The sequence below is a fragment of the Leptidea sinapis genome, chromosome 37 (assembly GCF_905404315.1).
Source record: "Leptidea sinapis chromosome 37, ilLepSina1.1, whole genome shotgun sequence".
Classification (NCBI taxonomy): domain Eukaryota; kingdom Metazoa; phylum Arthropoda; class Insecta; order Lepidoptera; family Pieridae; genus Leptidea; species Leptidea sinapis.
Genome location: NC_066301.1, coordinates 8,021,854 through 8,082,801, shown reverse-complemented (window position 1 = coordinate 8,082,801; position 60,948 = coordinate 8,021,854). Strand labels below are relative to the sequence as shown.

The 60,948-nt window shown below is 36.8% G+C and overlaps 1 pseudogene; it reads right to left on the bottom strand.

Moving 5' to 3' along the window:
* Positions 1–5,501: 5,501 nt before the first annotated feature.
* LOC126975715 (uncharacterized) lies at positions 5,502–45,835 on the bottom strand (annotated as a pseudogene).
* Positions 45,836–60,948: the final 15,113 nt, after the last annotated feature.

Below are 60,948 nucleotides of genomic sequence, written 5' to 3'. Positions count from 1 at the left end.
CCTTTTTGGCATATATTACAAAATTTTAAAGTATTAAACCAATGCCCATGATTTTTATCAATTAATTCTTGTAAAGAAAAAACTTTGTTGCCATTTTCAATCTCAAGAGATAAAATATTATTCACTACTTTATATGTGTTTGTGTAATTACAAAAACTACATCGGTCAGTATATAATAATAAAAAAAGAAGACCAAGTAGCCGGTATGATTTTGAATAATTGAAAAAAATTTGTGCTAAATTTAACAATTAAAAACAATTTTTTCAGCGAACTTGGCGTGCGTCATTGAGTACCCCAAATTTCTTCATGTCTGATAACTAAGGCCAAAGAACTGATGTGAAAAGCGATTTTAGGGACAACAATTCTTTCAGCTCCTCCCCACAAAGTCATTGACCCTACTGATGATTATTTTGATGCAACCATATGAATCTCTAAGTTTTGAACATCTCGATCAATCGGATTGAGATAAATGGCGATCCAAAGAGTGTCATTGCCATTAAATTTGGTTAAAATTTGAATCTATCTTGGACGTTGGTACAGATTGTATGAAACTGAAAATGTTGAAAAAATGTTGTATATTTTTTTAATTTTAGTTCTGAAAATATTTAATGTAATTATCATGATTTGTTTATAAGCATTAATCGTAACTTTACTATGAGTTTCTTTTCCTTTTTGGCATGTATTACAAAATTTTAAAGCATTAAACCAATGTCCATATAACTTATCAATTAATTCTTGCAATTCAAAAATTTTTGTACTATTCTCTACTTCAAGAGACAGAACATTATTGATACATGTATATTTACTTATATAATCACAGGAATCACAACGATCAGTATATAATAATTCAAATTGCATTAATTTACTTAAATCATCAATTTTACTAAGTAAAGCAGACAGTATTACGAAAGGTTTTGTTTCATTTTCAATACCTATTTGCTTGCATATTTTCTCTTTTATCAATGTAGATTTTAATATTTGTTTATTTTTCGTATAAATATCGAATAATTTGCATACTTCTGTGCTGAGTAAAGCATTCTTACCATCACTTTCTAATAGTACTTTAATTATATTACTATGAAAAATAGAACTGATACAGCTAGAATCACCTTCGCTATTTTCTATACCGTGAAATTTTAATAAATCAATACATCGCTTTGTTTTTGTTATACTCTGTTGTTCACTTTAATCAAAATGTTCTTCAACTCCCCAAATTAAATCCCCTACTTTAAGCCAACGTTTTTTTGTAATTGAAATAACTGGAAGATCAGCTTTATAAGATTTTCTCAGGCGATTATACTCTTCAATTGCTTCTGCGTTAGCTTTAATTGAGTGGGGATCGAAATATATTAAATGCAATCCTTCAACTTTTGCTACTCGTGAGAATGCTACGTAAGATTGACCAACATTGAAAATAGTATTACCAGCTTCAATCACAGCATTTTTCAAACTCAAACCTTGGCTTTTTTGAATAGTAACAGCATAGCTTTAACATAACGGAAATTGTTCTCTAACAACAAAAGCCTTATCTAAGATTAAAAAATTTACTTTGATTCTCTCAATAGCATATTCTTTACTGGATGCAAAGTCGATATTGATTGATTGAATTTGATTACCTTCCATAGAATTGGAAACTGATTTTACGGTACCAATTGCACCATTTACTAAACCTAAGGTGACATCAATATTACGTCTTAGCATTACTTTTGCGCCTATTTTTAATTTAATTACTTTTGGTAGTCCAGCACTTCGACTTGCATCGTCTTCGATCGAATTCAAAATTGTGGATGCTTTTTTCCGTAAAAATTTAGGACAATCTATATGGTGATTGGCACTTAGTATAATTTCCTCTGATTGAATTTTATCTAGCATTACGGAATTGATTAAGTCACATTTATTACAAGTTGGTACTAAGCAAACTACATCTGACGGTAAATTATTAATATAATTACAAATTTCATTTAGTCTATGCTGATATGATAATGAACGATCAATATTTAGGTATATTTCTTTTTTCTAGTAATTTTTTATCATCAGAAGTAATCGCTCCTATACGCATTCGAGACAATAGCTCAGCATAAGATTTGTCTGTTTTTTGACGCATATTTATGGTTAATTCTTCATAATCGAATATTTTTTACCATAAATCACTACAACTAAGAAAACCAACTAATTTTTCCATGTCTGAAGATGATAACATTTTGTACGTAGGATCTTCGTGCACTGGGGGAAGTTGAAGTAAATCACCAAAGACAACTATGTGTCGTCTTCCAAACCATTCATCGACATTGAAAATACTCATTAACCTTAAATGTATGTAAAGTAATGTTACATTAGAAATCATTGATATTTCAGCAATGATAATTAAAGTGACATCTTTCAGTTGATCTCTTAACATTTTTAAAGCACTATCTGATGATGATGAATACTTTGGTGTAAAACCATGTTCAACAGGAGAACTCAGTTCAAGGGAAGACTCTATGTACTGTAAGACCGTCAATATTAAAAGCAGCGATGCCTGTCGGAGCTGTAACAATTGTTTCTTGGTTTAGTTTTTCCTTTACCCAACGTTATATTACGTGAATAAGAAAACTTTTTCCTGTACCACCTTCTCCACTAACATACAGCACAATTTTTTTTTGAAGAATCCATACTTTTTATTTTCTCAAAAACTCTTAACTGATCCGAATTCATGTGCATGATCATTTCTGTAAGAGTAAGCTTGTCATTTACTTTATCACCAGCATCTTTTAATTCTTTAACTAAATTATCTATTTCAACAGGATCAGACTCTTGTAATTCATCTTCTATATGACTTATTTTGACTTTTGTTTTTTTCAATCTGATTATTAATATAATCCAAACCTTTTTGAAAACCTTCATTATACTAATGATATTCTTTAGCTCGTTCAAGGATACTTTGCTGATTAATAAATGATTCTGTATATGATTGGTATCCATTTTTCAACTCATCTGTGTCCCGCTATGGTTGAAATAATAATAAAAGAGAGAAGAAATAATTCTCAGGTTGATTAGCAACATTATATCTATAATAATTCAATAAATAATCCCGAAACCTATTTTTTAGATATAGCGAAGGGCCAATTTGATAATATTCATTTATATTGTTCTTTGGTTCAGATTTTACCACATCATACCATCGAGCAAAATCGTACAAGCATACTAGGTCTAATTCTTTTGTACGATTTGGGTAATAATCGTCAATCAGCGATGGACAAAATATATCAGTCGACTCAGGATTCAATTCCTTAATTTTTTAAATTTCGTCTGTAGTCTTTAATTTTCTATTCCTAAACATTTTAACATCAAGCCATCTTATTATTGTCTCAGAATCTGTTCCGTACAAAGAATAACCTATCAAAGTATCTGCAGCTTCGTGGGCTCCAATTTCTCGATGATTTAAGCTACGCAACGCTGTTTTTCATAAAAGTTGCGCAAGAGATTTCGTAGAGTTAATTTCGCTAACTGTTTCAGATGCTTTAGCAGTTTCTTCTTTTGTAACATATTTTGTAACATACTGTGTTAATAATGTTGATTTTTCACCAAGAAATTGAATATCCATATTTCCCTCCCACACATTTAAAAGAGCTGGATTATAATCATTAATATTATCCTCTTTATCAGTACGTGGGAGATCGTAAAGTCGACTTTTACTCTTCAAGCTTCTACGACCAGCTATAGATGTTGCAGCATCTCGAATAACAAAATTATCAGTGGAAACCCAAATTTACAAGCTTTAACAATTTTCTTGTTAGATTTTAATATTTTCGTTCTTAAGCAATAATCATTGTGATGATGTTGTTGATGTGAAGTGACACGCCTATGAAGAGTAGGTGAAATATTTTTGTTGGGTAACTTACAGGTTACATACTTCATAATGAATTCAGCTACTTCATCATTGCTATTGATACCTATAGTTGGTGCGCCTTCTATCCAAAACAGCATATGAAGATGTTGGATACCTCTGCCTTGATATTCAAGACGCCAATAATAATAGTGTACTTTACCAAGAGGTTCACTTTCTGACGTAATGAAATCAAGAACAGCTTGAAATTTATTATTAATAAATCTAGACACAGAAACTGGATCAGATATGATCACTTCATTAGAAGATAACATCAAAATTAGGAGTGTTTATTTCTCGTATGTAATCAATCAGATCTTCCAAAAGCCATTCAGCAGGACTTACTGTAACAGCTCAAGAAAGTTAGCCCCCCAGTTTTTTTTTATTACATCGTTAGTTCGCCATTTGTTCTTGATTGTTCTCTATAAGCATTTGTTTGTTCTCGATTTTTTTTTTAAATTTGCAATTCATTAAAATCGGTTAGGTTAGGTTATGTTAGAACCAAATAGTAGGCGTTTCCCCCCATTTTTAATTAATTGTTTTTAAATAAAAAACAAAAGAACAAACAATTATTTAAAGCGAACAATTAAGAACAAACTACGAACTAACGATATGCGATATTGAAAATTCAAAAATAGAAAATTTTTTTTGGGGCCTAAGTTTGATGATCCTACTGTAACAAATCATGTTGCCGGGACCATAATGACGATTCATGCTATGTAAGGTATTTCTGGGTTTACTCCAAAATTGAGCAGAGTTTCGGAGTCGAGCAAATAGCTAATTAAGAATATGTTTATATAAGTGAACTATATTTCAGCTGCACAGATCTGATGAAATCTGCCACCCCTGCTGGCTTTTTAAACCTTCACAAAAACAAATTAGGAACACCTGGACTCAACACTTTTTTCTTATTCCTAGTGGTTTAAGCTACTAACTCAATATAAAATTATTATTCTCAGTAAGATAAGATATAAATATATTTTTTTATAAATAACTATAAGTTATAATTACTACTATTATAATTATTGCAATGATGATAATAAAATTTTAATTGAATTATTAAAGAAGACATTTTTTTGTTCCACGAATGGGCCCATCACGAAATGCGGTGTATATTATTGAAACATATATTGATTTATTCCTTATAATTACAACGGTATATTTAATTTTAAATGATCTAACTGGAATACTGAGAAATACGACAAGAAAGTGAACGTCAAAAAAACCTTAAGTATGTGTTTTTTTAATATAAAGCTTATAATAAAGGCATTTGTCTTTTAGGTACCTACTTGGATTTTAATGCGATTTGTACTGTTTGAATAGTGGAAATCGCAATGGCAATCTTAACAAACAAAAATGTTCATCACACAAGAATTAATAGTCCCAGGTGTGTGTACACCCAAATACTTCATAATAATAGTCAGGGCACCATAACCACTAAACCAGAAAGCTTGCCAAAAACACTTAACAACCATCCTTATAATTTCATTTGTGTCTTAAAATAAGTATTTCATATAAATACTAGGTAAGGTCTTGTACACTTGTCATAGGAAGAAAAACTTATCATATATATAAAGGTTGATCCAACCTAAACACATGAGGTTAATTGTAAATAAAACAAAAAGTTTTCAGAGAATTATCTTAATATTTTTTTATTCACAACCGGGCGCATAAAATGAGTAATCAATCTTTCTTTTAGTATTACAGGTAATTACAGTATTACAGTCGAGAAACATTTTCACATAATCTCAAAATACAGTGACGGGAAGTTGAAGCAGCATGCTTGTAATTAGACATTAATTGTTGGTGCTACACTGAAAATAGGCATAGGCATAACAAGTTCAGGCATAGGAGGTGGTTGTGAGATAGTAGTATTCACAACTTCATCACTCATTGTTTGAACTTCTATGTCTCTTGTACCATCATGTTGCCTGAGCCGATGCACCACTCTGGTTGCTGAAACATATTAATTGTTGGTGCTACTCTGGAAATAGGTATAGCATAACAAATTCAGGCATAGGTGGTGGTTGTGAGATAGTAGTATTCACAACTTCAGCACTCATTGTTTGAACTACTATGTCTCTGGTACTATCATGTTGCCTGAGCCGATGCACCACTCTGGTTGCTTTCAGCCAGCAAGCCAAACAGACTTGCTGTAAATATTCCACTTGAAAATAATATAAGATTAGTAACATAATATAAAAAAAAACACTGAGTTGTCTACTCATAGATTATTATTTAAAATATTGTTCTCATGCAAGAGAGAGTTTGTATGTTTAAATTAAGAATAAATGTTCTTTAAACCTAGATACATATTACATTACTCTTTTTATTACTATAATAGCTTAAGAGATGGTTAACCTGTTGTGAGGGTATCCACTGCAAAATAATACTCCTTTCTGCAGAGTCTATAGGTACAGTATGAGTTTGATATGCTCTTAATATTGAAGCCCCACATGGAATACAAATATTCCTGTACCCAAATCTTCTTGTTGATTGACCAGTTTAAATACTATCTTGTAATATAAATAAGCATTTTCCACACACTGAGTCTAGTAGGTTTAACTGAAAAAACATTTGTAGTTATTTAAAATATACTTTAAATAAATAGGTGTATTGAGCCCTATACTAGGAACTTCATACAAGGTATTTTTTCAGGTGCACAGGTTGTATATAGGTCTTTGCTTTATGTACAATACTAATTTACTTATAAATCATAATTTCTTTATTTAGATAAAGTATACTCATACAATGCGAACAAGATAATTATAAACATACTCTTTAATCCCATTTAAGTTACACTTACAACAATTTATCGTAACGTAAATATTATACGTATTGAATTTCTATAGCTAAATAACTCACCTAACGAAAAATCCATGCATGGGTCAGTTGGCGGAAGTCTCCGGCGACTCTCTGGAGTAGAATATGCTGTAGATGACATATTAACATCTTTGAAATATAGGTACTAAAGAATGCAAAATAAACTGTCACGCAACTCGAAAGAAACGGAAAATACAGAATTCTGTTTTGAAAAATCAAAATGACAGATGAACTGATCACAGATATAGATTTTGTCTATGATACTTTTTTCCATTGCACGGTTATATTATACCATGTACATAATGATAAAGTAGTTTAACCTCTAAAACATTAATTAAAATGAAGTTCATGGATCCAATAGATATTTGTTACTTTTCAAAAGCTGATAATCACTGTTACAACCACATTTTGCAGTAAGATTTGTAATTTCTCGCATGAATGTTACAAATGTTTCATTATACGCATTTGTTGCCATGCTGACCATAACTGGATACAGGAAATCTATCAAGTGTTTGCCTTTTTATTATAATTTCATAAACCCGGTTAGATTTTACATTAAAATATAGCCTGTTGATAATAATAAAAATTAATTACATTTTTACTAATACGATTAATAAACATCATAATATCCAGTGGGCCCAAAAAAAGGTCTCCTTTAATATTTCGCGCGTTACAACTTCAAAATAAAAAAATCGACCGAAATTAGGAAAATCTCTCGTAGAATCGAAAAACGGGGGAGCGAAAATTTTATAAATTAGCATAACGCGAAATAATAAAAAAAACGATATAATTTTTGGTGTTTTAGAAAAAGAACTAATAATGAAACTATTTAAAGTGAGTGTAAAGTGTTATTATGAAAGTAGTAATAAAATAAATCGAGTTAAAAATATGGTGAGGTTATGTTGACATCTGACTCGAGAATATAGGCACTGTAGCCTCACGCCTACACGATCACACACATTATGTTGTTGCAGTTGAACGTGTACTTGGCTTGAGGCACTATTGTGCCTCCGGATTTGCATAAATAATAAGTATTCATTTTCGATAATGAGGGATAATTTTTTTTTTTAAGTTTAACCCTAATGTTTAAATTTAAAAATACCAATGGAAACTCAAAATTTTCTGTTTAAGGCTTCAATAGAGCGAACTTAGACTTTGCTTAAGGCGCGGACTGACTAGGATTGTAAACGCTACAACCAACTCTACAATATTTGTGTTGATCATGTGGCTAAGCTGCAAATGGGCATTTATTTTACTGGTTTTCTTTTGTTTATTCAAAATTTTTGAAGGTACCCATGTCGTATCGTCCCGGAAACACCGCACAAGGAAGTTCATTCCACAGCTTTGTAATACGTGGAAGAAAGCTCCTTGTAAACCGCACTGTGGAGGACCACCACACATCCAGATGGTGAGGATGATATCCTTACTTGTGGCGTGTCGTGCGAAGGTGGAATTCGGCGGCAGGAATTAGGTAAAACAGCTCTTCGGAACACTCCCCGTGATAAATGCGGTAGAAGACACACAATGTAGCGACGTCTCTACGCAACGCCAAGTGATCCAGCCGTTCACAGAGTACTGGGTCCCCGATAATTCGAGCTGCTCTGCGTTGCACGCGGTCAAATGGATCGAGCTGATACTGGGGTGCGCCAGACCAGAGATGACAGCAATACTCCATGTGTGGCCGGACCTGCGCTTTGTACAGCGCTAGAATGTGGTCCGGCTTGAAGTATTGCGGTGCTCTATTAATGACGCCCAGTTTCTTTGAAGCCAATTTGGCTTTGCCCTCCAGATGGCCATGGAATTGGCAATCGCTCGAGATTTCAAGACCAAGTATTCCGATACTAGGCGAGGCTTTTAGGGAAGTGTTGTCGAAGAGCGGTGATGCGACAAATGGGGTTTTTTTAGTGGTAAACGCGCAAACTTGAGTCTTCTGGGGGTTAAATTGGACAAGGTTCAATTAACCCCATTCCGCAACCTTCTCAAGAGAGGACTCGATAGAAGACACAAGTTTCTCCCGGCACTGGTCGACGATTTCCCAAGAGAGACGTGCATGGCCCGTGTAGACGGCATCACCAGTGCTGTCATCTGCATAGCAATGAATGTTGGAGGTGTCCTACATATCATTGATATGCAGAAGAAACAGCGTAGGAGATAGCACACAGCCTTGGGGCACTCCAGCATTCTTGGTTCCAGTCGTGTGGAAGTTTGTTTGTTTGTTTCGGTGTGAACGTCGGGATGTTCGCGTTACGGGCTTTGATTATAGCGTCAGTCAGTGTTTGTTGGCGTTGTCCACTAAGTCGGGTCGGTGTAATTTTAAGGAGCCGGGGGAGGGGAGGGCTTCATTAATATGTTTTTTATAAGTGTCCCATTTAGCATTACCGTATTTAAAGATAGGTCGCGAGATCCGCGGGATGAGGCTATTTCGAAAATAATGGGACAATGGTCCGAGATAACGTCATAAGTCAGTGGGTCTGTAACGTTTGTGATATTTTTGGCAAGGGTGAGTTGTAATTTAGCGGCAGAGTGCCTAGGGTTGGAGGGGAGGTGGGTCGCTTTGTCCGGAATTAACATATTATATTCGTGACCTGCAAAGTGATTAAAAAGACGCGATCCATTGGAATTTGCTCGATTGCAATCCCAGTGTCTATGGCGGGCGTTAAAATCTCCGGAACAGATGACGGTGTTGCCGAGAGAGAGAGCTTTTGCGATGGCTGTCGTGATTCTACTGTCTTGCTTAGGGCAATAAAAGTTAACTATTGTGATGGGTGTCTGTCCGCGGTGAGACTCTAATCTAATTGCAATTATATCGCATATATCATGATCCACCGGTGGAAGTGAATGATGCGATATATTTGACTTGACAAAAATTGCGACGCCACCTCGGGCGCGGTTGTCTGTGTGTGTACGTCACGTCTGTAACAGGTGTAACCGAGAATTGAAAAACGTCGTGTGGGAACGAGATGTGTTTCTTGTATGAGTGTAATGTCGATGTTGTGTGTACCTAGGAAATGTATGAGTTCTCTTTTCCTACTCACAATACCGTTTATGTTAAGCGACGCTACTCGTAGAGGACGAGTAGTGCCAGTCGGGGGAGGGGACGCCGTCTCTTCATCCATGGATGCTCAGGAATTCAAACTCTGTGATGATTTGCTCCTCGTAGCTCATGCTGCGGCGGAGCAGATGCTTCAGCTGACCTGCGATTTCAATTAGTTTTATAATTTCGTGGGTTGACATTTCCTCAGAGTCTGGCTCTTCGGTTGTTTTAAAGCGGGCTGAGTCTGTCTCGACTCTTTTAAAGCCACCTGGCATAGGGCCAGTGGGCCTAAGGCCTGGGAAGATTTGTCTTCCGGACTGGGTGCCCGTGAGGGGTGGCGGTCCGGCAGTGGACCGCGTTGTGGGTGGCTGAAGGCCCTGTGGCTGAAGGCCTGACGGTGACGGGGCGTTCCCTGTCATTACTGAGTTCCACCCGCGGCCGTTCGCCATGTTCGATTTGAACAGGCGGGGCTGGGGTGGTGCGCTTTGGCGGGTCTGGAAGCGCTCCTGGCGCTCCTTGACGGCCGCAAGGTAGATGCGGCGTTGGGGGCACTGGCGGTACGAGGCTGCGTGCTCTCCTTATCATCGGCCTTAGTCTTGCAGGACAGCTGTGCCATATGTGGCTGGATATTAAAATTAAAATTTTTAATGCCCGCGGCGAGAAGCGCCGCTCGGCACCTTTCAAAATCAAAATTCTCCTTGGAGATAATAATTGGAGTCGGCCTCGCCTGTGAGGGCTTGGCCGTTACCTTGGCTCCCGGTGTCTCCTGTACCGGGAGCGGCTTAAACACGTTGGCCGTCGCCAACGGCTTGGGGCGTCCGTTGTCCGGGCGCGGCTTGGCCGCACGCCGCCGCGTCACGGCGATCCAGTCCGGCAGGCCGCCGTGCAGCCGCTGGCCGGACTTCTGCTCCGGCGGCGAGGCCGGGCTGTCCACATCCATCTCGGCGATCACCTTCGCCGCGGGTTGCTCACCGGGGCTAGGGCAGCCCCTCTTCATGTCCTGCGACACAGAAGTACAACACACTAATTAATCAACTGCTTCGAACCGTCTGACAGTTTTAGAAAAGTGTGCGCGCTTTTTTTGAAGGTACCCATGTCGTCGTTGATTGTTTTATTGGTATGATCCCGGAACCAAAAGACAGTGTACTCAATGGGTTTTCTTTCGAGGATTGCCAACTAAAGTGAAGCTATGTCGAAGCGTGGGCAAATAGATGTGGCCTCGTTCTTGGGAAGGACTGGTTATTTCATGACAGTTGTTTCATCATCATCAGCTGGAAGACGTCCAATGCTGGACAAAGGTCTCCCCCAAAGATTTCGACGTCGTGCGCTGCCTTCATCCAGCGTATTCCCGCGATCTTGACCAGATCGTAGGCCCATCTTGTGGGGGGCCTACCAACACTGCGTCTTCCGGTACGTGGTCGCCATTCGAGGACTATACTGCCCCAACGACCATCTGTCCGGTGAACTATGTGCCCTGCCCACAGTTGTTTGGGGTTTGAAATGATATAATGAAACTTATAACTTGCAAGTTTAATCAGTTTTTGATTTTCTGAGAATTTTAAGTTTGACCCTCGTTGTGGCCGGATCTGTGCTTTGTAGAAAGCAGGACTGCCAATGTAAGAACCATTTATGCGTTTAATAGCAAAGTTAATCAAACTATTTCCCTTTGTAAACCATTATTAATGTTAATATACTAATCTTGGCCGAGGATATTACTAATATTAGTATGCTTCCCGAGTTCACACCAATAACAGTTACGTTATATTACAGGCCCGCACTTCAGTGGGCATATTGGAGCCAATATTGCGATAATTGCTCTCCCGTGATTAATTAACGATCCAGTCTACTGACTGCGCTCACCTTACATCGCCCCACTACGATATAAACTAGCTTCACAATACCATAAATAATAAATTACATTACACTCGCACTTTTTAGAGTTCCCTACGTTCCATAGAGTTCAGGCAACCCTGTTACCGTAAGTACATATCATTACTCTATGCTGGTACACAACGGGTAGACTGCTTTCCGTACTTCCAACAGAGAAATTTTGACTAAGTTTTACCATAGAGTAGGGAACAATTTACTTTTACACAAATATTAAAATATACATAGTAAATGAATGGTTTTCTTAAGTAATCTGTACTTTAAGTTACAGTTGACTTATTTATGGCTATCACAGTGGTGCCCATTTCAGTCATCAAACAAAAGTTTGCAGCGCTATTGTTTCGACTATAAGGGTCATAGTTAGTGAAATTACTGGGCAAATGAGACTTAACATCTTATGTTTCAATGAGACGATCAGAAATTTGAGTTTTTCAAGTACCCCGAGCTGTAAATTGGATCAAGATCCGTTGGGATAAGACTTCACCGTACAATGCACCTTACAAGCAAACAGACAACTCGGCGTGGTATTTCCTAAGCAAAACAGCTCGGTTTTAATGATGTTTCAGACTATCTGGCGCAAAAATATGGAATAACTTACCTCTTCTTCTACGGAAACAAATGAGTATCGGATGCTTTAAAAAAATACCGATTACCTCTACTAACAAAGCAACTTGTTGCGGAGATTCTGAACCACGACCACTGGATTTTTTCTTATGCGGACATAAACACGCCCACACTCTACACGCTTATACTTACTTTTAAAAGATAGCTTGAGTAATCGGGGAGCCATAATACATCCACTCTCACTGAGGGAGGAGCGGCTGGCTGAAAAGCAACGTTCCATGGAAACATGATCCCATGTCTGGTGAAGCTGAGTCTTCTCCGTTGCCTATAGTTTTATCGCTTGATTATGTATTTCATTTATGTAATGTTCTGAAGAATTTATTTATTTATTTACTACAATATAAGGTGTTCATTGGTAAGGGCATATCTAATTTGGGGCAAGATAATTTGGGTAAAAGTGTGTCAATATTATTATTATTGTACCACCTTACATCAGGTAATGGAAGCGCCTTAGCTAGTGAAATTACTGGGCATCATTAAAATCCATAAACAATACAAGTGGGTAGTGGTCATCCAGTTACATGGACTAATACCAACCTAGCTCATCTTAAGTAGTATCTATTTAAGCTTCATAATTAAGGGGACGATAAACCTACCCATTTTATTATACCTTCATGACAAAAAGTTCCCCTTCGACATAAAATAACATTACTCCATTACGAGCGTATTTGAATATGTTAGAGACCTCCGTGAATGTGATAATAAAAAGTTATAAAGAGCTCTATTTAACCGCGAGTTATTAACGTTTTGTGTCTACCCACTGCCCGCATACCACGCGCTTTCTTCGATCCTCATAAAAATTTATACGTTAGCAGATCCGTTGAAAAGCAATTTTTTTATAAGTTCGTAAGCGTACAGGAATAATGATGCTATGTACGTGCAAAACTGGTTCATTTGTTTGTTCAGTGAAGGTTTTTTAACATCAATAAGAAAGGCATAAGTCTTAAAGTAATAAGAAACAATTGCTGTTTATAATTGATGGATAATTGATGTCTGAAATGAACGTTGAGTTGTTTTAAGAGGGACAGAACATAGGAATCTAAATAGGAAGATACTAGAGTTATTTGTTATGTTTAGAAAGTGATAACCCTCACTTCTGGGTATAATTACACAAATAGAACTGAAAACAAAATCTTATGAACGATGCGGGACATCTCAAGTCAATTTCCTAATATGCATAATACGGAACGCGAGGTCGTGGGTTCGAGCCCCGCATCGTCCATAAAATTTTGTTTTCAGTTTTATTTGTGTAAGAATATATTTACTGCAATGTCAGGTGGTTATTGGTTAGTGCATATCGACTACCATCTGGCAAACGTAGTCGGAAGCGGCTTAGCTAGTGCTGATGTTAAGTAGTATCTATTTAAACTTCATAATTAAGGGGACGATAAACCTACCCATTTTATTATAAATTTATGACAAAAAGTTCCCCTACGACATAAAATAACATTACTCCATTACGAGAAGTGACACAGCCTTGTTAAACATGTCGCGGTATAGGAGACTTACAGAAGTCGAAGTCATTTTTTTAACTCAATACTGTTTTCTTTTTAAATACAGCAATCTTTTTTATTCGAATTTTCGTCATTTCACACGATATTGCTGCACAAGTCCCAATTTGCAAGCGTATGTAGCAATGTAATGTAGGGGCGACAGTCGTGCCGTAGGAAGAAGTAGTTATATATTAGCATGCGTGACGACAGTCGTAAGTTTGTAAATAGTACTTTTCATTGATCATTTTCAAAGTGTCTATCTGGATCTTACGTCAGTTGCGGCCAATATATTAAGAAAAAACAGTTGTTCGGTTCACTGCTCTTCGACAATACTCTCACTGTGTTATTAATAAACGCGAAGTAAAGTTATTTCTAATTTAAAACGTTTTGTCATTATATTTCCTTTGTCACTACCGAATTACAAAACAGGGATAAGTAATTTTTAACTTGGAGTAACTTTTCATTGCGTTTATTATTAAGACAGTTAGGGTCTGGCCTAGTGTCAGCTGACTGAACTTTACTGATTTTTTTTATTACAAGAGGGGGCAAACGGTTAAGAAGCTTACATGATGTAAAGTGAAAAACCAACCGCCAATGGACATACGCAATGCCAGGTGTCAAGTGCTCGCCTGTCAGGTTGGAGTGTGCTGTACTCCTCTTATGTTACATTTTAGCTTTCACGTCTTGAAAATAAATAAAGATCTTAGCCTCAAGATCCACAAACTTCAAACTGGATTCAATAAAATATAGAAGGAAGGCGGCCAAAACTAACCTCAATACCTACTTCTTTACTAGGGCTGTGCTGAAAGCAGGCGGCTGATTTTACTCGGGTAATGGTCAGGGTTGTCATTTACAGAAATTTCATTAATGTATTTTGGACACGAAGTCTTTTATTGGGCGATGTATATGCTTTTACAATATGATATAAGAAAATATACATAACAAATAAGTTACGAAATTTAAAAGAATTATTAAAAAAACGTTTGTGTGGGAAAGGTTACTATAGCATAAACGTTTCTGAGACAGTCTATTTTGAGTGATTTTGAATAAGAATATTTGAATTTGGTAGATATATTAATACGAAAAATCCAAGAAAATAGCAATAAAATTTTTCGTCAAGATCTCGATCGCATGAACAAACTCAAACACTGACAAGAATTTTCTAAAATAAGTCGAGACGTTTATAACATGTAGTAGCATACTTCAGAGAGCACGGCTTATGTCGCAGCTCGATTACGAGAATTTCTATACACCATTAAATTGCTTCGAGAGTCCCCCGAGCTTTCCTTATTTAAAAGCATCTATATAGCCCTCAGTCAATCAGGCTTCTATCAAAATATTTAATACTAGTATCCTATAAGTTCTCTCGGTACGGGTCATACACTCGTTTCGTATGAAGGCGTAACATTCAGAAACGCGGGTTCGAATGCCGCCAAATGAAATTTATGCTTTATACTTTATAAATACGTTAATTCGATTATACTCAAGTTTTCAATAATAAGGATTTTTAGTTCTAAATTAAAAAGGTCAAGAACTCAACCCTAGATGTCTGCAATAAACTTAACGAATACAGTTACTTACAACAAGGTACAATGAAACGTGCTAACAATTTGTTTTGTTCTCTCATTAGTACATGGTGCAAGAACAATGTATATTATGATGCTATTTTTAAAACACGGGAAGTATTCCGGGAATGTTTCGGCTTGGCAACAATAGGTTGGAGAAATTCATCAGCTTTTATGTTAGAAAATATTATCACATAATAGTTATTTACTATCACTCTCATCATAATACATAAATACTTATAGGTACTACATTATTTAATTGTGAGAATGATATTTCTACACATTTTTTTAAATATATATTGACACACTTTCACACAAATTATCTTGGCCCAAACTAGGCATAGCCTGTACTATGGGTACAAGACAATATATTCAATACAATATATTTACCTAAACACACATAAATACATCTAAACATCGGTGACAACAATCTCCATATTCATCATATAAATGTTTGCACCTACCAGGATTCGAACCTGGGACCTCTTGCTCAGTAGGCAGGGTCACTAACCACTGGGCTAAATGGGTTGTCTACAATAAAAAGTATCAAGGAAAAACAGTGAATACAAGTTTAATAAGCATAGACCCTTTCTTTACAATATTTCTGTACCAGTTCTAGTTTTAACTAGAAGGATGTTTAGAGCCTTTTTGCCCGGTCGAGGGACCTATTTTCAGGGTAGGTAACTAAGATGCTATGCGATTTAATATCTTACAGTGTAGGATAATATAACTAGGAACATAAATATCAAGCAGTAGGTACAGGATAACTCAAAAATTGGATCACCTTAGCATTTTGCATTTGGGGGTTAAAATTATCAGAAATATATTATGTTCAATTAATAGCACTGTACGAGATCAGAGATAAATGAGTCACGTATAGTATAGGATCTGCTTCGAAAACACCGCGAACTAGAGGCAAATGAGTTGCTAACTGTATTTTTTTTATCGTTAATAACTTAGTTACGCTAAACGTCAGTACCTGATCTGTGCTATATAATAAGTAAATGTTATGTATACACAGAACACTGTATTATGTCTTACAGTTACTATAATATTAAGGAATATATTGAGCATAAAGAAGTTTGGAGTACGCATATCGCGAGTCTCTGCGATCCTGTAGCATCCACTGACGTATTTTTAATTACTTTCGTAATTTACTTTTTGACGCTTTTGCGCACTTGTGAACATTTTATGACTATTAACAGATGATTTTTTTAAGTTTACGTAAAAAAAAATTGTTTCATTTTCATATAACGTGGCCCTATTCGGTGACACGTGTATGTTGTTCAACCACTAACATCTACAAATTGAAGACCTACTGCCGCTGTAAATATATTTCTATGCTAAGATTATTTACGGATCACCATCCAAAAATCCTGAATATGCATTTCAATATATCAATCTTAATATACTAAATATTTCATACTTACAAATAAAATAAAAATAGGAATACTGAAGCGAAACTCTGCCTACGCGTCATACAATAGACTTTAAACATTTACTGGCACGAAATAAGGTGGTAATTTGAATGAATGTTTAATGTTATCTGTATAAGTTAATGTATACGTTTTAATATTATATACCACACCGCTCGCTCGTGTTTTTTATCGACTTTTAATAGACGATTAGGATTAGTACGTCAATTCATCCCATAGATAGATTAAAAAACCGGATTAATATCAATATTGGTACGTTCCGTACATCGCTAAACGAAATTCCGAAGAGCGAAATTAGGTTAAAAATCAAACTCAATTTGACATTTACGATTGCAATTCAATATTGAAATTTTTATGATGATAAGGGACTAGATGAGCAGGACATTCAGCTGATGGTTATTGATACGCCCTGCCCATTACAATGCAGTGCCGCTCAGGATTCTTTGAAAAACCTCAAAAATTCTGAGCGACTCTACAATTCCGCTCGTCTCCTTAAGACATAAGATCTCTCATTTGCCCAGTAATTTCGCTAGCTACCGCGACCTTCTGACCGAAACACAATAATGCTTACACATTATTTTTTCGCGGCAGAAATAGGCGCCGTTGTAGTACCCATAATCTAGCCGGCATCCTGTGCAAATGAGACTAAACATCTTATAAGAAAGAAATTCGAAATTGTGCATTAACCAGTTGAATTTGTATTAGTAATGTTGAGCAGAAGACCGAATAAAAAATAAATTTTAACAAAAGTATAGAAGTTTATCTAAACGTCATCTAAAATTTTTTTTATGGAAAAGGAAGACAAACAAGCGTACGGGTCACGTGGTGTTAAGTGATCACCGCCACCCACATTCCTTTGCAACACCAGAGGAATCACCGGAATGTTGTCGACTTTTAAAAAAAAAAGCCCGCTGAGTTGCTTGCGCCCATTCTTCTCAGGTCTGAGGCAGTCTCTTTTGAATGGGTGGTAGATTTTGACGTTCAATAAGTGATTTTAAATCCTATTTTGAATAAAAAAAATTGAATTTGAATTTGAATTTGAATTTGAATTTGAATTTTAATTTGAATTTGAATTTGAATTTGAATTTGAATTTGAATTTGAATTTGAATTTGAATTTGAATTTGAATTTGAATTTGAATTTGAGTTTGAGTTTGAGTTTGAGTTTGAGTTTGAGTTTGAGTTTGAGTTTGAGTTTGAGTTTGAGTTTGAGTTTGAGTTTGAGTTTGAGTTTGAATTTGAATTTTAATTTGAATTTGAATTTGAATTTGAATTTGAATTTGAATTTGAATTTGAATTTGAATTTGAATTTGAATTTGAATTTGAATTTGAATTTGAATTTGAATTTGAATTTGAATTTGAATTTGAATTTGAATTTGAATTTGAATTTGAATTTGAATTTGAATTTGAATTTGAATTTGAATTTGAATTTGAATTTGAATTTGAATTTGAATTTGAATTTGAATTTAAGGAAGGTGTACGCACTTTTTTTGAAGGTAACCCATGTCATATCGTCCCGGAAACACCGCACAAGGAAGCCCATTCCACGGCTCTGTAGTACGTTATAGAAAGCTCCTTGAAAACTGTAGAGGACCGCCACACATCCAGATGGTGGGGATGATGTCCTAATTTGTGATAGTAGTGTAGCCTTGTAAGCAAATGGCATCGAAATTTGTATTTCATTGTAAATGTTTTTATTTAAAATTAATTATTATTGTTTTTAAACATTCATTCATTCATTTCAGCCGGAAGATGTCCGCTGCTGGACAAAAGCCTCCCCCAAAGATCACCATGGCGATCGGTCCTGCGCTGCCCTCATCCTTCGTATTCCGGTGATGTTGACCAGATCATCGGTCCATCTTGTGTTCCTACCAATACTACGTCTTCCGGTACGTGATCGCCATTCGAGGACTTTACTGTCCCAACGGCCACCTGTCCGTCGAGCTGTGTGCCCTGCCCACTGCCACATCAGTTTCGCAACCATGGCTTTGTCCTCAGGGCTATATCGGTGACTTTGGTTCTTCTACGAATCTCCTACATTCTTATTGGATCTCGCAGGGAAACTCCGAGCATAGCCCTCTCCATCGCCTTCTGAGCGAATTTAAAAACATAGAGGATAATGAATTTGAACAACTTCGAATTCAAATACAGAATATTCAATATCAAACTAAACAAAGCCGATAATAAAACGTCGCAAAATCTGACTCTAAGTACAACGCCTGTGTTGCATTCTTGCAACAGTAAACAAAGGGCACTCTCGATAAACAGTTAACTAAAAGAACTGTCAACTAAATTCCTCTTGCTTCAAAGAATTATAGTTTATAAGTGCACTATGACAAGAACGAGAATTCTATAAAATGTTTTTACTACGATCTACGAAACTTAATATATAGAAGCTTCTACCAGTAGCGCCTTGAGCTCTCTCTACAAACAATAGCTAATCTGATTCCTGGAAGCACTTACATTCAGTTATGAATAATATGTGCGACTTAAAACGTACTAAGAATTATCAAATACTTGTATCTTCCGCTTACGAATCAAAGATAAATCTAGGTCATGTGAATAGAAAAATTAATTTAGCATTAAGTTTTATTGAAGTGAATATTAATGTATGAAGTGAAATGTAATATAACACTATTTTGAATACTGTTGTATTAAACATTATTTTAATCTGCATTGTGGCCATTTTGCAATATCTTATCTTGAATTTATTTTAATTAATTATTTGTTGTTATGGCGGCAAAAGTTACACACACTTTGTCGAAATTTGGGCTGTGAACTAAATCAGGCTGTATTTTATAAACTGCAGACAGACATACGCACGGACAGCAGAATCTTAGTAATAATAGGGTTCCCGTTGATAGCCCTAAGTTTAATATAGCCTAGCTAGAAAAACAAATATGCTGCCTGAGCGTAAGTTTACTCAATAAAAAAAATGATTTTTCGTAATGGATAACAATCCAGCGACCAACGGAATGTGCTGTTACTAGTGCTTTTAATAAGGAACCCAAAATGCTAAAAAATCAAATATTTGAAAGGTTAATGAAAAGTTTACGTGGGATGCCATAGATGAAAAGAAATAATGATTATAAATGGTTTACAGTTAGGCAACCGATGAAAACAGGCCAGGTTTATTACTTTAGTGTGCGTGATAAGCTATGTCTTACACTCGCGATTTGTGTTACTTTGTGTGTGCGTGCATTGCTCAAAATAGAGGTTCACTCATTCTCAATTTTTATCGACGTTTTTCGTCGCCAAACTCTGGCACGAAAGGCTGAGTTTCGTGCCAGAGTTTGGCGAGTCAACATCTCCTGAGGATGCCTCGTGTAGAGGAGAAACACGTGTCGAGTTGTTTAAAGATAAATATTGGCGGAATTAACACTAAAAAAAACTCAAAACATTTGGATAATTGTGGATTTCCGCAAAGTAATGCCTATTTCAATCAGTTTTCACAGCTGTCAAAGTAACTGTCTATCTGAAATCGATCTACGGTCGCTTTCAGTAACCTTTCTACCCCTAGTTTAACTTACGGATACATTGCTGTCACCGTTTAATGAGAAGATCTCATCTATACATAGTTATGTTCAATATAGTTATAGTCCAATGCTATATTCTGTCAATAGGTTATTGAAATGTAAGTAAGCGTAAAAGGATAGATTTGTCTACGTCTAGTAAGTCAAACTAAGGATAGATAGGTTAATGAAAACGGCCGTAAATTATCTAAAAATCTAATAAATGGCATAATATTCACACTCTCGATTAACTTGCAAAATAAAAAATAAAATAGTGCCCAGTTTACTAAGCACTCGAAAAACCACTCGTATTCTTTAATCTTGATTTAGCCGGAACATTTAATCTCGGAGATATTTTTGCCTCGCCATTTAGACCTACAGTAGAGATCGTTTTGGAAGGCGCAGGCCATTCACAAAACCCTTTCGACTTCCCTATTTAAGACCACCAAGGCTTGAGATTTTTTCATAGCTTTTAGCGATAGAGGATCTTTAGCTCGTGCTCGAGTGTGATGAGGTGAATAATTGGACAGTCTCTCAAAGAAAAATTTAAAGAAATAAATATACTGTACACTGAAAATATATACACTGTCAAAGTAAGGGATTTCTTGTAACTAATTTGAGTAGGCTTCATATTATACATGTAGTATGTAGTCTTTAGGGGTAAATGTATTCACTTTTATAATAAAGTCCCAGCCATGGTATGGAATGAGCTTCCTTGTGCGGTGTTTCCGGGACAATACGACATGGGTACCTTCAAAAAAAGCGCGTACACCTTCCTTAAAGGCCGGCAACGCTCTTGTGATTCCTCTGGTGTTGCAAGAGAATGTGGGCGGCGGTGATCACTTAACACCAGGTGACCCGTACGCTCGTTTGTCCTCCTATCCCATAAAAAAAAAAGGCACTGTTCAGGCATTATCTAAAAATATTAAAAAAAAAAAATGGCTCAGTCGTAAATTCTACTACTCCACAGCTGAATAGCTAAGTGATCCGACAGCCTGGGACTAGATTATGATTATTTTATAGCAATAGCAATGACAGTACAATATTGTATATTTTTATTAAAAAGAGCAAAGAAAAGAACGCTGGGAGAGTTTCATGCGCCGCTACTTCTCTCTCAGAGCGCCATTTGTTTCCGATACTACCAGTATCTAGATATGTTAGAAACTAGCTGAACCGGCAAACGTTTTTTGCCACATAATTTATTTTTAGGGTTCCACTGTTTTTTCTCCGATGTAATTTACAAATATAACTAGTATGAAAAAAAAACTATTTTCATTTTTTGAGTTAATATATAAGTAGTTTATATAATATTTTTACACACTCACAAAAAATTGAATTTCTATTTCTGTAAAAAGAGATTATCCTCTAAAAAATTGTGACAATGATTTTAAATGAAAGAAAGTATTTTCTCAATTTCTCGCCAATTTTTCAATTACTTTATATTATTCTGCGATTCGTGACCGAAGCAAATCTAACAAATTTAAAATCATGAAACTTCCGTCCAGCTGTTCTCCAGATATAAGTGTTCGAACAACTATATTGTGTAATGTATGTTAATTTGTACTAAGAATTTTTATGATTATTTCACCAATAGGTATTATAAACGATATAGTTTGTAAGGATAAATATGTCGGTCGTAAAAGTTAAAGGTAGTTTCTGCAATAGATAACTATGTTTTCCTAAATTATGCTAAGTGATTTATTTCAGTCAGCATAAACATGCAGATTTTGCGATTTAAAAACGCCTGAGCAAGTCACGTAGAGTTGGAAAACATGGCATGCCCAAATGTATGCCTGCTTCTTTTAGGGTTTGACCCTGCGATTTGACTATCAAAGTCATTGAAAATTCAAATTAATAGGATCTGCAGGCGTTTTAAATTAATAGTCCCTCCACACGCAGCAATCCGGTCGCCCGCAAGCCCATCCCACCGCCTGCCACCAGACCGCACCAAAATATCACGCACTCGGTTGTTTATCGTCATCATAAGTATTCAAATATCTGTTCAAATAATATAGCATAGACAGAGATTATCTGCTTTACATATTTGTTATGTAAGTATGATTTTGATATGTAAGCTATATTATTGTAAAGTTTCAATTAAATCCATTTAGATTTTGTGTAAAAGAGCAACAAACATACATCCATACATCCAGATATAGAGGCATACATTCTTGTAAACTTTCGTATTTATAATATTAGTAGATACTTCTTTAGAAAGCCAGAAGGTGGGGCTGAGATTTTCACAGGTCCATACAACCAGATATCCATTTTTTATAAAGTCGTGTATCCCGCAAGGATAAATTCTCGGCACAATTTTTGGGTAGTGTGTAGTTTACACAGCTTAGTTTCAGCACAGATTAGTCAGAAGTAAAAGGAATAAAAAATGCCACTTATATGCAGAAGATGGCTATTTTCGCCACAAATGCTGCAGAAGAGACTAGATGAAATAAATATTTGTTTTATTAAGTTGTGGATGTAAGTAGAAGAAGTAAGAGATAATCTTTGCTTTAAAAATAAAACAAAATAAAATAAAATATAGTTAAGCACTTATGATTCATAGTATGTTAGTAGAAATAGATATCTTATTCTCAGTAAATTTTAGCATTTAGAGACACGTTTGTTGCCTGTATCTTTGAATATTACAATTTAAAATAACAGTATTGTACCTCCCTGGTTTTTTAGGATGTAGTTGGAGATAGCCCGCACTATGCAGACAGAGCCGGAGATTTTGGTCAGATTATGGCATGGAAACCATCGACTTGCGACTGGGTGAGCCATACCAGTTGCACTTTAGAAGCGGGGCAACACCATTAGCATTTTGAATCCGTAGACCCACAAAGCGCTGAGAGTCCACTGAGTATGATTGGTACACAGACTGCACATATAGAATGATTTAAGAAGGTGAAATAAGTTGGGAAGCCAATTCTGTCAAGAAAGCAACCGGTTAGCTTTCAATATACAGCCTGTTACAAAACTTCCCATAAAGCCGAAAGGAGGTTAAATAGCGGGTCCATAACAATTACAATATTACATAACATACCCAAAAAATAAAAAAAATATTATTATCACTTATGTGCAAACCCTATTTAAATAAAATTAAAGAGTAAAGAATTTAACTACATTTGTACCTAATTCGCGGAACCAAGAGAAACAACCTAAATGAAAACTTACTTTTTCATAATAAACGTCAAATTTACAGAAATGGCTCAAAGTGTCCTCCGCCTTGCTCAATATACAACCTCGCTCGTCGGGATATGATTTAAGTGGCATTTCGCATCATCGTCGATGTTATTGATGCGAAAACCGATCCAGGAAGCTTTGGGCAGTCGGAAAAATACACTCTGTCCTTCACATAACCATTTTTTCCAACTTGACATTTTTTGAAGTATAATGACATTCTTGTATTGAACTAGCAAACATTTATGAATGAAAAAGAGAAAGATTATTGAAATAGACAATTATTTGGTAAAATAGGCCTACGCCTTTCTGTTTAATAATCTGGTTCCCTGACATGACAGCTTACTATGGTTGACAAAATTTTTAGCGTTGATAACTAATTATATTTTAGGTATTTTGTAACACGTTGTATATACAAAACTAATGCTTTGAAATGCGTAAATAAAATATTCAATGTGGCTACACAAGCCACAAGAAAGTCAGTGCGTGACCATAAGCTATGAGCTAAGAAGTGGGATCTCACAACAATGGAGATATCTACTTGAAATTATAATTTTTATTGTAAACTATAGGTTGTGGTCGTTTCTTTATAATATAAGCTGCAAAGCTGAAGAAAGATTAATAGTATATAAGTAACTTTATGGTAATGCAAACTGATTATTCGTCAAGACGTCTTCATTGTTCATTTATATCGAAGAAAATATAAAAGGTAAGATATACTGACGTTTCTTATTGAATTCTAAATTTGAATTCAATTCAATATTGTGGGCTGTCAATTATGGTTATTACTTAGCAAACTTTACAACCATCCTCATTTTAATAAGCTCCTCTAAACTTATAAGAATCGTACAAAAGAAGTATTACAATTAGAAGTATTTTCAGACTTATTTTTGTTATTTTTCATTCGATGAATTTTTCTATGAGAAATGCAAATAGAAGACCCGTATCACCTGATAGTGATCACCATCTTTCACACACTCTGGTAATGCAAGATGAATCACCGTAGCGTTGCCAGGCCTATTCGTATCGTCTTGAAAACACCACCAACAGAAGAACGTTCTGTAATTTGGTTGAGCGTGGAAGACTACACTGTAAATTAACTCCACATTATCTAATTGGTGGTTTTAACGTGTGGTGCGAATGTGGAATTTAGCAACCGGAATCAAGTCAAATAGCTCTTTGAAAAGCTCCTCGTGAAAAATGCGGCAGGAAACACGCGATGCAGCGAAATTTTACCCTTGTACCTCCACGATGAGCAAGTGCCCCCGCGCCGCGTTATGTCATAGATCGACGCCATTGTGGCACATATATTTTACGTGTGTTAATAGATTGCTTATAATTAGGATGATATGAGAGAATCAGAACTTGGTCAAGGCATAGTGTGCCAAATGGCACTTCTGAATTTGGTGTATGTGAAAGATCTAGTGCCAAATTTTTCGATTTCTATTTTGACAGGGTACTACATCACTAACGATGCAGCTCTGCGTTATTAGATGGACTGGGTCAGAGATGAGAACAATACTCAACATATGACCAGACTTGTTTGAAAGTGAAGAGGATAAAAATATAGGCCGGCTTGAAGTATTGCCATACATTATTAATACATAAATACGTATGTATGTTTCATATATATGTTTAAACGTATATGCTATCATATATTCTCGCTTTGATAAAAACTCAGTATTGTATAAAATACGTAGATTGCATAAAAATCTCATTTCAATCGTCTCATATTTCGTTATGAGATATTACCACATATCAAAGAGTTAAAATTCCTTGAAATCACAGACAATCTTTATTGGAAATATGTTCCTTTGGGATTAGTGAGTAAGGAAATATAAAGCTCAATCAAACTGTATCAAAGGTCAACGACATATTTTATATGCAGGATGTTTATGCGGTACCGACACCAAGAAACATTTTTTAATGACTGTTTTAGTTCCAGGCAATTCCAGCCAATCTACGAAATAGACTGCATTCAGTGGTTTTTTCACTGGTTTAGTAGTAGGCCTATTTTGAGCAATGTAACCCACACTAACACAAAGAGACATATAAATCATGAGTATAGGACATAACATATCATGCACACTTAAGAAAGCTTGGTTCTTAATTTAGAAAATGAACGAGGTGCGTTACTGGGGCCCAATCAGTGTGAAAGAGCTGAGTTGTGGATTGCACAACTGACTGGACACTAGTACTGAATTTCAATTGATTATGATTTTATATTTTAAGTACACTTTAACTCTAGGTGTGTCTTGCAGTTAATTACATAAAATATAATTAAATTTAATTAATAAAATTAATTGTCTCATAAGTCTATTACAGTAATATAATATAACCTCATAGATCCCCACTAAGGCCCTAGAATTTTAGTAATTACTATTGATAGAATCGTGTTTCTGCAATTAAGAGCTATTGGCAATTACTTCGATTGATTTTTATTTGTATTGAGTTCGATCAGAGTTGAACTTTCGATCAGAGTTGAACTTTCGATCAGATTGTGACTTTAAAATGTTATGCTTGAAATTTATACTTTTAACAAATTCTAAATGCCGTTATTAATTTTTCACAAATATGTATCGTTTTAATTTTGTTGCAAAGTGTAAAAAATATAAACTTAAAATGCTATAATAATTACTGTTAGCCCACACATCATATTATATAATGTAACTAGGTACAAATATTATGGTATATGCTAAGGCGTCTCATTTATGCTTGTAATAGTTACAGCGAACATTAGATACTTACATTATGACCGTGTCTTCATCATAGTAATCGGACCCCTTCAGATAGTTCTTGAGGGTTGGATTTGTACTAATTAAAACATTTCGTGATGAAACATCCTACACTTTATCCCCTCACTTTCTAAAAGTTTAACAGACAAAAGAAATTTACTTTAAAATTAATAAAATAAGCTGAGAATTACTTCAAAGAACTTACTTTAAAGAAGTGTTACAGATTTATTCTTATGTTGAGTTTTACATTAAAACGTTCACATCATTGCCTGTCTTTCTGTTTGTTCCCTTGTCAAGACCCTTTGTCACAAGAATGCTTTGAAATTAGCATCAAAACAAACTGCGATTGTGATTAAAACTGACCAATCAAGCTACAAAGTCCGCTCTATAAATACGGCTCTACAAATAATTAAAAACATATACGGTACTTTTCCTTGAACTTGTTAGAATAGCTACTAGAAATAGAGTAAAGGGAATAGAAATTACAAGTAAAGCGAATATGAAAATCTAATAACCTTTATATTCAAGTAAACCGCTTTAACTTTAGAAACTTATTTATTATGTCATGACGCTACGTCGATTCGTAAAGGAGCTTTGACATGGGGAGAAGAAACGTTAAGAAACTCCCAGCCCATATTCATATACAGTATAATAATAATACAATAATAATAATAATACTTTATTTCATTTTCTTTTACACTCACTGCAAATAACATAAATTACTAAATGTACAATATTTATTACATAATACCAATTATTTACATCTTTTTATCGCTAATTGTAACAATACATTGAACATTGAAAATCGCAGTGATATTAAAAGACCTCTGACCCCGAAACTAGTTAAAACTGTATCTTCGGGGTCAGTGATTCCTCGACAAATGACAATGACAAACGAAACAAATTTAAAAAATAAAAATTAAATGTGAATGTGTGTGTGTGTGTGTGTGTGTGTGTGTGTGTAATTCTTAGTGAGTAGGTTACAGTAGACTTTCCGTTTCTGAATATGATAATTGTTTAAGATAATTGGTGGTTTTCTCTTTTACCTCAAAATTGCTTAGTGTGTAGATAAAAGTCTTTTCATGAATCTTATTGTAAAGCTTAGAGGAGAGAGCATCATATTGACGTTTTGCGAAGGCCGTTTTACATTTTATTATGGGACATATATGGGTGCGGCGTCGTTCAAGAACAGTCACGTTGAGGGGTAGGGTCGCTATCTATATATATATAATCTATGTACAACATACATCCAATAAGTTGAGGATTATTTAATAAATTGTTTTTATATTAAAATACTAAAATAACACATACTAGCCACATTTAATAGTCACTGACAATAAAAAAGCTTAAAAGATTAATAATCTAACAAGCTTACGTAGTAAAATTCGGTGAGAAGTAAGGTGGGAGGGGAGGCTCCTTTGCACAGGAAGCCGGCGAATTACAATGCAGTGGCGCTCAGCATTCTTGAAAAACCTAAATATTATTTCACTAGCTACGGCGCCCTTGAAACCAAAACACAATAATGCTTAAACATTACTGCTTTACAGCAGAAATAGGCGCCGTTGTGGTACCCAAAATCTAGCCGGCATCCTGTGCAAAGGAGCCTCCAACATAAATACATAAAAGCAACCATGACTCAAAAACAAATATCCATATTGGTCATAATATAGATGTTTCTACTTCGTCGGATTACTCTTGACAGAGCAGTCGTGGTCACGTCGAACGACGAACGATTCTACGCCAGTTATCCCTGGCTATTGCTTCTCTGGCACATGTGTTGAGGGGAGTATTGGTTAAGGCTTTGATCTGGTCTGTCCAGCGCATAGGGGAGCGTCCTCTTGACCCACTGCCGTTGACCCTTCCCTGAACAACAAGTCTCTCTATGCATGCTCTCCACGTCGCGTGATATGTCCGAAGTATCTGAGGATATATAGATGTTACCTACCAGTATTCGAACCCGGGACCCATTGGGAGTCGTCAAAATCATCATTGATCGGAAAAATAAGTCGTCGACAATTAGGATACAGGAAAAAGAAATACCAAATACAACAGTGTTTCATACACAATATAACCCCGTATTTGTGTTTACTCGATATAATAATTAATTACGTTGTTGATGTAATGGCAACGTCCACGATATTTACTCCAATCTACTTCACTTAAACTTGAATACATATCATATTAGTAAATATGAATTTTCATCAATATAATAGAAATTTCCTAAAAGTGAACAGACTTCGTTTTAGTTGGGGAAAAGCTTTAGCCATATTTTGTACGTAAAATCAAGACCTGTTTTTTGTAGTTCGATTAAGTTTTGCCATTTTGTAGGGAGTCAGATCCGGTTGCTATAGAAATTTTGGGACTTTTGTTGTGTGTTGTGAAAGTGGGTTATCGTGATGAAAGACTACACGTTGTTTGTTCAATTCCGGCCGTTTTTTTTTTTAATTTAGCAGAAGTTATTTAAATGAAAATGCAATGTCTTGTTGAAATTTCTAGGTACAACTTCTAATCATTCTAAATCAGTGTTTCCCACCATTCTTAGGCCATGCTCCAACTTAACATTTCAAAATTTTTTTATGCCCACATACAAACATAATTTTTTTACCATTAAGAAATGTTTTGTTCCCTTAAGAAATACAAATGATAAGTTTTTGGAAGAAATCATAATAAAATTGTTATCAATACATCGTAAGTAAATTCCAAAACATATAATGAAAAACTGAATTCAAATTAATTATTACATTGATTTTTCTATATTATTGATTTAGTGCGACCCTTGCGCATGATGCTTGCTGCACAGAGATTTTATATTAAGTTGCAATTTTTTAGCTTTAAAATCAAATCCCCGCGTTGTGTTATATCAAGTCGTTTTTTTTTTCAGTAAATCATTAACAGCACTAATACCACATTCAGCTAAATATGAAGATGGAAACGGTAGTGAAAGTTTTTTGCACATTCTTGGAATTCACCTTTTATGTTAAATTTGTCACCAATTGCATTTAAAATTAAGCATTAGATTTAAATAACCCCAAGCGAAAGTCGAGCCCATTTTTAAATTGCCCCCCTGAGGGGCGGGTCACCACGTTAGGAGACACTGTTCTAAATGAAAGAATGTAAACTATAGCATTGAATCATAATCATCAGTCATAGTTTTAATATCGATCAACTAATCATGATTTATTACAAAATACAAGCTCAGGCTTGAGCTACAAGTTCCGCAATCTTTACAAAAGAATTTTTCTTGGAGCGAACCTTTTGTTATCGTTTGTATTCTACGAACAATGGAATACAATGAACTTACATGTACACAATGCTTATAAATATACTAAAAGTCGACCATAACCCAAAATACTACGGTGTATACATAATATTATTTTCTTAACAATAACATAACTCAGCTTGAATATATATTCATAACCTAAAACGTTATTTACTTACAGTCGTTCCCAATATAATATCTACAGAAACACATAAATTACTACATTCTACTGTAAGTAATTAGCTGTAATAATTTGAAGCTGTCCCAATATACTCGATAAGTCATTCTTATCGCTTTACATTGGGACGCGTGAATTGCAATTTCCATACAAACTTCTATCGCTGGTAAGCTATAAGTCCTCCCATTAACAGACAGCATGTACGGATAAGGTGAGTAACCGTCAATAAGTTTATTGGGACAGAAAAGTTAACGATAGCTACGATTTTTATCTAAAGTAACCACAACCGGAGATAGACTGAATATTGGTAACGGCCGTTAAAGAGCCCACGTTGTTGGAAAGAAAAGGTAATCTTACTTTTGAAAATAAAAGTTGCAAAAATATTAATATTAAGATTATTACTGTTAGCTTAAGAACTTCATAGACCATATTAATTTCAGTTTACATAGAGATCATTCACTACGCGCAAATTGAAATGTTTGGGTAATAGTTCATGATATATGATTGCTTTTTGCTTAAACGCTTCAAACATATCTGTTGACTAGGAATTAGATCGGCTCCTTGCCAGTACCGACTTACGTAGTAGCTACGGACCCTCCTACTTATATTCCTGCTTCTGCGAATCTATTGCAAAGGCCACGCAAATATTAGTAACAACCTTTTTGAATGAATGTACATTAATACAAAATATAAACACACAAATTGTTTGAATGTGCCTTAATATTAATTATATTAATAATCTATTTCATTTTAATTGTGCTTATTGTTTGCAGTACTATTGACATTTATGTTTCAGAACCAGTGGGAGGCTCCGTTGCACAGTTGCCGGCTAGATTATGGGTATCACAACGGCGACTATTTCTGCCGTGAAGCAGTAATGTGTAAACTTTAATGTGTTTCGGTCTGAAGTGCGCCGTAGCTAGTGAAATTACTGGGCCAATGAGACTTTAACATCTTATGTCTCTAAGTGACGAGAACAATTTTAGTGCCGCTCAGAATTTTTTGGTTTTTCAAGAATCTTGAGCGGGACTGCATTGTAATGTGCAGGGCGTATCAATTACCATCAGCTGAATGTCCTGCTCGTCTCATCCGTTATTTTCATAAAGAAAATATCATAGTATTAAAATATTCAATAAAATTATAACAAGATTATAATGTGGAACTGTCTTATTATAATTCTTTGAAAAACAGTTCTAATAGAACTAAATGATGTCTGCAAAATTTAAAACTCGCAACTCTAAATATTATTTTATTCGTACTCAGTTATTGTTGGTTGTTTTGATGTATTACAGGAGCAGTAAGGAAATAAATTATGATAAAACGACAAATCTTTACAATATCTACTCATGGTCAAGTATGCTTAACTGTCTTGTTACTTGTACTATATGTCTATAATATACTTTTATATTATGTTGTCTATTTAAAACTTCTTTGTTAATAACTTCGCTTACAGAAACGAGTCTTTATTTGCGTTCACTTTTAAAACTTGCACTTTGTCGGTCTGCCGCTGTTTCTCCTGTCGATGGCGGTGCCTTCAGCAGATCACACCGCAGCGAACACCAGTTCTTTTCTATCTTCTTCTTTCTTCTTAATTCACTTTCCACTTTTACACTACTTCTACGTCTCCATTCCATACACTGGAATGTGTATTGAACCCGGGTCTACTGCGTCTGAAGTAAACACTTTTCCGCTGAGCTACGAGTATTGCTGACGGAGCTTACGAAATTATCAATGCCTTGGAGTTTGACAACTCTCGTCATGTACGTTGCTGCACGACATGAACTTTGACAACTCTCGTTATTTACGTCGAAGCGTTGCTACGCAACTTTAATGTACAATTGGTATGTTTTTTGATATCACAATTTCAAAATGGCTAATTTACTCCTGGGCAAATAAATCAAGTCAATACAACAAAATAGGTGAAATATCATGTATAAAAAACTGAAATGTCCAAGTTCCAACATTAAAGAACTGACCTAGGCCACTTAAACAAATAGTTGAAAACAGGTCGAGAGCACCAGAACGATTCCCCGAGGGAAGACAGCTTTTCATATTCCGTCTTGTTTGTCTTCAAGCCGCGATACTTCAACAGTCAACATACGAAAGTAATTTACACAAGTCGAAATAGACCGTTTTGAAATGACGAACACGAGACGTGTTTGGTGTACTTGTGCCTTATGTTATTTGCCAAACTAAAACGATCCGAGCTAAGTCAACATATTTAAATTAATGTGGCTTGATAAATTGTAAGACTTATTAACAACATGGTTTAGCCTTAAGTTTAAATCATCTGAAACAATTTATGAAATATGAGTGTATTTTTTTATGGCTAAGAAGGACAAAAGGGGATTGGGGTCACCTGGTGTTAAGTGGTCATCGCCACCCACATTCTCTTGCAACACCAGAGGAATCACAGGAGCGTTGCCGGCCTTTAAAGAAGTTGTGTGCGCTTTTTTTGAAGGTATTCATATCGTATTGACTCGGAAACACAGTACTAGGAAGATCATTCCACAGCTTGGTTGTACGTGGAAGAAAGATCCTTGAAACCACACTGTACGGAACGTCGCACATCCAGATGTGGGGATGATATTCTAATTTGTGGAGTGTCATTCGAAGGTGGAATAAGTTTACTGGTAAGTATTATGTTAGGAAAAATAACTGAATACCATTATAGGTTGTTTAATTTTAGTTATTTATCTAATGTTTAAATTAATTCTGATGATTTCACAGTTGATTTAAAAAGTCATATTTTCTTTTGTCATACCACAAATTCAGTCATAAATGGGAGTTCTTATAAATCATGAGAAAAAGAAAATTGATTTTCTGGAGATGTGTGGTGCTGGAGGAAAATACTGGAAGTTTCGTGGACCGAGTTTCTCGTCGTCCAACGTTTCTCCAAGAACTTGGCATAAAACAACGCCTTTCGGTGTTAGTACAGAGTCGCATTCTTAAGTTCTTCGGACACGTCTCCCGGCGCGAGAGTGATTCCATTGAGCACCTTGTCGTGCAGGGCAAAGTTTAAGGCACTAAAGGGCGAGGAAGGTCGCCCATGCGATGGACCGACCAAATGAGGTCTACTGTGTGCGGTCCAAGGAACGAGTGTACCAGACTGTCGGCCAGCAGGGAAAAGTCGCGAATGCTCGTGAGGCGAATCCCATGGGCTCCAAAAGATGTCACTTCGTGATAACCACGACCGTTCTGCCAAGAGTGTAACGAAGAAGAAGAATATAACATTAAATAACTTTAAAAAAGAACTGTTATAATTTACATTTACAAGTAGCAACACGTCCAAAAAAAACCTAGCTAATGGACGGATTAAACATATTATTATGTAATACATTCAATATAAATTTTAAAACTTCGGTCCAAGAATCAGATCACTCGTATCCAATGTCTGTTCCACTGGCTGGCACCTCAACAACAAAAGACTTGTCTTAATTTCATCCCCTTTTGAAACTATTATCCATTACCCTTATTTATAAAATCATGTGCAATACTATCTAGTACAACTAATCTAGTGCACTCTATACTGTTTTATGATCATAGTAGCTTCTACCAGTGGTGAGTGGGAGGCTCTTTTGCACAGGATGCCGGTAAGGTTATGGGTACCACAACGGCGCCAATTTCTGCCGTGAAACAGTAATGTGTAAACTATACTGTGTTTCGGTCTGAAGGGCGCCGTAGCTAGTTAAATTACTAAAATATATAACGTAAATACCCGTCATAATTAATAATTACAATAGTAGCTTTTGTTCCTAGAACTTTCGTGTTCTTCTCTCGCCGCCCTCTAGTTAGTCAAGTCTATTTCCAATATCTTGAATATGAAATAAATTCTAATATTAAAAATAGCTTATAAAACATATAGTTTATTGGTTGAATTTTCTTTGGGCTGCTTGACATTATTTAATCCCTCGTGAGTCCGAAGTGTTCTATTTGAATTGTGGTTAAAGGGTCGTTGCCAATGTATCCGAAATATTTACGAAAATTAATTCATAATGTGGTCCACATTGTGAATGTGTGAAGTGAATTTTTAAATTAATTTTTTGTTACGATTTTTCGTATTAATAATTTATATTTATATATAAATTATAAATATTGACTGACATAATTGTCAGTCAATATTATTATATTATGATATATGACGACTCATATAGCACAGTGGTTATTGACCTACTGAACTAGAGGTCCCGGGTTCGAATTCCGGTAGGTGCAGTCATTTCTATGATGAATATGAATGTTTGTTTCCGAGTCATGGATGTTTATAAGTATTTATGTATGTTTAAGTATGCATATTGTATTAAATATATCGTACAGGCTATGCCTTGCCTGGGGCAAGATAATTTGTGTAAGAGTGTGTCAATATTAATAAATGCTTTTTACGAATATTATAGCGATAGCGAGAATCAGCTTCGCCAATAGCGGCCACAGCAAATAAGTTAAAACTATTTGAAATAAAAACCTCTGTAGTACACTGACACCTTGGTTACCACAGTTAACTATTGTTATGGTTTGACAGAGTGACTAGCTAAATAAATATAGATATGACTTCATACTATACTAGATTGAATTTTAGAAAAGGATATCGGTGTGCGGTCATATCGTAAAAATTCACACACATATTTTTTCTCTATGAGTAACATGAAAAGGTGGTGATCACTTAATATCAGGTTACCGGTACGCTCGTTTGTCCTCTTCCATAACAAAAAAAAAAAGATTAATTTCATTTTCTGCATAATATAATATACATTATATAATATAAAAGTATGGGACTGCCGTTTTATTGTAATAAATACTTCGAATTGACATAGAACCTTCATGGTTTAGATTTTTGAGTGAAACTTTTTCCACATGGTACCAATAAAGTTCTTCTTTTAAACTTTCAGTTGTTTTTTTTATTCAACTAAGACAAGAAAGATGAATACTTTGAAATTTCGAGTGATTTTTAAATGCGAATACCGATGCCACGCCCGTACTGACGCGGAAGGAACAGCTCCCAATATCAATGTTGTGTTGGGAGAGCGGACTGCTAATAAAAGCATCGTGCGATTTTGATTTAAACGCTTTCGTGTTGGAAACTTTGATTTGAAGAACGAACCACGTGGAAGACCGCACACACAGGTGAATAACAATGAATTGAAAGAGATGGTGGAAGCCAATCCGAGCCTACCAGACTACAGAACTACCCAGGAATTAGCGGCATGGCTTAACGTTACCTTACCAACAATATTGACATAGTAAAAAATATTAAAAATGGGTGCCTCATGATTTGACTGATCTGCAGAAGGAAACGCTTTTTGAAACTTGTGTTGCTTTACTGAATCGATGCAGAAATGCAGGATAATTGGATCGAATTTTGTCATTGTGATAACCGTAAGTGAAAAATACAATAGCTGACCACAGTTCAAACGCCGTAACAGTATCCAAAAACAAAGCTCACCAATTAAAAGGTAGTGGTAACTGTTTGTTAGTCTCAGCATGATGTTTCGCACTATAGATTTCTCCGATTTGGTCAAGCAATAACGGCAGATGTCTACTGTGCCGAACTCCGAACGAAGATAGCAAAACTAGCAGTTAAACAGCCTCGACTCATGAATCGATCTTCACCATTATTGCTCATATAGCACGAGAAACCATTTTAAAACTCTACAGGAATTGCAATTAGAAACGATTCTTCCGTATTCGCCAGACCTTTCTCCAACGTACAACCATTTTTTTCGTTCTTTGGACAATATTCTACATGATTAAAAGAATTCTTCTCAGGAGGCAGTAAAAAATGCTTTCACACAGTTTATCGTATCTAGATCACCACAGTTGTATCGCAAAGGCATAAATGAGGCCTTCCAATAGGAAGGCCTTCAAATAAGCAGCAATATATAGATAACAAGTAATTATTTTTATCAAACAAATATTATGGTAAATTAAGAAAAGGAATTACAATTTTCCAGTAGGTACAAATCGGCAATTTCTTACTTTTACCCCTAATATTATACCATTACATTTATGCCAAAACGAATAACGTAATTAGATTGAATAAAATTAATCAAGTAAAATAATATTTCTTACTAAATATAAAAATATATATTAATTAATAAAACTGTAATAAAATACTTTATGAAAAAATACTTACTTACTTGAAACTTTTTCGTAAGTCTGTTTTTTTGTAAGTGATTTGTAGCAGATGACCAATTTGAATCATAGTTCAAAGATCTGCCTGCAACAGCAAGAAAATGATTTACGTCGTAATGCATCAAATCGTATCACGAAACAACTTGGCTCTACACTCTGCAGGTACAGCCGCCCCACTACATTCAAATCGAAAAAACAAACATTTTTTTTACAAGAACATAACCTATTTCAAAAAAAATTATATCAAAACAATATAATAAGCACTAAAAAGTATAAGAATAATTGCGTATTCTTCTACAACCTTATAATCACAAATAAAGTATTATGAACGATGCGGGACTCGAACCCACGACCTCTGGCGTTCCGTGCCAGTGCTCTCCCAACTGAGCTAACCGTTCGAGTATCGTCATAAACTTTATAATCAAATTATTTTTTCAGTTCTTCTTAGTAAAATGTAATGAAAAGTTTTAGACTACTTAAAAGTCAATCAAATTATTACGACATATACTTACAATTACAAAAAAAAAAATACAACCAGCTCCAGCTTTGAAATAAAAAAATAATTATCAAAATCGGTTCACGCAGTCTATGACGCAGTCAAAAGTTCTGAGGTAACAAACATAAAAAAAAATATCGTCGAATTGAGAACCTCCTCCTTGTTTGAAGTGGTTAAAAACAGGTGTATTATATGTTCAGTATCAACTTTCCTGGCCAAACACTTCTCATATTATAGTAAGAAGAAGTTTTTTAATATTTAATAAGGTTTTCGTAATGTAACCATCGTATAAATATTTAAACTCCATATTATTTCTTGGCTTAAAATACTAATTAAAATTTTATCCGTACATGAGCTTGCATCGCTACCGGCGCTAACAAGCATAGCCTAAATTCGTTACAAATGCTTAGAAAGTTAGCCTTGCTCGCTGGTTTTTTCAGGGATTAAATTTAATTGCGTTGAAAAGTAATAAATGTTTTATATATAAATATGCCAGTGGGAAGCTCGTTTGCACAGGATGCCGGCTAGTTTATGGGTACCACAGCGGCGCCTATTTCTGAAGTGAAGCAGTAATGTATAAACATTACTGTGTTTCGATCTGAAGGGCGACGTAGCTAGTGAAATTACTGGGCAAATGAGACAACATCTTATGTCTCAAGGTGACGAGCGCATTAGTAGAATTGTTGAATTTTTGGGTTTTTCAAGAATCCTGTGTAGCACTGCATTGTAATGGGCATGGCGTATCAATTACCATCAGCAGAACGTCCTGCTCGTCTCGTCCCTTATTTTCATAAAAAAAATGCATCACTTGGTGATGGATACATATTCGTTCCCTTTGGGGTGGAAGCGATGGGGTTGGGGTTCAACGGCACAAAAACTCATCACAAGGTATTCCAGATTTAACAGATGACCCAAGGTCTGGTATGAACCTCTGTCAGAAGATAAGTAATCCATATCAATTCAACCTCTGCTTCAAAAGATTACTGCAAATGATGGTAATGATGCTGCAATCCCGTCAAAACACTGTGTAAATTTTAGCTATATCTCATGTCCATAAGCTGCCGAACTTTTTTACTGCACACGTTGCAGAGCTTAGTTTGTTTTATGGACTTTCTATATGTGACCTCCTCTGGGCAACATAGTTCTATCAACAATATTTGTTATCTCTTCTTTAAGGAGAACATTTACTTTATTTTACTTTTACGTTAGTGATTACAAATTTCGTTTTCTAAAGTAGCTCATAATAGTTAACCATATTGGAGATCGCGTCAATTACATCACCTTAATATAAAATTTGTTGTGTTACTTAAAATAAAAGTGTGCGAAAAAAACACTATTTGATGAAGCTTAATCAATACGTTGGATGAGGGCAGGACATGGAAATCTTTTGGGGAGACTTTTGTCCTTCGGTGGACGTTTTCCGGCTGATGACGATGATGATGAATCAACAAATATTTTTTTAATTCTTCATCCTAGATACGATTTATTTTGTTTCAGAGATAAAATTATCAATGGCGTTATGGTTATAGTTTTACTAAAATGTCGTTCTAAACAATAATTTGTTATTTTTGATAGTGATAACCCTCACTACTGGGATTAATTACACAATTTAAATTTGAAAACAAAATTTATGGACGAAGGTGTTTTACTGTGTAAATTTTTTTTTTTATGTTTCGTCACACAAACGATTTGGAGAAATAAAATATGTTACACTTTTGAACTGTTTATAATTACAATTACAAATGAACTCGTTAAGGGAACAACGATATATTATGTTATCAAGCTATCATGAAATGTCCATACACATTTTTGTTAATATCCCAGATAAGCCTAAAACTAAAATTTTCTGAAAATTTTGAAAAAAGTTACATTATTTACTTTATTAGATCTTATGCAACATAAAAAAAAATATGAAAAAAAAATTAAGTGTAAGGCTTTCAGGGAAACAGCCGTCCTATATGTAGGACAGTAGGATAATAAGAGGAAATAAAAGACCATTTATGACAAAACAGAATGTAATCAAAAAGTGTAGTTTATTAGATAACTATTGATTATATTACCCATTGTTATATGTAATTTACTAGATTAACACTATTTATGAATGATATGTTTCAAAACACTTGACACACACTCCAACATCACATTTCTTGCAACGCGTCAAACATTTTTTGTGACATTGACGACAGTGTGTTTGCTTCGATTGAGGAATAACCAGATGATTCATTTGGTCTTTACGACTATCAGCATGTTCATGATGGGAGGGTCGGCTAGGCCCTCTTTTGGCATTTTTTCTGTTTGATTCAATCAAAGCAATTGCTACCCTTCTGCGAAAGCCAAGATGATCCAGTTTTCCATGATTTATTTTATATAACTGCCATGCATTATGTTCGGCAAGATCAATCATGTGTGTGAGCAACGGCATGTACCATTTCTTACCTCGTATACCAATTCGGTAATGTGAAATATTTTCATCAGACCGATCCACTCCTCCCATATATTTGTTATAGATGGACACCATATGTGGTTCTTCTATGACAATGTTTCTCTTTTCACTTTGTGAGAAGCGTTTGGCAGATTGTTTAGGATTTATTCCTACAGCATTAGAAGCAATACTGAATATATTATTGTCATGCCATTTAGCAATAATGAACGTGGTGTCATGTGTCGTTCTGTAATCGACAGCACCACGTTCCTTTTTTTTCAGTAACTTCGATGTAATCAGAGGACAACTAGATGTCCTGTTTTCTCGAACTGTCCCAGTGCAACGAAGGCCTTTCTTTGTTATCTCTTCCAGCAAGGGCGTCCCAGTAAAAAAATTATCAAAAACTACGTGGTAAGGAAGGTCGAAGCCACGTGAAATCAGCACATCGTAAAAAGTGAGAACAACGCTTGCACCCAGCCGCAATTCTTTATATATTGGATTGCACATAGTTGTAGCACCTTGGTATGGTTCCATCCATAAAACATACCCTAACCGTGTAGCACCAACCCAAGCTTTGAACCCGTACCTAATAGGTTTATCTTTTATGTGCTGTTTGCAGCCATGTCTACCATAGTAGGGGATCATGGCCTCATCTACACTGTAATGCTCTTCAAGAGGCGAAAACTCTAAGAACTTTTTATTTAGAAGTGTAACTAGGGGGCATACTTTTGTGTATTTGTCTTGCAAATCCATATCATTGACATGAAGGTGGCGAAAAATAAAGTCAAATCTATCCCTAGTCATAGCCGAGCTGATCAATTCATTCTTTGTATCAGGGGAGTTTTCCCAATACATTCTTCTACGGCGGAGCCATGAATAACCACTAACCAACAATATGCCGATGAAACATTTCATATCTTCAGTGGTTATGTCTCCAGGCAAATTCTTTTTGACAGCATATTTATTGCTCTCTGACACCAACAACGAAATAACATCTTCATCTAAGAAGTTTTCAAACCACTCAATTGGGCGCTTATCTTGGCAAGCGCCTTGAACATCTGGCCAATTCACGGGATTTTTTGCCAAGTCCCGTTTTCTCCATGCGTAGGTACGCCTACGTTTAGTTCGACCTGTAGAATCAGAAGGTTCTTCTTCTGTATCACTCACGATAATCTGCCCTTGAATCATTACTTCAGCCGGTTGAAGCAGAATGTTTCGTGGCAAATTATTCAAAGTTACATTATCTTCTTCACCCGAATCTTCGTCAGTGAGACAGTCAGGATCAACAGGAGGAGGTAGAATACATATCAGTCGTTCTCTATAATCTTCTTCATTATCAGAAACATTTTCTAAAGCATCTAAAATTTCATGCGCAGCTATCGGTCTGTAAAGAAAAAGTTGTATTATTGTACTAAAATCATGTATATTATCCTACTGTCCTATATATAGTACGCTAGTATTTGTAACAAGTTATACGTAATTTATTTATATTATTTTGCTAGAATATTTATTTAGTACAAAAGTTAAGGTTATCAACTAGATATTAACACAGAAAAAAACAACTCACGAGTAAAATATAACTTTTTATACATACCTGTCATTTGCCATGTCTGCAACGCACTTTTATTACACACTTATAAGTTAAAATATAAGGTAAAAACTGTTAAAATAACTGTCTTTTTATTTTTTCTAATAAAGCTGACACGTTTCTTACTGCAAATCATAAGACTAAATAATCTTAGATAAAGAGGGTATTCTGATATTTTTTTTTTTATTTCTACCGTCCTAAATATAGGACAGTAGGCTTATCTGGGATATAATACTATCCATGACAACCGATGGGTACATCACATGAATTTCTCATTCTCATTACTACGAGGAAACATAATATCATTTGCATAATCATTGTAAAGTATCTCCCGGTCTCCATATTTTGCCAAATGAGTTTACAGCAAAAGCGGCAAATTTGCATTTTCCGTTCTTTATTAACAGCTTATTGTATTACATTCTGATTTATTTTTAGTGAGTTGAATTTCATCACTGCTTTCGTGTTTAGACAATTGAATATTATGTAATAATATTACTTTTATATAAACATTTATTGTATTATTTACTAATTGTAAGAAAATTTAATTCAAACAATAATTTCAAATTGGTTTGCAAACATGAAAAGAAAATTATAAAGTTTTATTACTTTTAATAAAAAGACAACCATTTCAATCTATATCTTAATATTTATAAATTACGTGGCTCGTTGTTTGTCCGCGATGGACTCCTAAACGAATGAACGAATTTAAATGGAGATTACTACATGCAGTGCAGTTTATTTTATTTATTGGGAACAACAAACAACTATACATAATGTCTTACTAAATAATTACAATTCTTACAATATAAATACATGTATAATCAACTATGTTATCCACAGATTACTTATTTGTATTGGAGAAACAAATTCACTAAGCTCACCTTATCACAAAGGTTTTAAAATACATACATAGAATCATACGAATATACATATTAAAACTTATCCACATTATATAACGATATTAGTCAAAGATTACGAAATTATTTTATGCAACTTGTTAAATATCAGTTTCTTAAAGGTACCCACTCTTGTTTCTAGTATGTCAATGTCAAGCAAGTTTTGGTTATAAGATGAGACCATCCTATGAATTGGAGAGCGCATGCCAGCATTTGTACGACACTTTTTTAAGGCAAAAAGTTGATGAGCGCGTGTAGCCCTAGAGAGATGACGTACAGGAACTCGGTAATACAGCTTGCGTGTTAGATCAATGCAATCATATTTATTATGGCATATATCATATAGAAGCATTACTTCAAGTTGTTCACGTCTGGCTTTTAAATCTAGAATATTGTATTTTTCAAGCAATTGATCATACGAAATATTGGCTTTTGTACATCTGTAATGCATACTGCGTAAAAATCTTTTTTGTATTGATTCAAGATACTGTATAGTGGGTTCCAAATAGAAACAGCATATTCAAGTTGTGATCGTACAAGCGATATGTATAAAAGTAACAACGTCGAGGGTTTCTTAAAATTACGCATAGTTCGCATAATAAAACCATACATTTTGTTCGCTTTATTACCTATCCTATCAGTTTAGTCCAACTTGAGAGATAGGATAGTTTTATTTCGATTTGGGACCTATAATTTTTTTTATTTCCAATCAATGATATTTAAAAATATAGATAGGTTACATAGACAACATTCGGTGTTTGAAAATGATACACTAACGCACACATGAATAATTTAACATTGCAATAGCACACTACATTACAATTACACGTCAAAGAAGGATAGTGAATTCAATTATCGCAAGCGACAAAGATATAACTTTAATTTGCTAATTGCTTCGTATTTTTAAAGAGAAAATACAGTTAATTCATCAGATATGATTTTTTACCGTACACCGTGATTTATGCCTAAATTACGATTCATTCATGAGTTCATGTAGTCAAAGCTATAAAGTAGTAGAACTGTATTGAAATTAGGTAGATAATGTGTCATTGATTTTATAAAAAAATAATTTAATATTGATTATAATAAATATAATACATTGATGATATTAATTATTTATATAAAATAATAAAAAAACATACAGACACCAAAACAAAACCGAGAGGTATCACAGTAAGGGTCCCATTTTTACAATTTTACTAACAACGGCTGCCAAAAAGTTTTAAGATTACAATTTTTTTTTTTTTATATCTATCTACATCCGCTACCCACCCTAAAACTTGTTTTAGTAGTTTGATAGTTCAGCTACCTATATACGCACTTGTTTATTAATAATTATTACATTCACTGCAACAGTGACTTTTTTACATCATTTCCTAAAATATTCTACCTCGACCAACCCGCAATAGACAGCATCAATATTTTGTCATTTCTGTACCTTAATCTATGATCGGCTTGGCAGCGATCGGCGTTGTCATGGCAAGATATTTATTTTGTTAGATAAATAATGAAATGAAATAAAATGTTATAATTCATGATTTCTTAACTGTGGTATGTAATTCTATGATTTATTTTTACTTTCGTAATTAGTACATCTTCCCATAACACAAGTCGGCATTTTAATGTTGTACCTATATCAAATTGTAAGCAATTCTGTCAACAACAAACGCGTGTGTACCGTTTTCGTATAGAGAGAGTGACTACGACCAAATGAACCAAGTGACTCTAATTAGGGGATTGATTTTCGGCGCGCTAGTGACATATCTACCTCTTATCTAATATATAAAATTCTTGTGTCATGGTGTTAAACATTGAACTCCTCCGAAACGGCTTGACCGACTCTCATGAAATTTTGAGTGCATATTGGGTAGGTCTGAGAATCGGACAACATCTATTTTTCATCCCCCTAAATGTTAAGGGTGGTTCACACGATTTTTTTTTGACATTTTTTTTTAAATGTTTGATTATGAGTAAGCATTAAAAAATACATACAACTTCAAATTTTCACCCATCTACGATCAACAGTTACTTTTGTATCGCGATTTTAATATCGGCAATACAACATTTGCTGGGTCAGCTAGTAATACTATAATATCATTGTTTCCAATATTTGTTTTGTATTGACATATTTTCTGTGACAGAATTTATTGACGCACGGTATGACAGTTCTGCTGTAAGACAATTTGATTATAATAATAGAGAGCATATTTTACGAAATAATTCTTGACGTTATGAAATCTTATTGACAGATTTATAAAAAAACAGTATTTTATTTATTATATACAACGTCTGCCGGGTCACCTAGTAATATATAAAATTGTCATATCACAATATTAGTTGCTCCTCCAAAACGGCTTGTTCGGTTTTTTGAAATTTTATACGTATATTTTCGTAAGTCTAATATTCGATCGAAATTTATTTTGTTGCATTTTTTAAATTAAAATGGCAATTAAACGTTTGCCGGGTCAGCTAGTAATGTTATAAAACAAAACATATTTCTTAGATTACACTCAGGTATACAGTGAACGAGCACCTTCTCAAACTGTAAAAAGGTTTTAAAAAATACTGGTGTAAATATCTTAACAACCAAAGTCACCGACATAGCCCAAATGATTGCGAAACTGAAGTGGCAGTGGGCAGGGTAAGTAGCTCGACGCACAGATGGCCGGTAGGGCAGTAAAGTCCTCGAATGGCGACCACGTACCGAAAGGCGTAGTGTTAGTAGGCCACCAAGATGGACCGACGATCTGGTCAAGATCAACGGAGTAGGTTGGATGAGGGCAGTGCAGGACCGATCGTTATGGCGGCGATCTTTGGGGGAGGCCTTTGTCCAGCAGAGGACGTCTTCCGGCTGAGATGATGATGATGATGGTGGAAATATCGTAAAACAAAAATGAAAAGTAGTGGTAGTTACCACTGAAGGATCGACAAGATCGCCCTTCATTTATAACCTGCAGAAAATCCTACGTGGTATACAACATTAATAGTAAGCCTATTATGAATGAAGATTATCAATCAGCTGAAACAGATTTGGAAATATGTAGATATTCATCTGATTAAAATCTGTAACCTAAATTCTTGTTCGGACTTTTAATCAGTCGGATTTCCTTTATTTTGCGATAGGTACAAGGTGAATGAAATTATGATTGATATCGCCGCGTGTGTAAATTGATGTTAAATTTTATTGTTTTTCGGTTTTAGTATTGCACAGGATTATGGGTATTAAAACCTACCGTGAAGGAGTAATGTGTAAGCGTTATTGTGTTTCGGTCTGACTGGCGCCGTAGCTAGTGGAATTAATGGGCAAATGAGACTTAACATCTTATGTCTCAAGGTGACGAACGCATTTGTAGTGCCGCTCAGAATTTTTGGATTTATCAAGAATCTTGAACGGCACTGCATTGTAATGGGCAGGGGTATCAATTACACCCAGCTGAATGTCCCTCTCGTCTCATCCGTTATTGTTATAAAAATACTTTTACTTTAAAGTTCGTTTTAGTTACTTCTCGAAGTTCACCTAGCGATGTATGAATGAAAATGTGAATTGTACCACGGCACACGGTAACACCAAATTAATTTTGTCAATCATTTGATATTTACGAGCCATAATTTATGGACCTTGTTTGTATTTTTACAAATAATGTAACAAATAAACCAGTTTTATTTGGTTGATTTAAAAAATATTTCTTTGTTCAAAACTAAACAATACACTGAATTAAAAAACGTAGCATATTTTTTTCATATAAAGTCTCAACGTAAGCCTGTAAGCCCAGGGTCGTTGGTAAGCTTAGATGAACTTTGTTAATAAAGGAGTTTACGAGTATGTGTTCATACACCGCTAAACCAACTCGGAAATACTAACCAGGCTAAAGTATGTGCATTCGATCAAATTGAAATAGCAATGCTGCAGCTAAAACTTTATAAATAAAAGCCTTAAAACTATTGCAATATATATTTATAATTTCACTCATGGCATTTCTAAATAAACATATCATGATTCGATTCTATAGAAATTCTAATGTTCAATGTAACAAAATCTACTATATAAAAATAAGTCGGGTTTTCCTTCCTGACGCAATAACTCCAGAACGCACGAACCGATTTCCACGGTTTTGCATTCGTTGGAAAGGTCTCGGGCTCCGTGTGGTTTATAGCAAGCAGAAAATTCAGGTAAATTTTCAACAGAAAAGCGGGAAAATCTTTTATCACATACAGCGCCATCTCTAATACATAACATGTACTACAAACCAATATTTGAAGTAGATGGCGCCGGTGCGTGATATATTGTTTGACAGCTACTTATTGTTCTCTCTCTCTATTCGTTTCCTAACATTTCAAACCATCAAATCAATCACGTGTATTGTGCAAATTTTTATTGAATTTCAACAGCAGGCATTTGTCATGTGGATCGTGCATTTGAGGTTAAATTCACCACTTTGTCCATAGTCCAATGAATGCCTAGAGGACCACGTGTGAACATCGGCCACCGCACAAGACATGCAAGCCAGCAACAAGTGTATTCACAGAACTTAAGCGAAGAAAGACAAAATATAATAAAAGAAAATGCCTGATTGAAACAACGCGTGAGCACACGAAGATCATTGGCATCATACAATCGCTTGGCATTACAATATGATCCCACTGCGAACTACAGTGATGATGAAAATTTAGATATTTTATTTTTTATTTTATTTTATTTTATTTGGGAAACTTACAGCCATTTTTACAAATTTTACACAACAAATAGATCAATAAATGCTAATTGCAAGCTTCCACATATGTTTTTAAATTGCTTAAGCTCAGATTAATATATAACACAAACAATACTGTAACACAAAATAGGTTCTAACATATGAGATTAAGTGCTTTCTTTTTATTATGTTAGACTTACATCGACACTGTCTTTGGTAAGCACATTCTTAGCTACACGAGGACTACAAGTAAAGAGGTCAAAACGGTCATCATGGTTAAGCTTGTTGAACTGCCGCATGCAACGAGGAAAAAAGCTATTTTTCCGGTAGTTAGTGTGGCTGGAATCGATGCCAAACAAAGCCGGTTTCCTAAGACTACGAGTAGGAACATTAAGATTAATTTTGCTAAGAAGCTCCGGACTATCAATGTTATTTTGGGCTAATTTCAGTAAGAACGCGATGTCAGATATGTTTCGCCTCTGATGTAATGGAACTAGATGGAACATCAGGCTTCGCTGTGGATATTCAGACATTGGTATATTAAATTTATATGACAGGTAACGCGTGAATTTCCTTTGGATTCTCTCGATGTTGTCTGAGTATATTTTATAACAGGGATTCCAAATTTGAGACCCGTACTCTAGATGACTACGTACGTAGGCGCAATAGATAATTTTTATAGTTTTCATTCTTTTAAAATTCTGTGAAGCACGGATTATAAATCCAAGAGCCTGATAGGCTCTATTTACTACAGCATTAACATGGTCATCGAACATTAATTTATTGTCATGAATTACACCTAGATCTTTAATGTTTTTTATAACAGCTAAATTTTGATTTTTAATCTTATAGTTATATTCAAAAACGTTTCGTTTACGAGAAAAATTTATAAAAAAGCATTTAGAGACATTTAAATCTAACTTGTTGAGTGTACAATAGTTATCCAGCCTGTTCAAGTCATCTTGGAGAAGTAAAGCATCATGAAGATTGTTAACAGTCTTGAAGATTTTCATGTCGTCAGCAAATAATAAAAACTCTGAATTCGAAAAGCATGAGCTGATATCGTTAATAAATATAACAAATAGCAGGGGTCCCAACAATGATCCCTGAGGAACGCCTGACGGATATTAACCCACGTCGAGATATAACCATTCAGAACAACCGCTTGAGACCTATTTAGAACGTAGGAAGAAAACCATCTATACAAGTCACCATGGATGCCTAGAGAATATAATTTTGACAGTAGTATACTATGGTCAATACGGTCAAAAGCCTTGCTGTAGTCAGTATAGACAGTGTCAACCTGAGAACCTTTATCCATATGAAATGTTGAGTAATCATTAAAAGTAATTAGATTTGTCACAGTTGACCTTCCTCGCAAGAAACCGTGCTGTTGAGGGATAAACGTTGATTTAATGTTATTGTATAGCTGGTTGTACACAATACGCTCTAAGATTTTTGCTAACAAACATAACTTACTAATAGGTCTGTAGTTTTCTATTTGATTTTTAGAACCTTTCTTGTGAATCGGTGATATTAATGCTGATTTCCATACAGCTGGCATAATTCCCTCAGTAACGGAACGACGAAAGAGTATTGTCACTGGCTTAAACAGTTCGTTGGCGCAATTAACTAGAAGTAGTGCTGGTATGGTGTCGGGACCAGCTGACTTACTAAGATCTAGATGATTCAAGAGTCGTCGAACCTCCTCTGCAGACACTTCAATAGAGGAAATACTGCAAGACGTATTTTGTAAATTTGGAAAAGACGAAACATTGTCAGGTTGAGTGTCAGGAGCCAAAAAAGTCGATCGAAAGTATGAAGAGAATAGATCGCAGATTCCTGGACCAATGTCACTGCTAGTACCAGAATAAGTCATTGTTGCAGGATATATACTACTAACCCTTTTACTCTTCATATAAGACCAAAACTTCGTAGGGTTGGCAGCAATGTTATTTTCTATTTTGGTTATGTACTCTTTATAACAATTATCTTCAGCTGCTTTAACTCTATTTCTAAGTAGTCTAAAGTTGTGTTCGTTTGATTTATTACCATAAATTTTGAATTACTTGAGGTACTTAAATTTTTCTTTTATCATTTTTATTAATGGAGTATTATACCATGGCGGATACTGACCTATCTTTGTAGTACGCATCGGAATAAATTGTTCTCTAAGTTTGTAAAGGATTGAATAAAAGTAATTAACCGCATCGTCAACACTACCTAAAGCAAGGCTATTGTCCCAGTCAATTTGCGATAAATGTAAACATATTTTGTCGTAGTCACCTCGTATATAAGAATAAGCAGTGCGTTTTGGAGTGTCAAGTGCACATAGTTCGATAAATGAGGGTTGAATAATTAGGCTCGGGTGCAGGGCATCCTCAGGCGTAAGGGGGTCGGAGCAAGGCGCAACCGAAACGAAGTCATTACAGAAAACTAAATCCAAAATGCCACCTATATTATTTTTATGAAAATTATATTGCCTAAGGCTGCAATGGTTCATGTGATTAATAAATTCTTGCTTTCGGGGATTCGTAGGAATAGAAGATACACAACCAACGTCAGACTGACGCCATAAAATGTCACTCATGTTGAAGTCTCCAACAACAAGAAATTTCTGTGACAAATTACAATCAACTATGTTACTAAGATTCCGACAAAAGCTATCTAGTTGTTGAAAGAAATTCAAACCTCCTTTTTGATCGCATAAATATAAGACACATATATTCAATGTAATTACCGTCCTCCGAGAGTTACGCAGTTTGACAGAAACCCACAAATCCTCTGCGCTCGATAACCAATCCACATTACACAAAGATGTATATCGACGGTGAACTGCTATAGCCACACCGCCACCCTTTTTCTGACCTGTAAGAACATAATTTCTGTCACGCCTGTAAACTAAGTACCTGTCATCGAATAACTCGTTATCAAAAATACTATCAAGCAACCAAGTCTCAGTTAACAAAATAATGTCATAATTATTTATTCCGACATTACGGTAAAAAGATAATGTTTTAGTCCGAAGCCCACGACAGTTTTGATAATAAATTGATAGGTTAGCCATTTGAAACCGGTATAACACTTCTTAATCGATTATAAAAATGAAAATAAAAAATTGAAATCATTGTTTTGCATCGAATTCCAGCACAGATAAGTGAATAACTAGCTAATTTTGTTAAATAATAAAGCATATGATATGAGTATATAAGGTTCAAACAAGCTTGACTGTACCGCATTAAAATATGTAGGTACACCTCAGTAAAATAGAATAACACAAAGCACACAATACGTCGCTCATTAGCAGCTAATGACATACCTCGAAGCAGGAAATACTTAGTGATAAAGTTATTAATGCTATGAATTAAGTTATAAACAACACTTACAAATATAATATAACAAACTGAGTTATTATAACAAATAGACCTCACTGCATTTTTAACAAGTCTTTCTCGCTCTTGATAGTTATTATTTTGGATCCCGGGTTTTTTCTTGCGAATATTTTGCAGTTTTTTACCCAGACGAAATCAAAGTTCTTTTCTTCCTTCAATTTTTTAGTTTTCTTAAGAAGGATCTTATTTTCCACAGTTAAATGGTCATTAATAAATATTGGCGAGGTACCTGGCAAGTCAATGTCCGCAGCAATCAACTTCTTGAATGAACGTGCAGAGGCAACAAAATCCTCTTTCACATACCTACTTAAAAATGAAACTATAATCGGCTTGGCCCTGACGGCTAGGCCATCTCTCGAAGGCACTCTCGCCAAAAAATTTATATTTTGTTTTGTGATGGGATATTGAATTTTGTTTCCAATTTTGTTTATAATTTCAAACAGGTTTTCACGGTCCTTCATGGGAACACCTTTGATCTCCTTTTTGTCATTCAGGTCACTTTCCATAGTAAGAATACGGTCACTTAGCTTCAGAACCTCAGCTTGGGCTTGTTCTATAACATGGATCCTTTCTTCTAGACCTTGAAATTTTAATGTGAATTGACCCATTGAGGTTTTCAACTCGCTGACGTCACTTTTAATGCTTTCGATACCCGCAACAATGTTTGACACCGAATCCACTGTGCGTTTGATATTTCTGAGCTCTTGCATGACTTGATCCAATGTCACTGGCTTGGGTAATAAGCCGCTTTCTCCTGAAATTATACGAGGTGAAATAGCTGATCCACCAGATTTGCAGGAAGGACATCTCCAGGCTGCCTGCCTTTCTATGCCAAGTTTACGGTACCCGGCCTCGGTAATACCTGAGCATTGGTAGTCAAAATGCCTAGAACATGAACTGCATTGAACACAGTCTCTTGCTTCCTGACCACAACTTCCACAGTTAACCATAATTGTGTAAATTATTTAAAGCAGATCAAAAAACACCGCGAGAGGTTTAAGAAATACTAGTTGTCGCTAGACGCGTGCGCCACAAGTGCGATCGTGTCGAGTACTGCACCAATACAATACCTGCACCAATACTACATATTGGACCAATGAAGACTATATGCCGATATTGCAATGCCTTAAAGTTCAAAAGAGAAACGGCTGGATTGTGCTGCGCAAGTGGAAAAGTCAAACTGGATCCATTACTTACACCACCACAGCCACTGAAACCAATGTTCGATGGAAGTGATCCCGATTCCAGCCATTTTCTTCAACACATCCTTGAATACAATAACTGCTTTCGCATGACTTCCTTTGGAGCTAATATCATTCGAGAAGGTGGCTTCATGCCGACTTGCAAGGTAAAAGATACAACACACATAACCAATCACTCACACCAACACAATGAATTGCAACACATAACAACTACATATACCACACACTACACCATCACACGATCAGAAGTTACACCGTATTCTTCAACAAATGATTGCTTGCAATTACAGATACAAGGACAAATATATCATTTGCATGGTTCACACCAGATGAACCGCATCAATTTCAGCAAATATATTTCATTTCGTCGATGGTGGATCAGCTGAATGTGTGGTGCAATATACAGGGAACACAACAGTAAAAGAGACGAAATATTTAACAGTTGCAAGCATTTTTTCACACTAATAATGCTGTGGTTAATATGTTCATAACAGCATTGGAACGAATGCCATCAGATACGCACAAATTTGTCATAAGAGCGGATTATACCCCAACAGGTGAACATGTGCGAAGATTCAACGCACAAACCGTTAATGATGTTGCTCCAATTATTGTTGGCGGTCCAACTAAATCGCGAGACATTGTCGTTCAGCGATGAAGCAATATCATGCATCGTGTAAACGAGACACATCGTTTGTACGATGCGTTACAATATCCAATCATTTATTGGCGACGGCAAGACGGATACGACATCACGTTGAAGATGGTCGATCCAATTACAGGTACAATATTCACACACTAATTATTGCTATTATACGATTCTCATTGGGATTTAACACTTGCGGATTCAGTTGTTTCATCAAATGTGTACAAAATATGAACGCTGTTCGCAATTATCATCACCACATGTTTTCTTTCACAACCAATTCAGTAATGGAACAAATACAAAGACGACATATGTTAAGATATCTTGCATCGCTTGCGCATTCAAACGAATAATCCTGACATCCAAATAACCGATGAAATCTACAATGAAGGATTGATTCTGATTGAGGATCAATGCTTGACTATTGCAAACAAGCTACTGATTGAAGTAGGAATGATTGCGCCAAATCGATCGATGCACGATGCATTCAACCAAGAATAAAATCGAGAGCTGCAAAACAATGTTGATACATTGCAGGAATTCGTACGAAATAATGTGCCGTTGCTGAATGAACAGCAAAACAAGTATACGAAACATTAATGCAAGCGGTGGACAATAATACTGGTGGTCTATTCTTTCTGGACGCACCTGGAGGAACAGAGAAAACATTTGTCATTTCATTGATTTTGGCCACTATCCTATCACGATGTGACATAGCTTTGTGACGTTAGCATCATCTGGAATTGCGGCGACTCTTCTAGATGGCGGCCGTACTACACATTCTGCGCTTAAGTTGCCACTCAATTTAAACACAATTAATACTCCAACATGCAATATTTCCCGATCCAGTGCAATGGGAAAATTGTTGATGCAATGCAAGCTCATTGTTTGGGATGAGTGCACAATGGCACATAAGAAATCACTTGAAGCACTTAACTTCACACTGAAGGATCTTCGGCGAAATAACAACATCTTTGGCGGCTTGATGACATTGTTGGCAGGCGATTTCAGGCAGACGTTGCCAGTAATTCCCCGTGGAACGCCTGCAGATGAATTGAATGCTTGCCTGAAGGCATTACCTTTATGGAATAACGTAAAAACATTATCGTTAACCACTAATATGAGAGTTCAACTTCAAAATGATCAAAGTGCTGCACAATTTTCCAAACAATTGTTAGCTGTTGGAAATGGAAAAGTCCGAGTTTATGCGAGATCTGGATTAATTACTCTTACCAACGACTTTTGCCGATTTGTAGACTCTCAATTAGCTCTTATTGAAAATGTTTTGCCAAACATTAGTGAGAATTATCAGAATTATGCTTGGTTAAGTCAACGAACAATTCTTGCCGCAAAGAATAATGATGTACACGTACTGAATTTCACCATTCAATCAAAAATTGCTGGCGATGATGTAGTAAATTATCCAACGGAGTTTTTGAACTCTCTGGAGTTACCAGGATTTCTACCACATCACTTGCAACTCAAAGTTGGTACAGTTATTATGATATTGCGTAATTTGAATCCACCGCGACTTTGCAACGGTACTCGACTTTCGGTAAAAAAACTTATGCCGAATTTGATTGAGGCAACCATTATAAACGGAGAGTACGCAGGTGAAAATGTATGTATTCCTCGAATACGTTTGACTTCAAACGATTGCAATTTCCGGTTCGCCTTGCGTTCGCAATGACAATTAACAAGTCGCAAGGCCAAACTCTTAGTGTTTGCGGAATAAATTTAGAAAATCATATGTTACATAAAACGAAGCCATCTGGTGGCGAAACGTTCGCCGGGTTTGCTAGTTTATTATAGATTTTATTTATTATTAATATTATTAACAATCGTTGTTCATTTAGCCATAATACTATAATATTTTTCCGAACCTGATCGCAGCAGCTACTCTCGAGACATACTGAAATTAAAATTAAATGGTTTTGAATATGCGACACTGCAATCGCAGTAGACTATGTACCTAACTATTAGCCAGCTTTTTATGTTGAGTTCACTAACATGGACGGTTGAATTACATATATGGACTGAACTGTGTATCTAAACTATTCTCGAAGTCACTGGAACACACCAAAGATTTCATCAAAATCGGTCCAGACGTTTAGGTTGAGTTTTTTTTTTTTTGAGAGGAGGAAATACTGTTACGTATTTACGCCCCGGAACGGGGCGTAATATGTCGGACTCGAGTGTCCGCGTAAGCGGACGCCCCATACCGACTAAAACCTCCTCTGTGCTGTTAGCAGCCCTGGCTTTCACAGCGAAGTAGGACGTGGGCCGTGGAGGCCGCAAAGACTACGCAACAACAGTCGCGGGGCGTCTCCTAAGGAGACTCGAACCTCAGACCGGCTGTGTGCTTGTGGGAAGGAGAGAGAATGAAAATGAAAATGAAGATGAAAAGATGAGAAGAACACACTCGCCGGCGAGTGTGGTGATGTTTAGTGTAATGTATGTAAGTGTGTATGTATGTGTTTATGATTGTATGTATGTATGTTTGTATGTGTGTAAGTAGTGTAAATGTTAGTGTGCATGTATGTTTGTGTTTGTGTCTGTTTGTGGAGTGTGTTTGTGGTTGTGTAAGTGGTGTATGTCAGTCCGTCAGTCAGTCCGTGTGTTAGTGAGTGTAGTGAAACTATTACAGGACGAGGACTAACGTCTCGTCGGGTATCGAAACAATGTGTGGTGTATCCAGGGTGCGGGCCGCTGGCCATCGTCAGAGTGACGAGTGCCAGTGGTTTGCGGTGGTTGACCGCGCCTACGCCTGCGAAGGCGGTGTGTGCGTGTCTGTGTCGGTGTTTGTGTGGGTGTCGCGTTCGCGATGGTGATGTCGTCATCCGGGTCTACCGTTACGTGTCTGGGACGTCTTATTGGGTTGAGACTATGGTGAAGGGGGGTGTACCCGCATGCCTTCCTAACCAAGATATTGGGATGGTTAGGCGCCTTGTCAAAGAAGCGTCGCGAGATCTCTTTAAAGTTTTGAGCTATCGTCGGAAGCTCTAGGTCGCGTTGAAAGTCAACGTTTCGGATGAACCACGGGGCTCCGGTTGCCATGCGCGTGAATTTATTTTGAACTACTTGCAAACGACGTAAGTAGCTCGGTCGGTTGTGCGCGAAAACGACGCTTGCGTATGACAGTATGGGCCGTACGATGGTTTTGTACAGCGTCACTTTGTGTTTGAGCGGAAGCTTGCTTCGCCCACACACAAGTGGATAAAGGCGACTGAGGACAAATCGGGCTCTATTGCATACCGTATCAATATGTTTCTTGAAGTTCATATTGCTGTTGAACGTGACTCCTAAGTATTTGTAATCCTTCACCCAGGGTATGGGTGTTTCATACAATTTAATGACGTCGGTCGGTCGTTTTTTAGCGCGGATGCTATTCACGTTACCGAAGAGTACCGCTGCACTCTTGGTGGGGTTCACTTCAATCCGCCATTTTCTGAACCAGTTGCCTAGTTCATCGACGGCGGCTTATAGTACTTTAATGTTCCTGCTCAAGGTTGAGCGGTTCAAAAGAGCGGAGCCAAAGTAGAGTGCCGTATCGTCAGCGTACTGAGCGAGCTGGACACTCGGAAACTTGGGAATGTCGCTCGTGAAGAGCGAGAAAAGAGTGGGAGAGAGGACTGAACCCTGTGGCACGCCAGACCTGATGGGTCTGGGTGAGGATAGGGTGCCCTCTACTCGATATCGGAAGGAGCGATCAGTAAGGTAGGCTCGTATGATGCGCACGAGCCTGTCTGGCACTCCCAGTTGATACAGCTTGAATACTAAGCCGTTGTGACATACCTTGTCGAATGCCTTCGCGACATCGAAAAACACGGCTGCCGTGGTAGCGTGAAGTTGACGCCGTACGAGAATGTACTCCGTTAGTCGGTGAGCCTGCTGGGGACACGAGTGAGCGGTTCTGAATCCGAACTGTATGTCGGGTATCAGGTTGAGCTCCGCGATGTAATGATTAAGCCGCGCGAGAATTAATCTTTCGTAAGGTTTCCCGATTGTTCGGGGAACGCGCTATTAGACAATAGAATATTAAAAATGGTAACCAATAAAGTAATAAGAGTCGAGGGTAGGATTTTAAGAACCCTATTGTTTATAGTGTCGGGCCCCGGGGCCTTCTTGGAGTGAAGCTCCTTAATGATTAGCTTCACCTCTTCGTAAGAGGTGGTTTTTATTACACCGCCTGAAGGGCTCAGAGCGGAGCGACGTTCAACTTCACGATCAACTTCGTCAACGTGTGTCGGGTCGGCTGCTGCATTTGGAGAGCACTGACTCTCGAGACTATCGGCGAGGCATTCAGCCTTCTCATCGTCATCGAGCGCCGGCTGCAGTCCCGGTCTGTCCAAAGGAGGCATGACAGTGGGCGGCTTCTGTTTGAACGCGCGAGGCAGCTTCCAGAAAGCCACATGTGATGGCTTAAGGTTGCCGAGCAAGCGGTCCCAACGTTCGCCGCGGAGTTCCGCGATACGTTCCCGTACCACCCGCTGTAGGTAGCGGAGGTGGCGCCTATTCTCGACCGACGGATACCTGTCGTAAAGTCTAGTGGCTCTGTGCTTCTGTGTGAGTAAGTTCCTGACCTCTGGAGGCAGGTTTAGGCGATGTGGTTGCATCGTCGGAACCTGCCTGGAGCAGGCCTTGATCCTATTCTGTATATGTGACGTCACATGAGAGATAGCACTGTGAGCCGTGTCGACCGAGTCGATGACGTCCGGTATAAGGTCAAGGTCGTCGGACTTGATAGACTCGAGATCCTTTTCCAGCCGTTGCCAGTCGATCACTGTTTTCGTCGGTGGTTGAAAGTTAACCGGTGGGCCTAGATTTAGGACGATGGGCCGGTGGTCTGACTCTAATTCGTGAAAAACCTCGATTGAATTTACATTGAGCGTTACGTTCTTAAGTAACGCAACGTCTAGAATGTCGGGTCGGTGCGCGACGTTATCCGGATAATGTGTTGGTTCGTCGGGTGCTATTACTGAAAAGTTCAGCGTGTCTGTCAGCGAATCTAATAAGATTCCGTTTCTATTTGTGGCTCTACTATTCCAGCTGGAGTGTTTGGCATTAAGATCGCCACCCACTATGACTGCAGCCCCGTGGCCGAGTAATGCTTCTATATCTGTGTATAATACTTTTTTGTTGGGCGGAAGATAAGCTGAAATAACAGTGATCGGCTGGTGATTCGCCATACTGACCCGGATGGCAGAGGCCTCGATGTTAGTGAGGACCGGAGCATCGATAGGTATACAGTGTAGAGACCTTTTAAAATAAATGAGGGTGCCGCCCATACGGGTGGTGCGATCATTCCTGACTAAGTTATAATTAGCGATACGCGGATCGCGTATACGTGGTTTTAGAAATGTCTCTTGCACTAAGAATAGGTCTAATTGATGTTCGTGAGCGAACTCCTTCACCAAGTCTAGTTGAGGCTTAAGGCCTTGGGCGTTAAAATACGCTAAACGGAGCGTATGTGGTTTAACCCGTCCGCTTACGTAATTAGGCATCGCGAATGTTATTTTTATACTTTAGCCCTATATCGGTGAGGGCACGGAATATTTTGCCGTTGTCTGCCATAACTTGCAGGAGCAACGGCGGGTCTTCCCGGACAGCATCGAGCCTGCTGGCCAGGGCTGTGATTTCATCAATGTCGAACATCTCTGACAGTTCGAACATGAAGGCAAAGGTGCTGCCGCCTTTGTTACCTGTTGCCGCGGACGCGGGCGCCGGTGGCCTCGGTCGCGGGACCGACGCCGCCGGGCGGGACGCTAGCGGAGGCCGGAGGGGCGCGGGGGCCGCGAGAGTGGCCTCTGTGGCAGCGTTGGCAGCCGGAGGAGACCTCGCCCAGGCGTTTACCTTCGGAGGCGGCGCAGGTTTGAAGGTTGGAGTGAACTCCACCTTCTCTGCTCTGCCTTGCGGCTGGCGGCGCCCAGGGTGACGCTTGTGTTTGGGTGCCTTGGGACACCCGCGATAGCTCGCGGGGTGCCCCTTCTCCCTGCACAAGACGCAGGCCGGGGGCTCCGCGCATTGCGCTGGTCGAGGGCACTCTGGCGTGCCGTGTTTCCCGAGGCACTTCACACACCTCGGGGTGTGTTCGCAATTGCGTGCCGAGTGCCCGTATAATTGGCATCTGTGACACTGACCGGGCCCCCCGCGGTTGCGAGGAGCTTCGGTACGGATGCCCTGAAGGGAACAAACCGATTTAATATTGAAAATTTCCTTTCCCTCTTGCGTGAGGTCGAGGACTACGAGAACCATGTTAAATGGTTGTTTGTTGGTGGTTCCGCGCATACGGTGCACCTTGTGTGCAGGGTAACCCTGCTCTTTGAGGTCCGACAGAATGTCGGCCTCGTCTAACTCTTTGGGGACGTTCCTTATAACGACCCTCAGACGCTTCTCCTCAGGCAGGGCGTACGTGTGGAAACCCACACTCAGCTCTCTAAGAAGAGATGTCAGGGCGCGGTGGTCCGCTACCTCTCTGGTCTCTAATTTGATGAGAGATTGGTACGCCCTCGCCTGGAAGGAGAGCGTCTTCGGGATCCTATTTTTGATGACTAACCATCGGCCTCGGTCCCCTATAAAAATAGGAGGCGGGCGCTTGGTCGGAGGCGGTACGCGGGCTTTAGCGGGCGCGGGCGCGGACGCGGAGCCAGTCGTGGCCGCGGCTTTCTTCGCGGGTGTGCCATCAAGAGAAGGCGATTCACGACCGCGCTTCTTCTTGCGGCTGACGGTGATGAAGCCGTCAGCATCCGACGCGACCCTCTCCACTCTCGACGGTAGAGCGGTTTCCGGCTGGGCCGGTGAAGCACTGGAAGCCTGAGGGGCTTCCGTGCGGTCAGGACTGACCGCGGGGACCTTAGGGGTCGCCTGCGCGTCAAAGTACGCCTGAAGGACAGGCGGACGGGCTGATCGGGTGATCACTTTTCTCGGTTTGACCGAGGCCACGGAACTTGCGTCGGACGCATTACCTATCTCCATTTCGGATTCCCCGTCGGAACTCGAAACGTCAGATGACGATTTATATTTTTTGGATTTTGCTTTAATAGCGGCATCCACTGTCTCATCTATAGATTCCTTAATTAGCGGAGCTATCTTCTCCGTAAATAACTCATCTAGCAGGGCGCGTAGAAGGCTCTTGTCGGCAACAATTGGTGAAGCCATGGTTGTTATTAATTAGGTTAAGCGGGTGGCAACCCCCGCTGCCCGAGTCAGGCAGAGGGGGAATATAATAATAAAGTGGACAACTATAGTTTAGTTGTACACTTGCACATTAATAAAATACTATTAATAATAATAAAGTATGCAAAATTAAAAGAAATTAATAATAATAATAATTAAGCCTAAGACTTAGCTTTGCTGGATGTAGACTGGTTGGGCCGGAACCCCGATGCACGCTGTGCAGGCCCCCACGGAGAAGACACACACGGCACGATCTGCAACACTCACAACACACACGATTAGCGTGCAGAATCCCGAAACACAGCACAGGTGCTAACTAACACGATCGTAAAACCGGGTAATTAACACAGATAATAACTAAGCTACGTTCCGCGAAGGAACGTAACAGGTGCGAGACTCAAAGAGTCCCGAACAATAGCGCGCGATAACAATAGCTATCCCAGGTGGCCTGAGCAGATAGTGCGATAACGCAGGTAATAAAAATATTCGAAGGAGGACAGATAACGCGGCACGTGTGCTCGCGTTGCCTGCCTGAATCGAACTGGGGTTTAGGTTGAGTTCACCAACATACAACATGGTAAAAGAAATAAGACTTAATAAAAAAGGTTTTCCAAACAGTTTACTTATCTCTGTTAAATAACTGAGAGAAATTTTCCGGTTAAAGCTAAGTTAAGCATCTAGGAAACACGAAAACGTTGGTGATTAAATTATTTTAATTTTGCTATACCATCTCCTAAGATGCAAGGTTTTCGATTTGCTTATCTCTGTTAAATAACTGAGAGAATTTTCCGGTTTAAGCTTCGGATGAATATGGAGTGAAAAACAATGTTCTAGGTAAATTGAATTTGTAGCTTGAAACTACTTTCCGTACCGCATGAAATGCATACACTTTATTGTAAATTTTATAAAATCTGTGCCCTAGTTATTATATTTTAAATCACTAATCCTTTATTTTAGGTCCTAAAGAGACACTTATTCCTTTTTTTATATTTATTTATTTATTTGCTCTCCGGGTCCGATAAAGAATATTTAAAGAAGGCTTTCACGCAAAGATTGGCCGGGGACATTCTATTAACGAAATACAAAATAATAAAAACATTAATCCTGTTTGATTTATAATAGAATGTTAGGCTTCAGTTACTTAATAAATAGCCTAATGGACAGGATAAGGTTTAAAATTTTCTCAAATTGTATATGGTAAGGGATCCAAATGGCTTTTTATCTATTAATTAATATAAATACGATGTCTCTTTCCTTAGCTACAGCAATATTGATATGAATAAAAGAAAAATCGTTTTCAATAGAAAATTAATTTCAAAGTTCAAACTACTAAATTGAGTACCACCTTCTTGCTGACTGTATGTCATAACCATAATAAAATTTAGCGACTAACATAGTTCTTTTTAAAACTCTTATTTTCTAAGGAGAAACATATTAATCTTAAATTGATAAGGATACTTACTAAGCTTCGTAACAGGACGGTAACTGTGCGGTTGTGGTTGCAGATTGATTAATGAGTTTCACATTCGGTGCTGACGTCGTAGATCGTTGCAAAAAGAAATTTTATAACGAACGTCTGTTTCTTAAGCATGCATTTCACTATAAGAGATATGAGACTGCTGACTAGATTATGGGTACCACAACGGCGCCTATTTCTACCGTGAAGCAGTAATGTGTAAGCATTATTGTGTTTCGTTCTGAAGGGCGCTATAGCTAGTGAAATTACTGGGCAAATGAGACTTAATATCTTATGTCTCAAGGTGACATGCGTAATAATTGTAGTGCCGCTCATAATTTTTGGGTTTTTCAAGAATCCTTAGCGGCACAAAATTGTAATGGGTAGAGCGTATCAATTACCATCATTTGAACGTCCTGCTCGTATCGTCCGTTACTGTCATAAAAACAAAATTATCTTCCGTAAACCAAATTGACAAACAATAAATTTTTTATGGAGGTGGAGGTCATACGGGCATACGTATGGGTTGAATAATACGAGTAGTATGTGATCCTTTACCCTCAAAATAGTCTATATATACAAAAATGAATTGCTGTTCGTTAGTCTGGCTAAAACTCGAGAACGGTTGGACCGATTTGGCAAATTTAGGTCTTGAATTATTTGTGGAAGTCCAGAGAAAGTTTAAAAGGTGAATAAATAGGAAAGTGCTGCGAAATTAAATAAAAACAACCAATTTGTTTTTCCTTTGATGTGTCCATACATAATTTCTATGAGAGAATTTATTGACGCACGGTTTTCATTACGACAGCAGGGTGCATATTTTACGAAGTAATTTTTGATGTAATGATATTTTATTGACAAATTCATATAAAAACATTATTTTATTTATTATATACAGAACAATGTCTGTCGGGTCAGCTAGTATTATATAAACATACATTTAAAATAAAAACTTAGATACAAATATTTGCAATATGTTAGGTAGGTACATATTAAAAAGTACTCGCGTTAAACTTTCCACACATGAAAAATTTAATACATACATCGTGTTTTACTATAAATACGACAACATTACCGACGCACTCAGAATATCAATCTAATTTACTAAATTCACAAACAACATGGCTATTCAATGTTATACTTAAATATTTCATCGTGATTTATTGACGTTCGTTTCTCAATTTGAAACATAAATATCTGGAACGAACGAATGAAAAAGTAATTGTAAACATTATTCATTTATTCACGTATATATCGCTGTTTTTTCAATT